Source organism: Lynx rufus, unplaced genomic scaffold (genome assembly GCF_022079265.1).
Source record: "Lynx rufus isolate CCGP_SWC_20201006 ecotype Redwood Valley unplaced genomic scaffold, mLynRuf1.p SCAF_8, whole genome shotgun sequence".
Lineage (NCBI taxonomy): Eukaryota > Metazoa > Chordata > Mammalia > Carnivora > Felidae > Lynx > Lynx rufus.
In genome coordinates, this window is record NW_025814896.1 from 100,590,548 (window position 1) to 100,660,533 (window position 69,986).

General features: G+C 45.7%; 3 protein-coding genes across 3 annotated transcripts; 1 reads left to right on the forward strand and 2 right to left on the reverse strand.

Annotated features, from left to right (window-relative positions):
* Window positions 1-561: 561 nt before the first annotated feature.
* On the reverse strand, window positions 562-6,148 carry CUNH2orf68 (chromosome unknown C2orf68 homolog). Its single transcript, XM_047068367.1, has 4 exons — window positions 5,962-6,148; window positions 5,765-5,883; window positions 4,634-4,785; window positions 562-4,268 (listed from the first exon to the last, which is right to left on the reverse strand). The coding sequence occupies exons 1-4, from the start codon at window positions 6,066-6,068 to the stop codon at window positions 4,146-4,148; spliced, it is 501 nt and encodes a 166-aa protein (XP_046924323.1). The 5' UTR covers window positions 6,069-6,148; the 3' UTR covers window positions 562-4,145.
* Window positions 6,149-7,168: 1,020 nt separating this feature from the next.
* On the forward strand, window positions 7,169-42,005 carry USP39 (ubiquitin specific peptidase 39). The gene is made up of 13 exons (XM_047068365.1): window positions 7,169-7,465; window positions 12,261-12,330; window positions 14,093-14,187; window positions 14,951-15,087; window positions 16,315-16,467; window positions 23,025-23,250; window positions 25,035-25,112; window positions 26,326-26,393; window positions 27,103-27,291; window positions 31,437-31,579; window positions 37,773-37,908; window positions 40,336-40,422; window positions 41,498-42,005. Exons 1-13 carry the CDS (start codon window positions 7,198-7,200, stop codon window positions 41,543-41,545), a joined length of 1,698 nt encoding a protein of 565 aa, XP_046924321.1. The 5' UTR covers window positions 7,169-7,197; the 3' UTR covers window positions 41,546-42,005.
* Window positions 42,006-51,564: 9,559 nt separating this feature from the next.
* SFTPB (surfactant protein B) lies at window positions 51,565-58,676 on the reverse strand. Its single transcript, XM_047068811.1, has 10 exons — window positions 58,613-58,676; window positions 58,160-58,287; window positions 57,741-57,812; window positions 57,242-57,367; window positions 56,508-56,660; window positions 56,171-56,260; window positions 53,425-53,608; window positions 53,107-53,267; window positions 52,143-52,223; window positions 51,565-51,627 (listed from the first exon to the last, which is right to left on the reverse strand). The coding sequence occupies exons 1-10, from the start codon at window positions 58,674-58,676 to the stop codon at window positions 51,565-51,567; spliced, it is 1,122 nt and encodes a 373-aa protein (XP_046924767.1).
* Window positions 58,677-69,986: the final 11,310 nt, after the last annotated feature.

Here is a 69,986-nt window from a genome sequence, read left to right on the forward strand (position 1 = left end):
TTCTTTTCACCTGCCCAACGGTACTGTGAAACCTCAGCATTTCCTACCTCATTGGAAGTTTTGCAAGTCTTAGTCAACACTTAACTACACTCAGTTGAGCTGGGTTTGAGTTGCTGTCCAACCGTTATCATGGGAAGACCTGAGAAGCTACTTAGGTCCTAAACTGGCTGTTCTAATGTAAAGTAGAGGTAAGACAAGCACTCTAGAACTGTGACCCAGACAGATTTTGGCTTAATATGACAATCTCAGTAATCCCTAAAGTAGAATTACCCCAAGACAGGACTCCCTATGACAGAAGGGCTCTTTGTGTGTAGTCGGTAGGGAGGAGTCACTTATCAGAAAACAAGTGGGACCAGACATCTTTAATAGTCCCTTCTAGCTTTAATGCTACGTGAGTCTAGTTGTTATGCTCCAACCAGGACAGTTCTTAAAATAGTCAAGGCAAAGCAAGAGATGAGATTTCAAGTGCTGATTTGGTGGTGCTGAATGACTTTAGGGCAGGCATTTAATCTGTACTTCTCTTATGTACACAAGCGATTTCAAAACTCTTGGCAAAAACAGTGCTGTAAAAATAGTTAAGTTTATTGCTCAAAAAGAATACTGTTTTTGAAAAGTACCTTTCTTCCAGGATTTTCAAATAATTTGCACATTTCACTTCATTAATCCATCCACACAGCAGAAACATTGGAAATGAGGAAACAGAAGAACAGATGGCTTGTTACACATTTAACACCACAACTCAACCAGTTGAGCAACCAACCTCTCATCTGGTGGCACTGAGAAGGCAAAGGAGCCATTTACTCAGGTTTTTACTTCTAGCGTCACTCTAACTACTGGAGAAATTTGGGGTACGTGCCTATGGTGTCTTGGCCATCTGATTTCTCAGGGACAGGGCAGGAATTCAATGAGGGGGCTTAAAATGTTTCAAATAATTGTCAACATTCCATGCTGATTCTCCCAGAAGGCTCAGAGGTAGGAAGAGAATTGTCCTCCTTCCTCTTCCTATATGCAAGGGCCTCAGTTACACTTGGGAACTGGCTGGGGATCCACTACTCTACTATCCACGCATCCTGGCAAATGCACAGCAGGCTGGATAGTCACTACCCCACACGGTTTCTTCCAGCCCCACGGGCTGATCTCTAGTTGGCAGTGTCTTGCAGAGTGGATCATGAAGGTGGAATGCCCCTTTCAGAGTCTCATCCACAGGGAGAAGTGTTTGTTATTGCCCACATTGGTCCTACCGGCTGGCCAAGCTCCACAGACTCCTACACTCAGTACAAAAAGCTTTACGTTCTTCTTTTCCATTCTTGCATTACATTCTTCAAAGACTTCTATGCTTGCCAACTGGCTAGAACTCAAACTCTAGTGTTTACTCTTATACAGCCAAAAGCCCCTAAAAACTCCAGATTCCTTCTATTTATAATATCAGCCATCATGGCCCAGGAAACACAAACCCTTAAACTCCAAGGCCTACCCTCGGTAAGAACATTCATGGGCGTGAGATAGGTCTATGAGGCTCCCAGACTTTTTTTTTTAGACAGCCAAAAAAGTACCTAGTCAAATTAGGATTGATTCTGAAGCAGCCTGCCAGAAAGCTCCAGTTAGTCCGACATGGTTGCCACTGTACCAAATAGCCATGGCAGACCTCTCTGTGACATCTCTAGAGCCCGTGGGAAATGCTCTGGAACATGCTCCTTGATGGCGAAGCACTGATTTTTGAAAACTGCCGGAAGATGTCTGGAGGCAAGTCTGGTGAATACACTAGATGGTGCCAGTACCATCATGGAGCCCCGCTGAGGGGTGGCAACAAGCAAAGAGCCTGAGCTAGAAGGCTGTCAGCTGGTAGAGGGCCATCACCAGAGAAGCATTTCAGGCACATCTGGAGCAGTGGCAGCAGCATCACCAACAGGCCTCCCCTAGAGGACAACCTCTCATTTCAGTACCAGGCTTAGTGGTTTCTAGTCCTGCTGCTTAAATTAGCTAAGAGTTAGGATGCTTTCTTGGGTGGAAAATATTTTATATGCACTTGATAAGCAAAATGCCTCAAGAAAAAAGCTCACAAACAAGAAGTTCCTGTGAGTCTCTTACCTGAGAGTGTGAGGATTACATGACAAACACATAAAAGGTCACAATAGGTACACACTTCCCTTCTCACAAACAGGAATGGAGGCTAAAATTTCAGGTGCCATGCCCCCAACCTCTTCTGGTCTTGTTTCTAAATTCTGTAATAAATCCGTGAAACAGGCCATCCAGTTGTGAGAAGACAGATGCAAAAAGTATTTCCAGACTAGGAAGCCTAAGAGTTCCAGTGAAATCCTATGTCCAAGTAGGAAGGTCAGTTGAAGAGCTGGAAGACTAAAACCCCCAGTCCTCTGAGCTGCAGGAAGATTGGGGATAGAGTATGGCACAGCCTCCCTGACCTGGGAGGCTCTGGAGGGTAGTTAACATTAGAAGTCAAAAGGCACTTCCAGCCAGGCTGAGTTAAGTAGAGGGCAGACTTTCTCCTCTGAAAGTAGAACTGAGCCCAGGACTGGCAAGTTAAGGCATTTAACCTTAGGCCAGCTCTGTGGGTCAGGAACCTTCTGGTCCCTGGCCTAACTTATCCACCTCACTCACCTTCCCAGAATTCCTCCGGTACTGCAAGCTGTGGCTTGCTAGATTCTAATGATGTAGTTTAAGTAGCTGCCTTGCCCCATTCCTGAGGCGGTAGATTTTCAGGGGTGTAGGGCACAAACCAACAGTGCCCTCAGGTGTCCTTTAAGAGAAAAGCTGCTGAGATGGAAAGGCCAGACTAATCTTGAGACCCTGATGTAGAGAAACCCCCAGGGCAGGGGGACTTTGGTTTCAAGAAGTCTTAGTGTTCATGGGCTCACTTAAACCCCATACTTCAAGTCACTGAGGTCAGGTCAGTTGCTGGAAATCTGAAGTGGCTTGGAACTGCAGTGCACAGGATGTCTTGTGGACTTCTCAGATCTCAACCTAACCCTGCATTAGGGAGAATGTTCACTGAGGTGAAAGCAGTGATATTTCTAGGATCTTTAGTCTAAGGATCTCAGTTTATATACTCTTGGGAGATAGGAAAGGAAAAAGACTGAGGCAGGGGAAGGGCAGAGGAAAGACGCTCATTTTACTGCCCTTTGGGCCTTTTCTTCTTCCTCCTCCTCCTCCTCCTCCTCTTCTTCTTCTTCTTTTTTGCAACTATGGCTCCCAATAGGCAATTATTGCTTATGTTGAATTTCCCTTTGTATGTACATTCAAGACTGTTATATCACATTGGGAGAGTCGTTTCAAGCTTGTTTTGCTGATCCCTCTCTAGCCTGAGCAGAGGATGGTCTGTTCACAGCTGGGGAGGCTGAAAACTGGAATCCTGTAGCCATAACCAAGGCAGGTTGTGCTGCAGGGAACCCCTGCAGTTTAGTTCTGCCATCATCTTCTAGCTCTATCTAGACAGTGCAAAGCAGGGGGGTGTGAGAGGAATCTGCAAAAGCCATGCAATCTGCAAAATGAAAATCTCCCACTTCACTGGTATCAGAGTAAGTGGGAGAGCTTGTCCACAAGGTAGACCTGCAGAACTCCCCACCTCCACAGTCCTGAGCAGTTGGGAGGTGCACAGTCATATTGGAAGGTAGGGTGGAACTCATGGATTCTGAGACCAAAAGAGGAGAGAATGGAAAGAACAAAGAAACAGCTGAAAAAAAAAGACCTAGGAAAACGTGGATGGAAGTGAGAAGCTAGGAACAAAGGAACCATGAAGCAACAAACACAGTTCAGTGAGCTGGGTGGAGTGCAGCAGCTAGGTGTCCTATGGCATCTGACCTCAGTAAGAAAGCAGCATGTTAGCACAAGCTATTATAAACCTCAGTTCTCCCTGGAATCTCTGCTTCCAGGACACCAAGCTAGCCAAACAAAATTTTTGAATTCCAGAATACTAGGCTGGTCAAATGGGCCAAGATACAAGAAAGAATGGCTGCAAAGGAGGTGGCCAGGCTTGTCCCTGCAAGACCTTATTCCTATGGATGTGTCAGCTTGGGGTGTGTCGGTGTGTGTGTGTCTCGAGATCAGTTCAAACTGGTCTTGGCACCCCCAAACCAGGAGTGAGCTCCCTGGGCAGTGAATCCAGCCTGGTGAGAATGCCTTCAGTCTGGTCAATGTCGGCTCTGGCGCTTTGCAATCTCCTCCTGGATGCGCAACTTGAGGGCCTCTCGCAGGGGTGGGTCCAGAGGCGTGTGTGCTGACACCTCCTCACTCACCCTTCCTGGATCATCGTCCTACGTGGAGGAAGAGTCGGGAAGCTCAGGGCCTGGCCTCTTCTGGAAAGGCGACCTGCCCTGTCCCTAGACAACACTCTCACAGAACTCCATTTGACTCACAGCTTCTTGCCAGTGCCTGTCATTTCCCAGGTGTCCCCTGTAATAGTGATTTTCACCTGGGGGCCACATGCCCTCCCTGTTGCCCGCTGAGAATCACTGTGTGACAGGCGTGAGTTGTGCTCAGAACATCACCCAGCAGTCTATGCTCCTAACTGGAGCCGACACTTCCCACTGGCCCTGAGGAAAATAGTGGCTCAGGCTCTGGCAGTGATTTCTAGCATGGCCCAGGACCTTCAGGCTGCAGCTGCTTCCACGAGGCATACCTGATACACGATAACTGAGGTGACCTCTCCGCTGTCTGCCTCATATTCTAAACAGAAGAGCTGATGGCCAGAAGGCTCTGGCTCGGAGCTGCCACTACTGCTGCTTTCACCGGATTCCTCACAGTCTGGATTGCTTGGGTGGGTAGAGCCATCTGGAGGGATGAATCACAGTGAGAGGGAAGAGGGGAGGGCTGTTGGAGCCCCTGCCCACATGTATGAAACATGAAAACATACCATAAAGAAAGTCCCAATCTTCCTATGGACCCTGTATGTGTGTGCATGTATCAAGTGTGCTGCCAATCAGTAGTTTCCTTTACCTTTGTATCCTTGCTCTGGGGCCAGCAGTCTTGTCACACACACAGTAGATATACAATGTACGTCACATAGTAGATATACAATGTACCTTCGCAGGAAAGTAGTGGAGAGGTGGATACAGCCCTGCCTGGGTTCAAATACAGGCTCTGCCATTTATTAGCTCTGAGATCTTGGGCAAGTTACTTAATCTCTCTGTGCCTCTTTCCTGACTGTGAAACAAATGATAATAGTTTCCGACTTATGATATCCCATGAAAACTAAACGAATGAACATACCCAAGATCTAACGCTAAACAAATTTAGTAATGCTAAACAAATCTAGTGCCAAGTTAGGTACTGTTATCTCTAGGTATCTGGGAAGCTTGAGAAATGGCTTTTATTGTTTTTCTTTAAAGAAAAAACCATTTTAAATACTGACTTTTGAGTTTCATTCCACAAGTATGTCCTGGTCAAGTATAGCTGTGCCAAGCTTTCTCTCCGTCACGGAGTGAGAACTCTCAAGTATAGGTGGGCAAACCAGTAGACAAACAACTTCTTGCCGGCTCCCATGTATTTCCTGTAATAGTGATGCTTAACTGGGGGCCATGGAGCCTTCCCTGTTTTCAGGGAGATTCAGGGAGCGGAGAATGGGGAGCGTCGAGGTGGGGGTTCCGGGAAGGGACGACATGAACTGAGCCTTGGGGAATAAAAAGTGTTTTTTTTGTTTTTTGGTTTTTTTTTTTTTTTTCCATTTAAAGAAAAGAGTGCATAAAGGCAAAGGGCTGGGGGCCGAAAGAGCGCGCGGGCTGGAGGAGGCAGGCGGGGTGGGCGGCCTCACCTCGGTGTCGCGGCAGGTACACCTGCAGGTCGGGCTTTCGGGGCCGCGTCGGCGCCGGCGTGTGCCGCCTCCTCGCCTTCTCCTTGGCTGCTTGTTTCACCTTCTTGTCATAGTCGTCCCTGCGGGGAGCCGAGCGGGAGTCAGAGACTGCCGGGCCAAGCTAGGCTGGGGGTGGCGGCGGCGGGGCGGGGCGGTACCGGGCGAGTTGGTTCCGTCGGATGTGGTGCACGAAGCCGTGGCTCATGTCCAGACGCCCGCCCGGCTTGCAGCAGAGTCCCGGCCCGGGATCCGGCGTCGATTCCATCTGGAGCCTTGGGGTCGGAGCCGCCGCGAATCAACGGCCCCAACGGCCGCCCTCCCGCCTGGCGAGCTTCGCACCCCGACTTCCGGCCCCCGGCCCTGGACCCGCCCCGAAAGAGCCTGCCGGGCCGAGCGGCCCGGCGCGCGGAGTTGCCTGCGCGGGTGCTGGGATGGGGCATGCGCGGCTTCCACTCTCCGTCGGGGCTTTTCTTTGTGAAATTAGCAATAGGAAACAGGACTTAGGCTTACTGCTGATGCATCAGAAAATTCAGAAAAACACAGACGCTGACTCCACTCAGCGTTCGGTGTGGAGTCTTCCTTTGCTTTTTGTGTGATAAAATGCTGTGAAACTCCCGTCGCCAGTTGCGTGACCTCAGCTATTGAGCTCCGGTGCCTCAGTTTCCTCATTTGTGAACAAGGTAACTGAGAGCATCTACCTCAAAAGAGGTTGTGAGGAGGTAAGTGCCCTGGCAGGGCACAGAGCAGCACCCCGCCACCAGGCAGCCCCAGGAAGACTGCTGGGGACCGGGACACCCCTTCCAGCCGGCGAAGCTCCTGAGCCCACCCTACCCATGTCTTAACTCTCCCTGCAGAAGGACTCAGCGCTTGTAGAATATGCATGACTGGTTTTCTAGTCTTTTTTTTTTTTGGATGTTTACTTATTTATTTTGAGAGAGAGAGCAGCAGCACAGGAGTTGGAGGCGGGAGGGGCAGAGACAGAGGGAGAGAATCCCAAGTAGGCTCTGTGCTCTCAGCATGCAGAACCCGCCGTGGGGCTCCATCCAGCACTGTGGGATCATGACCTGAGCCAAAATCGAGAGTCAGAGGCTTAACCGACTGAACCACCGAGGCGCCCCAACAGCTTCTACACCAATGAAAGGTTCCCCCTCTGTCAGCTGCAAATTTTGGGAAAGGTGGCAGTAGGCCCGCATGGTGTTCTCAGGCCCCCGCCCAGACCTAAAGGGACCACAAGAAGTGCAGCACTTCCCAGAAGTTTCTCCAGGGGAAATGTGTCCACAATGCGGACTCGTAGAGAGCCCTGGGCTGGCTAACAGCGCCGCTCCTGATTGGGTGCCTGCCGCGCGCTCTGGCGTGCTTTGAGCTTGCGCAGAACGACCCGGCCGGTAGTGGCAATGTCCGGCCGGTCCAAGCGTGAGTCTCGTGGTTCCACCCGCGGGAAGCGCGAGTCCGAGTCGAGGGGCAGCTCGGGTCGCGTCAAGCGGGAGCGAGATCGGGAGCGGGAGACAGAGGCGCCGAGCTCCCGGGGCAGCCCAGTGCGTGTGAAGCGGGAGGTCGAGCCTGTGAGCGCGCGCGAGGCCCCGACGCCGGTCGTCCCGGCGGTGCGAGTGAAGCGGGAGCGCGAGGCTGACGAGGACTCCGAGCCTGAGCGGGAGGTGCGAGGTGCGCGGGGCTGGGCCGGGCGCGGGCTCCACTCTTGGGTTCTCCTTTTCCTCTCGACTCCCTTTCCTTGGGAGTGAGGGTGGGGGTGGGGCATTCACCCTCCAGTCGTGTCGGCGACAGGCCTCCACTGCGTTTTAACGAGGACAGCACTAGTCTTAGTGAAAACCGCACCTTTGATGTTTTAACAACAGTAGAAATAACAGCATCTGCCCTTTATCGAATACCTAACGTGTGCCAGGCGCTGTGCTAATTACTTTTGTACATAACTGGAAAATCAGTTACTAAACTATGTTATCTCCTTCAGTGTTTACAAAACACCTGATTTGTGAGTTCTGTTGTATCTGGAATGTGACCATGTAGCGTCAAGATCCTGAACCCTGGGCACCTCCGCCACACTGCTTTGCCATTCTTTACCTGGACTGAGTCACTGTGGTTTGGGAAAGTGGGTTTTACCTGGCTGTCCCTATGAAAATTAGTGGAGGTAGTTCTGGAGGCTGTGACCTTTGGGAGCCATTCTAACAACTGCTAGTGAGTCTTAACTCCCTTCCATGACTGCAGCCTTTTGCCAGCTTTCTCTGGATTCCTGCTTCGCTTGACACTCTCTGATTCCTAGAGACCTCTTTACCCGTCCTTAGCTTCCTTTTAGTGGGCTGCCTTTTCCAATTTGTTGATATCCTACCAGTTGTTAAGTACATTTCCACCACTTGTGAAGCTTTCCCTTTTCACTGCAATTACATTTCCTTCACTGAACTTGAAACTCCTGACTTGAACCTGTTCCTATATACTTGTTTTGTGGAGAGTTAGTAAAAGCCTACTGAAGTAGCAAGTGAATATATCACTATACTTACATGCTAAGGGTGGGATTCATGGGAGGAGTTCCTAGTTCTCCAAGACTTTATAATTCTGCCTTCTGGTCCTGGTTATCTGTATATGATTATATTTTAACATTAACTCTTGAAGTTCTTACAGTCTTCTGTTTGACATATTTTTGTATTACAGAAGTACACCTGTCCAGAATAGCACCTTACTCATAGAAAGTGCTTGATAAATATTTTTGAGTAATTAATAATTTCAGGGCATTCTTTGCCCTTCTTAAATACCTTATCAGCTTCTGGTTTCCCTTTCTTTGGAAGAGAAATTGTTTTTTAGGTATCTTGCTTAGTTGTGATAAAGGAGATTATTTTCTTTGGAACAGGCTAGAATCCCAGTTGCTATTCTGGCTTGTCTCCCCCCCCCCCCCCCCCCGCCACCCCAACTCCCTTTTATTTTTATGGTGAAATAGATCACAGGTACTAAGATGGATTGAATATAATGCACAATTATAGTTTAAAGAAGAAAGAGCAATCCCTATCAAAATAACACCAGCATTCTTCACAGAGCTAGAACAAACAATCCTCAGATTTGTATGGAACCAGAAAAGACCCCCAATAGCCAAAGCAATCTTGAAAAAGAAAACCGAAGCTCAAGGCATCACACTCTCAGACTTCAGGCTGTATTACAAAGCTGTAATCATCAAGACAGGATGGTACTGACACAAAAGCAGACACTCTGATCAATGGAACAGAATAGAGAACCCAGAAATGGACCCACAAACTTATGGCCAACTAATCTTTGACAAAGCAGGAAAGAACATCCAATGGAATAAAGACAGTCTTTTCAAATGGTGCTGGGAAAACTGGACAGTGACATGCATAAAAATGAACCTGGACCACTTTCTTACACCATACACAAAAATGAACTCAAAATGGATGAAAGACCTAAATGTAAGACAGGAAGCCATCAAAATCCTAGAGAAGAAAGCAGGCAAAAACCTCTTTGACCTCAGCCACAGCAACTTCTTACTCAAGACATCTCCGGACGCAAGGGAAACAAAAGCAAAAGTGAACTATTGGGACCTCATCAAAATAAGAAGCTTCTGTACAGCAAAGAAAACAATTAGCAAAACTAAAAGGCAACTGACAGAATGGGAGAAAATATTTGCAAATGACATATCAGATAAAGGGTTAGTGTCCAAAATCGATAAAGTACTTATCAAACAACACTCGAAAAACAAATAATCTAGTGAAGAAATGGGCAAAAGACACGAATAGACACTTCTTCAAAGAAGACATCCAGATGGCAAACAGACACATGAAAAAATGCTCAATCAACATCACTCATCATCAGGGAAAGACAAATCAAAACCAGTATGAGATACCATGTCACACCTTTCAGAATGGCTAACGTTAACAACTCAGGCAAAAACAGATGTTGGCGATGATGTGGAGAAAGAGGATCTCTTTTGCATTGTTGGTGGGAATGCAGACTGGTGCAGCCACTCTGGAGAACAGTATGGAGGTTCCTCAAAAAATTACAACTACCCTATGAGTCAGCAATTGCTCTACTAGGTATTTACCCAAGGGATACAGGTGTGCTGTTTCAAAGGGACACATGCACCCCCATGTTTATAGCAGCACTATCGACAATAGCCAAGGTATGGAAAGAGCCCAAATGTCCATCGATGGATGAATGGATAAAGATGTGGTGTGTGTGTGTATATATATATATATATATGTATACACACACATACAATGGAGTATTACTTGGCACTCAAAAAGAATGAAATCTAGGGGCGCCTGGGTGGCGCAGTCGGTTGAGCGTCCGACTTCAGCCAGGTCACGATCTCGCGGTCCGTGAGTTCGAGCCCCGCGTCAGGCTCTGGGCTGATGGCTCAGAGCCTGGAGCCTGTTTCCGATTCTGTGTCTCCCTCTCTCTCTGCCCCTCCCCCGTTCATGCTCTGTCTCTCTCTGTCCCAAAAATAAATAAACGTTGGAAAAAAAAAAATTAAAAAAAAAAAAGAATGAAATCTTGACATTTGCAACAACATGGATGGAACTGGAGGGTATTATGCTAAGTGAAATTACAGTCAGAGAAAGACAAATATATGACTTCACTCATATGAGGAATTTAAGATACTAAACAGATGAACATAAGGGAAAGGAAGCAAAAAGAATATAAAAATAGGGAGGGGAACAAAACATAAGAGACTCTTAAATATAGAGAACAAGTGAGGATTGCTGGAGGGGTTGCGGGAGGGGGGATGGGCTAAATGGGTAAGGGGCATTAAGGAATCTACTCCTGAAATCATTGTTGCACTATACGCTAACTAACTTGGATGTAAATTAAACAATAAATAAATTTAAAAATACATATTAAAAAAATAAAGAAGAATGAACATTTACATCCTTAAATTTACCACTTGTCAATAACTGTGAAGGGTTTGAGATTTTATTTGCAAGCTGCCTAATTAGCCTGCTACAGGTTTTTGGATGCTGATGAAGATGGGACTAGTTCCTATAGTGTCATTTCCCACAGTGCAATATGAAGAGGACACATACTCACAGTGGGTGGCCTTACTGGAGAGGAACTCTGGGCTTACAGAACTTAAATCTTTCATAATAGTCTGAATTTGCCTCCCCTTTGCTCTGTAGGGAGACTCTCTGTCTTCTAATGCTGTTTGCTATACAAATATTCTTGACAAGATAATCTGGAGGCAGACAGTGCCTTTGGTCACAATATGGGCAGAAACATGAGAGACCTATGGAGAATTGTCTCCTAATGCTATTCAGCTTAAGAAGTGGTATGTAACCAGTACCTTAGAAGGTCCCTTAGGCCCCTTCCTAGTTGTATTTGCCTTCCTTGTTTGGGAATTCGCTATTCTATATATTGGAATACTCTTATGTGCTATTTTGATTTTTTTTTTCATTTCTACTTTTATTTATTTTTTAAGTTTCTTTGTGTTAATTTTCGAGAGAGAGAGACAGCACAAGTAGGGGAGGGACAGAGAGGGAGACATAGAATGTGAAGCAGGCTGCAGGCTCTGAGCTGTCAGCACAGAGCCCAGTGCAGGGCTCAAACTTGTGAACTGCGAGATCATGACCTGTGCCGAAGTTGGACACTTAATTGACTGAGCCACCCAGGCGCCCTGTATTTTTAGTTTTACTTCATATATGTATCCCTAAGTAGTACTGTGTTTTATTTTGTATTTGATGTAAATAGAATCATATGTATGTGGTCTTCTGATTTACCTTTTGTTTTTGTTTTTTTTGCTGACCATATTTTTGAGGTTCATTCAAATAGATATTCATGGCTACATAGTGTTCTATTGGTGATACCAGAATACATTTATTTATTTTATTTGTGGCGGATATTTGGTTTGTTTCCAATTTGGGCCCTTTCAGGTATGCTGCTATAAATATTTTTAGTTAGGCACTTCCAGCGTACATGTGCGAAAGTTTCTCTCAGGTTTATAAGTAGAGATTGCTGGGTCAGAGTTCTACATATTTTCAGCTTTGATCTTGCTGTACTATTTTCCAAGAGGTTGTAACAGTTTACATTCCCACCAGCAGTTACAGGAACATTTCAATTGCTCTATGTATTTGCCAACACTTGGAATTTTCCGATTTTATTTCTTTCCTTCTATGGTAGATATGAAGTGGTGTATTATTGTCCAGGGAAATTTGCATTTTCTTGGTTGTTGAGGATATTTTCCTCATTTTCTGTTGGGTTGTCTTTTATTGTTTCACCAATTTCTTTATGTAATCTGCAAATGAATCGTTTTTTGGTTCTATGAGTTTCACATATATTCTCCCAATTTGGCACTTGTTCCATTAGTGGGCTTTTTGGTGTATTGCCATGCCTCCTGTGTAGGAGCTCATCCTGTTTAGTTTTTCTCATTTCTGGGTTTCTTTGTACTAGTAGTTCACCCTGAGTACTGGTTTCCCATTTTCACAGCCTGTGATGATTTTCCTTTCAGCAAAGAATGGCCGCGTGGATTCTGAGGACCGGAGGAGCCGCCATTGCCCGTACCTGGATACCATTAACAGGTTAGTAGGACAGGGATGTCAAGGGCAGCACAGAATGATGGATTCTATGCAGGAAGTGCATAGATTTGACTCTGTGTCAAATGATCACAAATTTTATTCTTTTTAAAGCTTTCTGCCCAGAAGATTGTGCTTCTTGCCGTATTTATTAATCTTTGTCTTTTAATATAAAGTGTTAGGGGGCATTTTTTTTTTTAAGGGTGGGCACATGCATAAAGAGCTTTTAGCTTAGTTTGAATTTGTTTGGTGGAATAACAGAGTGCATAGTGTACTTAAAATGACGGTAGCAAATTTAAATACTTTTTGAGCACTCACTACGTGCTAGGTACTACTCTAGGTGGCTGGAATTCAACAGAGAAAAGAAAAACAGGTGTGTCCTAAAACAGAGGTAGTTACCTCATCCCTGTTTCTTTTCTTTGATTCCAGGTGGCATCTTACAGTGCTTTTCAACTTATGCTCTAAGGTTGTAGTGCTAATAGAAGTTTTCTTGGTAGTGGAGTTACTCTTTATTTTTTTTTAATTTTTAATTTTTTTTTTTTAACGTTTATTTATTTTTGAGACAGAGAGAGACAGAGCATGAACGGGGGAGGGTCAGAGGGAGAGAGAGGGAGACACAGAATCTGAAATAGGCTCCAGGCTCTGAGCTGTCAGCACAGAGCCCGACGCGGGGCTTGAATTCACGAACCGCGAGATCATGACCTGAGCTGAAGTCGGAAGCTTAACCGACTGAGCCACCCAGGCGCCCTGTGGAGTTACTCTTTATAAGGGCTATCTGTTGTGGCAGGCACAAGCCATTTATGGCTAATGACTTGAAACATGGCTTGAGGAACCAAGTTTCAAATTTTATTTTTTTTAAATGTTTATTTTTGAGAGAGAGAGAAAGAGAGAGCACGAGAGCATGTGCACAAGTTGGGGAGGGGCAGAGAGAGAGGGAGAGAATCCCAAGCAGGCTCCACACTGCCAGTGCAGAGCCCGACCTAAGGCTTGAACCCATGAACCATGAGGTCATGACCTGAGCACAATCAAGAGTCAGATGCTTAACTAACTGAGCCACCCAGGTGCCCCAAATTTTAATTATTTAGAAATTTCATTATCAACTTGTGGCTCTTGCTTCCTTTAATGGACAGTATAGCTTTACTGGGACCAGTAACAATTAATTAGAGTTAATATTTGAGGAGAAATCTCTTTGTCACCTTTGGATTCAATAAAAGTAAAGTTTTTTTGTCCCTTAACCTGCCTGGTACTCATATAGCATTACTTTGCAGTTGAATAAGTAGATCGATTTGTAGGTATTCTCCTAATATTCAGGTTTCCCATTTACTTTTATGGACAAAAATAGGTTTTTCTTCTATAAAAGGGTTTGTTCACTCTTGATATCCTTCCACCCCCAGCCTTTTAATTTGGAATGCTGTTGAGGTCCTGTCACTTTAGTCCTACTTGTAGCTTTTCCTCCAGAGAAAGCGACTGCAATGAAAGGTTCTCTACTGGTTGTAAATTTAAAAAAAAGAAAAAAGATGGTCGCTGGCATTGTGTGTCTAGTACAGATACTTTGACACTGCTTTGGGACTTGGTGGGTGAGGTTGCTATAGTAAATGTTGAGGAGAGGAATAGTTAATGTTTCTCACAGTTTATAGAAGGTTGTTGAACTATCTCTGAAGGATGCTATGTGACATTGTGCAGTGTGGAGCCAATGCTGCTTCTCTTGAGCGCTTTCCTAGACCTCTGTCCCTATTAATTGTTTTTTTCTTTGGTTTGGTTATTTTAGGAGTGTGCTGGACTTTGACTTTGAGAAACTGTGTTCCATCTCCCTTTCACATATCAATGCATATGCCTGTCTGGTGTGTGGCAAGTACTTTCAGGGTAAATAAGCACTGTGCATTTTATTTTATTTGTTTTAAATGTTTAAACAATGTTTATTTGTTTTTGAGAGAGAGAGAGAGGGATCGTGAGCTGGGGAGAGGCAGAGAGAGAGGGAGAGAGAGAATCCTAAGCAGGCTCCATGTTGTCAGTGTTGAGCCCTATGTCGGGGCTCGATTTCATGAACCGTGAGATCATGAGCTGACCTGAGACCAAGAGTCAGATGCTTAACTGACTGAGCCACCCAGGCTCCCCAGTGTTGTGCATTTTAAACTTGTGAAGTTTTCAGCGCCAGCTACAGGTCTCCTCTAGAGAGATTTTTTTTTTCTTCAGTTTTTAATGTTTATTTTTGAGAGAGAGAGACAGAGCTCAAGCGGGCGAGGGGCAGAGAGGGAGGGAGACACAGAATCTGAAGCAGGCTCCAAACTCTGAGTTGTCAGCACAGAGCCTGATGTAGGGCTTGAATCCATGAACCGTGAGATCGTGACCTGAGCTGAGGTCGGACGCTTAACCAACTAAGCCACCCACCCGGCCCTCTCTAACCAGTGTCTTAATGCCATCCAAGGAATAAAGTACTAATGTGCTATTCTTTCTTGCTAACTTTTGTGGTGAGAAAAGTTCATGTAGGAGATTCATTGCACAGATGGTGTAGTACTTTGTTTTTGCCAATATTAATACGTTCCAGTACAAAATACTGAAGGAAAATCAAATCTGATTTGTCTCTCTCTGGCATCTGCCCTACACTGCCTTTCATTCTTCCTTACAGGCCGGGGTTTGAAGTCTCATGCCTACATTCACAGTGTCCAGTTTAGCCACCATGTCTTCCTCAACCTCCACACCCTCAAGTTTTACTGCCTTCCAGATAACTATGAGATCATCGATTCCTCGCTGGAGGATATCACAGTATGTATCCAGGAGGCTGGTTTGGAACTAGTTCTCTTGGGGACCAGCCTAGGGCTCCTGGGGATCTGCCCACCCCGAGGTTAGGGAAGAATCTCCATTTCTCGGGCTTGGAGAGCCTCCTTTCCCTTTGGGAGCAACAAGAGAGACCTTAGTAAGAAGGTCTGGATTCATAATTGTGGCCTATGGTCTGCAATCTAGTGGCTGTTTCTGCTTCTAACATTGTGGGTTAGGACTAAAGAAATGCAGCTACTTTCTAATTGGGGTGAAAGCATTTTTGTGAAGTATATTACCTTCCACACTTTGGAGGAAGGATATGAATTAGGCCTGGTGTAGGATAGTGGTTACCAAGCTGCATACCAGCTCATGACTACTTTTGATATGCTGCCCAAATGGCCAGTGCCTCCCATCTGTGGGCTCTGGTGTGTGATCTGTGCCAAGAGTCATTGTACTTAAGAGATCATAGAAAGTCTTCTTGGGTTTGATTCATGTTGGAACTATTGATTATTGTTTATTTTTTAGCAAGGGTCTGTGTATTCATGCTGAATGCTTTGTTCATTTTTAAGGAAAGCTTAGTGTCGAGTGTTTGAAACACTATGCTACTTTTATAAATTTTATATGCCTGTTAATAGTTGAGGTTAAAGTAGTTATGGATGGTAATTAGAGAGAGGAACTGAAGTAAGTACAAGGTCCCCAAGAGACTTAGTAGAGACCTCTCTGCAGCCCTTTATGTGATGACCCTTATAGGTTTAGGACCGGGGAAGGTTCTGCTCCTGCCCCTCCAGCCATAGGGAGTATCAGATCTCAGATTTGCACAGAGGTGGGGAGGCATTCCTGCTTCTGCGCTGGGTCTGTACCAGTCCTGTGTGAGGTCTCACCTGACACTCAGACTCCTGCTGCTTGCAGAGACGTGTGTGTCCTCCAGTTTTGGACCGTTGTTTATCATGGAGTTGGCCAGATGTGAGGTCTGAAGAAAGACCTGGGGATTCAGTGATTTTGGGTTAAACACAGAGATCCCCTTCTAGATTAGTAAGGAGAGGGCCTGTTCAATGTTACCTCAGCTTTTATACCTATTGTTGGGAGCTCTTTGGTTGGGAGCCCTTTGGTTGTGTGATGAGACATTCATGACCAAAGTATGTTTTGTTTTTGACAGAAATTGCTATTTCACATAGCTCTTGTGAACTCTGTAGACAGTCCTGAAACATCTTGGAATTTTCTTTTGCTTTGCAGTATGTGTTGAAGCCCACTTTCACAAAGCAGCAGATTGCAAACTTGGACAAGCAAGCCAAATTGTCCCGGGCATATGATGGGACCACTTATCTGCCGGGTATCGTGGGCTTGAATAACATAAAGGCCAATGACTATGCCAACGCTGTCCTTCAGGTAGGATCAAGATGGGAACAGTGATGGGGAGAGGAGGTAACCTGAGAACACTGTGAAGGTCAGCTAAGAAGTGACTGCCTTCTGGTAGAGTCAAATGGTACCTGGAGACACCAAGTCTTGCTGAGGATTCTACTTAACTATTTGCACCAAACATAGCATTCCTATGTCTGCTCAAAGGGCTGTTGCCCGATGGTGAGGCTTTTTCTAGCCTCTGGGCTCATGGCCTCTGTAGTTTTCAGGGAATGAAGGATAGAATGAGTGTGTGGCCTAGCAGTACCGAATAAGAAACACATGTGTTAGATGATGCATCTTTTCTTTTTTTAATAGCGCAGATGTTCCTTGTGCTGGCTATCTGAGGTCTTGATCCTGCTCCTGCGCTTAAGCTCCAAAGTGGGGCATACAGAAAGCCAAAGTTCTCCTGTTTGCAATTAAGTTTTGTTTTCTAAAAAATTAACGACCTGGGGTGCTTGGGTGGCTCAGTTGGTTAAGGGTCCGACTCTTGATTTCGGCTCAGGTCATAATCTCACAGTTCGTGGGTTTGAGCCTTGCATTGAGCTCTGTGCTGGCAGTATGGAGCCTGCTTGGGAATCTTTCTCTCTCTGTCCCTCCCCCACTCTCTCAAAAATAAATAAACATTAAAAAATTATATGAGTATTACATATACATTGTAGAAAAATTAGAACATGTTAGTAAGCACAATTAAGAACATTAACAATAATCTTGCTTCGTTGACCACAAAAATTAATTAAAATTTATAAACATAAACACTTAAGGGATGGGTGGAAGATGTAGAAAGTATAAAGAATGAAGGCTTCATTCTTTCCTTTCTCTAGTACTCTGTCCTGCTTAAAATGTATGAAATCAATACAGGCACACTTTATTTTATTGTGCTTCACTTTATTGTGCCTCACTGACATTGTGCTTTTTACAAATTGAAGGTTTGTGGCAACCCTGTGTCAAGGAACTCCTTCAGCACCATTTTCCTGGCAACATTTGCTCACTTCGTGACTATGTCACATTTTGGTAATCCTTGCAATGTTTTAGGCTTGTTACTATACATATAAAATATACATATATATGTATATGTACTGTGTGTATATATGTGGTCATATGCATATACTATATATGTATATGTATATTTTGTAGCTTATTTATTGGGGGGGCAGGGCAGAGAGAAGAGAGAATTCCAAGCAGGCTTTGCAGTGTTAACACAGAGCCTGATGTGGGACTCATACCCACGAACTCATGAGGCCATTACCCGAGCCAAAGTCAAGAGTCGGATGTTTAACCAACTGAGCCACCCAGGCACCCCTGTTAATTATATTTGAATCGCTGCAATTTCATGGTAAAACTTTAGTGGATGAGGAGTTGCTTCTTATGTCTGAGCAAAGAATGGGGTATCTTGAGATGGAATCTACTGGTGAAGACGCTGTGAGGATTGTTGAAATGACAAAGGATTTGGAATGTTACATAAACTTGGATGACAAAGCCAATAACAAGGTTGGAGAGGATTGACTCCAATTTTGAAAGTTCTGCTGTGGGTAAAATACTAACAAACAGCATCACATGCCAGGGAGAAATTGTTCATGCAAGGAAGAGTCTGTTGATGCGGCAAACTTCATTGTCGTCTTGTTTTAATAAACTGCTGGAGTCATCCCGGTTTCAGCAACATGATCAGTCAGTAGCTATCAGCATGGAGGCAAGACCCTCCACCAGTATAAAGATGACTCACTGAAAGCTCAGATGTTGGAGGGCATCTGGGCTGCTCAGTCAGTTCAGCATCTGACTCTTGATTTCAGCTCAGATCATGATCTCACAGTTGCTAAGATCAGGCCCTGCATTAGGCCCTGCATCAGACTCTGTCTGCACTGACAGTACAGAGCCTTCTGGGGATTCTCTCTCTCTCCCTTTCTCTTTCTGCCCCTCCCCCTTGTGGGTGCACATTTGCTCGCTCTCTTAAAAAAAATAAATCTTAAAAAAAAAACTCAGATGATAGCATTTTTTTAGCAATAAAGTAATTTTTTTTAACGTTTATAGATTTTGGAGAGTGGGGGAGGGGCAGAGTGAGAGAGAGAGAATCCCTAGAAGACTTCACACTGTCAGCGCAGAGTCCTACTTGGGGTTTGATCCCATGAACCATGAGATCATGACCTGAGCCGAAATCAAGAGTTGGGCGCTTAGGGGTGCCTAGGTGGTGCAGTCGGTTAAGCGTCCGACTTCAGCCAGGTCACGATCTCGCGGTCCGTGAGTTCGAGCCCCGCGTCAGGCTCTGGGCTGATGGCTCAGAGCCTGGAGCCTGTTTCCGATTCTGTGTCTCCCTGTCTCTCTGCCCCTCCCCCGTTCATGCTCTGTCTCTCTCTGTCCCAAAAATAAATAAAAGTTGAAGAAAAAAAAAAAAAAAGAGTTGGGCGCTTAACCGACTGAGCCACCCAGGTGCCCCTAAATTACTTAACTTGAAAGTATTTTTAAATTAAGGTATTCACGTTGTTTTTTTAGACATAGGCTATTGCACACTTAATAGACTATAGTATAGTAGAAACATAACCTTATGATGGACTGGGAAACCAAAAAATCCCTTTGACTCTCTTTATTGTATTATTAGCTTTATTGTAGTGGTCTGAAACCGAACCTGTAATACCTCCGAAATATGCCTGTACATATTCTTGTTCAGCATCTTTAATGATTACATGTTAATTCAATTCGTGAATGAATTATAGTTTATTTAACCATCATATCTTGTATTAATGCATTTAGGGCCTAGATTCTAGACTGTAGGCTGTTTGTAGCAATTTACAAACCCATCAGCAACACAAGAGAGTTCTTCATCTTGCATTGTGTCTGTTACACTGTTATTTTTTTCCCATTTTGATACATTTAACCTACCTTTTGTTTATTCACTTCTAAAGTTGATTACTTGTATTTTTTCAAGTGTTGATGGGCCGTGTGCTCGTTTTTCTGTTGGTAGTTTATTTTGCTGAACTCTGAAAAATATGTATTAGCGTTTTTCTGTTATATATGTTGCAAAGATTTCCTTCTAGTTCTTATTTGGCCTTTAAACTTTGATTATGGTATTTTTGCATAAAGAATTTGGATAAAAAAATTATGAAAGTGTATCTGTCAGTTTTGGCATCTGCCCCTGATGTCATACCTAGACCCTGGAAAGGTTAAATGCTTAAGTAGAGAGAAAAAGACTTACAGGTTGAACAGATAGGATTTGAACATGGTCAGTACAGTTAGCCTTGGCTTTGTGAGGGGTTTCAGTTCCCATAGGAAGTTTTTATTTTTAAAATAAGTAGATGAACAAATCCTCTGTGATATAATTGCCACTACAATGGGATTGAATGGACGAAGTATTCCATCTGGAGGCTGAATGATTTCCGTCTGACACATACTTTTTTGTATTGTTGCTGAAAGCAGAGAGCAACCTCTCTCCACAGCGTGGATAAGTGAGAACTAGGATGAACTTTGTCCATACTTCTTTCTTTATTTATTAATTTATTTTTGTAAAGTTTATTTATTTATTTTGAGAGAGACAGAGAGTGCATGTGTGCACACATGTGCAGGGGAGGGCGAGAGAGGGGAAAGGAGAGAGAAAATCCCAAGCAGGCTTCACCCTGTCAGTGCAGAGCCCAACATGGGGCTCGAATTCACAAACTGAGATCATGACCTGAGCCGAAATCAAGAGTTCAACGCTCAACCGACTGAGCCACTCAGCCCCCATACTTCTTTCCTTTAGATAATAACCCTTTTTTTTTTAGTAATTATTCTCTAGGCATGAAGTCCTTGTTTATTTAGGTGAGCTAAGCTTGTAGGGGCTTTCCCAATTACCTCTGTTGCAGTATTCCCTGTGTCCTGAGTTGTCTTCCTCTAAGATGCCTAGGTTTATTGTATTTAGCAGAAACCTCTATCCTCCTTTCTAAACGGATTACCTTGCCAAAGAAAGTTGTGCTCATAGTAAGCACAGTGCTGTTAAAGATTCACAAACCCATCAGGAGGGACCTGTAGGGAGATGGCATTTATTTAGGGTCTGTTCTGTGGTTTCCCTCCCAGTTTTGTAGCTCATACTAATGAGCTTTATTTCTTCCTGAACCAACATGGCTAGTCTTTATCTTTCTTTAATGAGGTAAAATTTATGATTATTATTATTATTACTGTTTTAATTTTAATTTTAGTTAACATACAGTGCAATATTGGTTTCAGGAGCAGAATTCAGTGATTCATCAGTTACATACAACACTCAGTGCTCATCATAGCGTGTGCCCTCCTTAGTACCCATCTCCCACCCACCTCCCTCCATTACCCATAGCTTGTTCTGTATCATTAAGAGTCTCTTGTGGTTTGTTTCCTTCTCTTCACCCCCCTGCCCTGCCCATTCCCATGTGTTCATCTGTGTTGTTTCTTAAGTTCCACATATGAGTGAAATCATATGGTATTTGTCTTTCTCTGATTGACTTACTTTGCTTTGCATAATACATTCCAGCTTCGTCCACGTCATTGCAGATGGCAAGATTTCATTCTTTTTGATGGCCAACAAATACTTCATTGTGTTTATATACACCACATCTTCTTTATTCATTCATCAATCGATGGACATTTGGGCTCTCTCCATAGTTTGGCTATTGTTGATAATGCTGCTGCTGTATACATTGGTGTGCATGTACCCTTTTGCATCTGTATTTTTGTATCCTTTGGGTAAATAAATATCTAATGGTGCAATTGCTGGATTGCAGAGTAGTTCTGTTTGGTAAAATTTATTTTTGTTCTCCTAAACCTTTTGGCCATTTTTTTTTTTTTAATTTTTTTTTTCAACGTTTTTATTTATTTTTGGGACAGAGAGAGACAGAGCATGAACGGGGGAGGGGCAGAGAGAGAGACACAGAATCGGAAACAGGCTCCAGGCTCTGAGCCATCCGCCCAGAGCCTGACGCGGGGCTCGAACTCACAGACCGCGAGATCGTGACCTGGCTGAAGTCGGACGCTTAACCGACTGCGCCACCCAGGTGCCCCTGGCCATTTTTGATCATAACAGAATTAATCACTTTTATATATATGTTCATTTTGTATCATTTTTATATATAATTATATTAATTTTTGTTATTTTATTTTATATTTATTTATTATCACTCTTTCAATAAATACCACACTTGGGAAAAACACCAAACTTTATTAAGATGACTTTCATGTTATTTAAAAAAATTTTTTTTAATGGTTTTATTTATTTTTGAGAGAGAGAGAGAGACAGTACTAGTAAGGGAGGGACAGAGAAAGAGAGAGACACAGAATCCAAAGCAGACTCCAGCGTCTGAGCTGTCAGCACAGAGCCCAACACAGGGCCTAAACTTGTGCATGGCGAGATCATGACCTGAGTCTAACTGAAGTTAGATGTTTAACCGACTAAGCCACCCAGGCACCCCGTTTTTTTAAAGTTTTTTTTTTTAATGTTTTTATTTGTTTTTTAGAGAGAGAGACAGAGTACTAATGAGGGAGGGACAGAGAGAGAGGGAGACACAGAATCTGAAGCAGACTCCATGCTCTGAGCTGTCGACACAGAGCCCAGATTTTAATGTGCATTTGAGAGATGGGAGAAGTTTGGCCTCCAGATAGTTATCTCTGCCCTAGCCAAATGGAATGTTTGGATTCCTAGCTTTTAATTCCTATGAATGCAAATATAGTCACAAACCTGATTAGAATAAATGAAGGAAATTATTAAATAAGTTGGTCAGTGAATAGGGACTTGAATTCTTTTTTATAAAAAATTATTTATTTTTAGAGTGAGAGAGTGCACAAGAGAGGGAGGCAGAAGGGGAGAGAATCTTAAGCAGGCTCCATGCTTAGTGCAGAGGCTGATGCGGGGCTCAATCCCATTATCCTGGGATTATGATCTAAGTTGAAATCAGGAGTTGGATGCTCATCCAACTGAGCCACCTAGGCGTCTGAATACTTTTTTTCTTTTTTTTTTTAAACTTCTTGGTTGGGTTGCCTGGCTGGCTCATTTGGTGGAACGGGTGCCTCTTGATCTCAGGGTTTTAAAAATTTTTTTTTTTTTTCAACGTTTATTTATTTTTGGGACAGAGAGAGACAGAGCATGAACGGGGGAGGGGCAGAGAGAGAGGGAGACACAGAATCGGAAACAGGCTCCAGGCTCTGAGCCATCAGCCCAGAGCCCGACGCGGGGCTCGAACTCAGGGACCGCAAGATCGTGACCTGGCTGAAGTCGGACGCTTAACCGACTGCGCCACCCAGGCGCCCCGATCTCAGGGTTTTAAGTTTGAGCCCCATGTTGGATATACAGATTGCTTAAAAAAATTCTCTAAAATAAAAAAAATAATAAATAAAAAACTTCATATCCAAAACAAAGTATCTGCACAACTGGACTTTATGTGAAACTTAGTACAGAGGATGTTTCTATAAAAATGTGAACTTTACACCTAAGCATTTCCTTTTGACTCTTTGAGGCCATCTCAGGCCTGGTTCTATAAGAGCTTGGCTCCCAGGGTTGTGCATGGGGGCCCTTCGCAGGGGCTCTGGATTAATTGGCTGGAGTATTTGACTTCCAGGCTTTGTCTAATGTTCCTCCTCTCCGGAACTACTTCCTGGAAGAAGACAATTATAAGAACATCAAGCGTCCTCCAGGGGATATCATGTTCTTGTTGGTCCAGCGTTTTGGAGAGCTGATGAGAAAGCTCTGGAACCCCCGAAATTTTAAGGCACACGTGTCTCCCCATGAGATGCTTCAGGCTGTTGTTCTTTGCAGCAAGAAGACCTTTCAGATCACCAAGCAAGGTAAGGAACAAGTCATTCATATTTTTTCTTTTTTTTTAAACCTTTTTTTTTTTAAATGTTTATTTTGAAGGAGAGAGAGAGAGAGCGCGAGCGTACGAGCATGAGTGGGGGGAGGGGCAGAGAGAGGAGGAGACACAGATCCGAAGCAGGCCCTGGGCTCTGAGCTGTTAGCACAGAGCCCAACGCGGGGCTGGAACTCATGAACCATGAGACCATGACCTGAGTTGAAGTCGGATGCTTAACTGACTGAGCCACCCAGGCACCCCAGTCATTCATATTTTCTGATGTTAGGGCAACAAAATTAGTTTGATGAGCAAATTTACTTGTACTTGCTGTAAACCTTGTAGTAACCAGGTGAGTATCCAGTTCATCATATGATTATGTTCCTGATTCTTCTTTCATCAGCCTGCCCTGTTCAGAGTCCTGAGATTTCAGCTGGATAGAAAGTCTGTCATATGTAGTAAACTAAACTGTACGGTTCTGGGGGAAAACCAGGAGGCTGGGAAAGGTGCCAACCCTTAAGCACTTGCCACATTTGTTTCTCATTTTGTCATGTTGCAGGCTAGATATTCCAATGACCTGTTTTGACTGTTTTCATCCCTCCAAGTCCAAACAGTTATTGCCATGTGAGTAAAGTGGACACTGTAGCTCTTACTACCTGGATTTCATACAGTGTCCTCTGGCCTCATGTCAGTTTGTTCATCATCCATTCCTGTTGCTAGTAGGTTTTAAGGCTGCAGGGATAAGCAACAGTTTTTTTCTTCCAGGAGCTCCCATTCTAGTGGGGAAGATAGTTTTGTAAAAAGGTGAGCACAGGGTGGTAAGTGCTGTGATTGAGGAAGGGAAGTATGCTCTGGGAGGGAGCGTGGAGCAGGGAACCCTGGCTGAGCATATGGGAGGTCGTATGGAGTTAGAGTGGAGGAAGAGCTAGCTGAGTTCCAGGCACAGAGGAGATAGGTTGGGGCTGGGCATTCCAGGTTAAAGAGGACACTGCCAACAGGAGCATGGATATGCCAGGAACAGACACAAGGCTGCCAGTAGCCAGGTGCTTGGATTCCGGGGGACAGTGTGAGAGCTGAAGTGGAGGTGCGAGAGAGGGACTGGATTGTTGGGTTTATGTGCCACTAGAAGGAGATGGGTTATATCCTGACAACAGTGGGGAGTCAATGAAGGCTTTTAAGCCAAGATGTGATGTCAGATTTAGGTTTTATTTATTTATTATTATTATTATTATTTTTTATGTTTATTTTTGAGAGAGACAGAGACAGAGTGTGAGCAGGGTAGGAGCAGAGAGAGGGAGACACAGAATCCGAAGCAGGCTTCAGGCTCCGAGCTGTCAGCACAGACCCCGATATGGGGCTGGAACTCACGAGCCATGAGATCATGACCTGAGCTGAAGTCGGACACTTAACCGACCCAGCCACCCAGGCGCCCCACAGACTTAGGTTTTATAAACAAGATTCTGGCCAAGGAGTGATTTAGAGGGGAAATTCAATACTGGCTTTTGATGGGTGGTGAGATACACATTTGAAGTAGAGATGATAATGGAAGGTCCTGGTTGGGTCAGAGATCCCAGGGAGAGAGCAAAGAGCAGAAGACTAAGAGCTTGACCTTGAGGAGTGCCAGCATTTAATGTCCAAATAGAGGAGGACGCCCAGAGGACAGGATGGTGTTGCCTGAAAGGAAGAAGGAATACCAGGAATGTGGCATCATGCCAGCCAGCGCATGGTTTGGACTATACTAATTTGCAGCTTCAAAATGCCTCACCCTTCCTTCTTTTCCAGGGGATGGAGTTGACTTTCTGTCCTGGTTTCTGAATGCTCTACACTCAGCTCTGGGGGGCACAAAGAAGAAAAAGAAGAGTAAGTCATGTTATTTTGTAAAAGGGAGCTCTTTTTTTGTTTGCTTCCTTTTATAGGCACTTTGCAACTTCCCATCCTTTTCTTAACTTTTTATTTTTTTGTGTTAGGGTAGTGTCTGTGTATACATGGACTAAATTTTATTTCTGAATAGGTTCCTCTCCATTTTTAAAAATTAGGATATGGTTATATCCAATGGCATGTTTAATACATGGAAATAGATATAATAATGCTCTAAAATCCTGACCTAGTTCCAAACTGAGGGGCTGGGCAGCATGTTGTCGACTGCTAGTCTCCTGGCAGTGCAAGAGTTTATGTGAGGAGGACTCACTGCATGGTTTGCCTGGCTTCTAAGTTGACTGGTAAAGCAGAGTAAAAGCTAGTTCCTTCCCCTGGGCCTATACTTGGGAGAAATGAGGCTTGCTTCCATATTGATTCTCAGACTTTAAGTCCGATGGTCTCTTAACATCCATGTTGGCATAGCAGTAGTTAGACAGTTTTCATGAATGCCAGAAATAGTTGTTAGCTTAGAGAGTGCTGAGCTAGATAAATAATTTTGGAGACCTAATGCAGCTTTTTCCTTGTCCTTTTTCTCTGTTCTGCTGGTGTTAATGTTTATTAATGTGGAATTGTGGGCTGATGCTCTTCCAGATGGCCCTGCCACCTCTGCCAGGTGTCTTCAACCTGTGTACATCCTCTGAGTTCTGTAACTTGTGTCCTATTAGGATTCTAGAACCCTGTTGTACTTTCTGTCTCAGTGCTTTGGTTCTGTTCTGCTCTGTCCCTCAGTCTGCATTTTTGTTTTATGTCCAGTGCAGGGTGGACTTTATCTTCCTTTGCACACAGCATAAGGTTATGGGAAAGTCTTTGGATGTATCTTGTTTTGCTTGTGATTTTTTTGTGATTCATAAGTCTCTAGGGTTTATAAATCATTCATTTCATTCATTCATTAAGATGCACTTAATTTTTCTCCTATGGTACAGGCCCTGTGCTAGAGGGTATCTTATGGAGAAGGCAGACACAAAGTAATTATTTACACAAATAATGGTGAAGGTACCATGGTGGTATATGTTGCAAAGGTACTTCTGTGTTTACTGAGAGCTTTGAGTCTTAGCTGGACAATGCTGGTTTATTTCAGAAATTTAGAAGTTAGGACTATATTCTGGAAATGCTTTCCAACCTGACAGAATTTGCATTTTGATTTCTGTTTGTACAGCCATTGTGACTGATGTTTTCCAGGGTTCTATGAGGATCTTCACTAAAAAGCTGCCTCATCCTGATCTGGTGAGTGGCGGTTGAAACTGACTCTTGGCCTGATTTATCTTACCTGAGGGGATTCAGGGTTGACAGAGAGAGGCTTAGAGGTCTATCAAGGCCTCTTGCCTCAAGATGAGGTTCTACAAAAACGCTTGTCAAGTGACAGCTCCTCGGGCTTTTGTTGCACCAGTGTGCTTAAGTTGGGTAGTTACGGTAGGGTAAAAGTCTTGCTGGTTTAAGTGGTCTGGCCATTGGGTGGTGCTGGTGTGATTTTTCAGAAAGCTCAGATAAGCTTTCTAGATCATCTAAAAGGGTTTTAAATAGTCTAGTATTTAAATACAATCTCTCTAGGGTCTTCTGGGTGGCTTAGTCAGTTGAACATTTGACTCTTCGTTTTGTCTCAGGTCGTGGTCTCAGGGTCATGGGATTGAGCCCTGTGTCAGGCTCTGCGCTGAACATGGAGCCTGCTTAAGATTCTTTCTCTCTCTCTGTCTCCCATGCTTTCTCTCTCTCTCTCTCTCTCAAAAACTTTAAGAAGCCATCTCTCAGAGGATGGAAGTCCCTCAGTGTTTGCATTACTCTACCCAGGCAGCGATGCTGTCCATGAAATGCCCAGTCTCTTGGGCGCTGTCTTCACTCCGATACAAAATGAATAAAAACATTGTTTCTTTCTGTGTGTATTGGTATGCATACTGCTCACATTCCTTCCCTCCTTTTTCTTCTTCCTCATTTCTAGCCAGCAGAAGAAAAAGAGCAGCTGCTGCATAATGATGAGTACCAGGAGACAATGGTGGAATCCACCTTCATGTACCTGACACTGGATCTCCCTACCGCTCCCCTCTATAAGGATGAGAAGGAGCAGCTCATTATCCCTCAGGTGCCGCTCTTCAACATCCTGGCCAAATTCAACGGCATCACCGAGAAGGTAGTCCATTTGCACAGCTGCCCTGCTGATGCTCCTTTCTCTCTCTGGACTTTTTTCAGTTTCTTTTTATAGTTGGAAGTCACCACGTTTGTGGAATGCATTTATTATAAAACGTATTGTGTGTATTGAGCCTTCCAGACTCCACGCTGTTTCTAGCTGGTCACCCCAACTCTTCGCTTGATTGGCAGTGCCCTCTCTTACACTTCTCATATGTTCCTTTCAGCCATCCGCCTCTGGGTAGGATGGAGAAAGGAGCGGGTATTTAGGATAGAAGAAATTTTAAAATCTTTTAAAAAATGTAGTGTCAGTATTCAAGTGGAAAAAAACAGAGCTAAAATATAGCTGAAATAATTTGTTCTTACTATCATATTACTTTTTATTAAGTTAAAAGTGTCTTCTTATCTACTGAGTTAACTGTTTCTCGGTTTAATTCCCTTCTTTATCTAGACAAATTTAATCCTTTCTGTTCTTTACTGGGAGAATTTTTTTCACCTGATGTCTCATTCCAAACCCGTTCTGCTCTTTCTCTTCATTAGTTAAGTTTCTTTTGTTTTCAGATATTAAATAGCAACAGAAAACTCACTAAACTAAAAGAGGAACTTTATTGGAAGGCATCTCTTGAAGGTCTTAGGGAGACTTGAACAGAGCAGGACTTGGGAAGGACAGAACTAGGGTGACAGGGTTCTCAGAAGTGGCGGTCTGTTGATTGTCCCTTGCACAGGCTGCCATTACCTTACTTCAGTTGCTCCAAGGCCCAGCCTTCTGCTACTCTGCTTCAGGATTCCTAGTGGGTTGAAAGGCCCACTTGAATCCGGTGTCCTTTCTGTTCAGGGATCCTGTGAATCAGGGCCTTTCCTTGAAAAGGCGGAATTGGGAGCTAGGCAGCTCACGCCTAAAACACGCCTTTACTAACCTCCATCTCTGTTTCCGTTCAGTATCCAAGTCCATTGTCAGGTACTGTTAGCAAGTTTAATAAGCAAAACAAGCCCTGGATATCCTTGTACAGTGGCACCTGCCCATGTCACACCCACACACGTGTGTGCACACACATGCTCAGAGATTGGTAAGATGTCGAACGCTGTCTTTTAGAGACTCATTTTGGGATGGTGAAAGAGAGACCTTAGGGTTTGTAGTAGCTCAGTTTGTTTATTTTATGGTTTTAAGTGTCAGAACCAAGAATCTAGACTCAGATTTTTCATCTGACTTTTTCAGCCATGCTACTTGGTCCCTCTTATCACTGTTTGTTCAAATTTAAGTAATATTAAGATTCCCATGAACCCTCAGTATTGATTTAAATTTATTCTTTTTTTTTTTTTTGCAACGTCCTTATCATTTATATCTTTATATTTTAAGGTGATACCGTATTTAATGCATATGTACAAATTTTATTTTTTTTCTGCTTATTTTTTTACATCCAAGTTAGTTAATATATGGTGTGATTAAATTTATTCTTCTATATTAACCACCTTAGTATGCATGTAAATGTTGGTATAAGCTCCTTACACCTACAGCTTGTAAGCAAGTATGAAATTATAACAAGTTTACAATGTAGACAAAACTTTGAGACCAATAAAATTGATTAACAGTTCTATTACAATGTAATATGTAGTCAAAGCCAAATCGTTCCTTGCTATTTGAATGTAGTACTGATGTCCATGGTGAAAGTCTTTCCTCAGGCTTTCTCAGGAACTCCTGAGAAACCTTTGTTAAGTTAGGCCGTGACATCATTTAGGTATTAAATCCTTCGCTAGTCTGAGAGATGATTAAAAAGAATGCTTATTTATTTATTTAATTTAAGTTTTAGTTAATATACAGTGCTGTATTGGTGTCAGTGATTCATCACTTACATGCAATACGCAGTGTTCATTATGAGTGCCCTCCTTAATACCTGTCACTCATCTAGCTCATCCTCCACCCATATCCCCCTGTCACCCCTCAGTTTGTTCTCTATCATGAAGAGTCTCTTGTGGTTTGTTTCCTTCCCTCTTGAAAAGAGTGGTTTTGATGTCAACTTGATCATAGATTCAGATGTGGGCAGTGAAATCTCTTAGCATTTACCTGATTAAAAAAAAGTTTTGCTTTTAATACAGTGTTTCATTTCAACCACACAGAGGTTACTTGATACCAACAAAAAAGACATTTTTTCCAGTAGTGCTTATACCCTTAGATAATCAAAGATTTACCTGAAAGGTATAGCTATGATGTGTGTACTAGAGACAGAAAGCTTATTTCTCCAGTGCTCTCAGGTTATGTATCATGTGACAAGGGAACTTGATTTTTAAAAAAGTAATAGCTATATTGAGATATAATTCATACACTATACATTTAACCCACTTAAAGTTATATAATTCAGTGGGTTTTACTGTATCCACAGACATGTGCTACCACCACCACAATTAGTTGTAGAACATTTTCCTCATTAGTGTTTTCATTACCCTTTGGTTACCAACCTCCTCATCTCCCCCAACCATAGGCAACTACTCATCTACTTTCTGTCTCTGTGGATTTGCCCATTCTGAACATGTCCTGTAATGGAATCCTTGTAATGTGCTCTTCTGGGATTTGCTTCTTTCACTTAGCATAATGCTTTCAAGGTTCATCCATGGTGTAGCATGTATCACTATTTCATTCCTTTTTGTGGGCAAATTAGATCCCATTGTATGAATAGACCATATTTTGTTCATCCATTCATCAGTTGCTGGACATTTGGGATCGTTTCTACCTTTTGGCTACTGTGAATAATGCTGCCATAAGTATTAGTCTACAGGTTGTTCTGTGAACATGTTTTCATTTCTCTTGAGTGATGATTAAGAAGTGGAATTGCTGGGGGGCGCCTGGGTGGCGCAGTCGGTTAAGCGTCCGACTTCAGCCAGGTCACGATCTCGCGGTCTGTGAGTTCGAGCCCCGCGTCAGGCTCTGGGCTGATGGCTCGGAGCCTGGAGCCTGTTTCCGATTCTGTGTCTCCCTCTCTCTCTGCCCCTCACCCGTTCATGCTCTGTCTCTCTCTGTCCCAAAAATAAATAAAAAACGTTGAAAAAAAAAATTAAAAAAAAAAAAAAAAAAAGAAGTGGAATTGCTGGGCTATATGGTAACTCTTATGTTTAGCCATTTGAGGAACTGCCAGACTGTTTTTCCAAAGTGGCTACACGATGTTGTATTCCCATCAACAGTGTATGAGTGCTCCAGTTTGTCTACATCTTCACCAACACTTGTGAATTTACAACACTTGTGAATATATCTCACACTTGTGAAGTACAACACTTTGTATTTCCCTGATGACTAATGCTGTTAAGCATCTTTTCACGTGCTCGTTGGACATTTGTATATCATCTTTGGAGAAATGTCTATTCAGGTCCTTTGTGCATTTTTAAATTGGGTTGTCTTTATTATTGAGTTGTAAGAATGCTTTATATAATCTAGATACTGTTCCTTATCAGATGTCTGATTTTACAAGCATTTTCTCCTCTTATATAGATTGCGTTTTCACCATCTTGATAGTATCATTTGAAGCACAGAAGTTTCAAGTTTTGACGAAATACCATCTAGGTGTTCTTTTGAAGCGTGTGATTTTGTTTTCATATGCAAGAATAGATTGTCAAATGCTATGAAAATTTACCCTTATTTTTTCTTCTAAGAGTTTTGTAGTTTCAGTTCTTCCATTTTCTGGAATATCCTCATTGATGAAGGGGCCCTCACTGCTTCAGAAGTACTTATTCCATGGCAGTATGCCTCTACTGAATAGTCGGCAACTTCTTCCTTATTTTGAATTAAGTGATGCTCTCATGGTTTTGTTTTAATTCTGCAGCTTTTAACAACTCCTCTTTTTCATTTGACATTTTTGTTTTCCTTGTAGAAATGGATACCCACATTGCTATGGGTAGAATTCAGCAGCATGTTCATGTACTGGCTTAAACATGTTCTGCACTTGTATTTTAGGTAGTCTTAGTTGTGTTACTGTTCCTAAGACCTTAACATGGCTTCTGCAATCAGGTGTCTTCTGAATTCTTAAGTGTAAGGCAGAATTATATTTAAAAATCCAAACCAAAACAAAACTCCTGCCCCTGTCCTGATATTCCTCCTGCCCCTGTCCAGATACTCCAACACTAATTTGATAATTTTCTTCTCCCCCGTCTCTCTCTCTCTAGGAATATAAGACCTACAAGGAAAACTTTCTAAAGCGTTTCCAGCTTACCAAGCTGCCTCCGTATCTAATCTTTTGTATTAAGAGATTCACTAAGAACAATTTCTTTGTGGAGAAGAATCCAACTATTGTCAACTTCCCTATTACGTGAGTATTACCCTGCTTCTCTTACTCTCAGGGAGAGTGAGCCTAAATTTTTTATATTTTTATACTATTATTAATTTTGGACTGTCTTATTTAGAGATTGCTGGGAATAGAGCCTACATACACTATGTAAGTTAAGAGTTCTTGGAAGGATACAAATATTTCAGGGACCTCAGGGATAGAGGTCCCTAGAGGCAGTCCTTCCCTCTCCTCCTCGCCTGTTGCTTGCTGGAAAATGTAGTCTTTCCATATAGGGAAAACTGGATGAAAGCAGGGCAGGACAGGTAGGATTCTGCCTGGCTTCGAAGATGACCCCGAGTCTGTCCATCTGTTTGCTGGTCATTGCATCTTCTTGCATACTGTGGTTAGGCATGGACAATGGGGATTGTTCCAGATTTGTCTTGCCATCTTGGGGTCCTTCTGTCTTATTTTTTGCCAGGTAAAATCTGGAATGTGTTTAATTTCTATTGGTGAGAAACATAAATTTTGATGTATAGTCTTATTTTTAGTTTATCATGCAGTTGTCTCTTTATGAACATTTATGAGTATTTTAATGCAAACTGGGAGGAGTTGTACCAGATGCTTTTAATTTGCTACTTTCTAACTCAGAAATCTGCAAGATCCTTTTGGAGATAAGACAGTTGGTTTTCAGTTCTCAAGAGACATGGTTTTCATACTCTGAAGAAGGTCTCTCTGAGAACCCGGAGAGACCTGGTGGAAGGGCTAGCAGGAGGAAGTGTCTCTGTGTGCTGGCATTTAGGTAAAGAAGTCTCTGTGTGCTGGCATTTAGGTAAAGAAGAGTGGAGCCCTGAGGCACTGTCTTATTGAGAAGGATTTGGGTGGATATATGATAGGATTAACTTGTTGTTTAGCTCATTAGGGTTGTTGTTTTTAAACCTTCACAAAGTAGTTTGGGAGCTCTAATGTATCCATGCTCGTCCCTTCTTTTCTTTCTCTCTCCATCCCTCTCCGTTTCTCAGTTCCCCAAACCATATCAAGACTGCCAGTTTTCTCTTTTGAAAATGGTTCCATGGGGTGCCTGGCTGGCTCAGTAGGTGGAGCATGCGACTCTTGATCTTGGCATTGTGAGTTCAAGTCTCATGTTGGGTATAGAGATTACTTTAAAAAGTAAAATCTTTAAAAAAAAAAAAAAGAAAGAAAGAAAACGGTTCTAATTCTTAATTCTTTGTAGTGTTTAAGGGGGTAGTATCTGAAATTAAAGAGGCCTGAGTTCTGTACCATCCTAGCTTTGTGACTTTGGACAGGTCATTTGCATATTTTCTGGATTTATTCTCACATGGGTAAAATGAGAGGCTTGGTCTAGATGAATCCTACAGGTCCTTCCAGGTATAGCATTTTATTTTTCCTGGTTCAGAGATCACCAAGAATCTGAGTTGAAGAGAGGTAACTTTTGTAGTTAGCATTACAGGGGAATCTCTTACTTGCTTTTCCCACACTCTTCTTCACTAGCATCTTGTCTATGTGATAAATAGAGTGAAATTGGGGCCCATGAAAGCCAGCTCTCTGCCACCTTGAGTGGACCACAGAGAACCTTCCTTTGAAGGCCCATGTATTGGGGATTTCTTTCAGAACTGGACTCTTATGAATTGCCACAGTCACCAGTGTGTTCCTGGTAGCAGGGAGTGCTCTTGACTCCAGGGCAGTTCCCGGGGAGGGAGAACTATGTATTGATAATGGTTCTTGCTCAGTCACCACAGAGATATCATTACCCCATTGCTTTCTTTTATGTTGCACCTGGGGTATGTTTATTTGGCTACCAGTTGCATTTAGGTTTTTGGTAACTGACTTCAGTAGTTTGTCCTTTGGAAAGCTTACTTTGGAGAAGTTGAGAAAAAGGCAACTTCTTAACTAGTTAGCCTTTTAGAGACTAATTCTGGAAACCTGCACTTTAAGTACTTCATGCACTGTAATTACTTGTAGAGTAACATGGTTTACAGATTAGCCAGAGTTTCCACTTGTTGAAAAGGACCTTTTCTTTTCTTTTCTTTTCTTTTCTTTTCTTTTCTTTTCTTTCTTTTCTTTTCTTTTCTTTTCTTTTCTTTTCTTTTCTTTTCTTTTCTTTTCTCATTCTTTTTTAAAATTTATATCCAAGTTAACATATAGTGTAATAATTGTATCAGGAACAGAATTTAGTGATTCATCACTTACATATAACACCCAGTGCTCATCCCAACAATTATCTTCCTTAATGGCCCTTGCCCATTTAGCTCATCCCCCCACCCAAAATACCTCCAGCAACCCTCAGTTTGTTCTCTGTATTTAAGAGTCTCTTATGGTTTGTCTCCCTCCCTGTTTCTACATTATTTTTGCTTCCCTTCCATTATGTTCATCTGTTTTGTATCTTAAATTCCACATATGTGTGAAGTCATGTGATATGACTTGTCTTTGACTTATTTCGCTTAGTATAATACACTCTCATTCCATCCATATTGTTGCAAATGGTAAGATTTCATTCTTTTTGACCACCGAGTAATATTCCATTGTGTATGTGTGTGTGTGTGTGTACATACATATGTACACACACACACCACATGTATATATGTATACACACATGTATGTGTGTATATATGTATATATGTATGTATATGTATATATACATATGTATGTATACACACATGTACACACACATGTATGTGTGTGTACATACATATGTACACACACACACCACATGTATATATGTATACACACACACACCACATTTTCTTTATTCTTTCATCAGTGGATGGACGTTGGACTCTTTCCATAGTTTGGCTATTGTTGATAGCTCTGTGATAAACATTGGGGTGCGTGTGTCCCTTCAAAACAGCACTCCTGTATCCTTTGGATAAATACCTAGTAGTGCAATTGCTGGGTCGTAGGGTAGTTTTATTTTTTTTTTTTTTTTTTTTTTTTTTTTTTTTTCAACGTTTATTTATTTTTGGGACAGAGAGAGACAGAGCATGAACGGGGGAGGGGCAGAGAGAGGGAGACACAGAATCGGAAACAGGCTCCAGGCTCTGAGCCATCAGCCCAGAGCCCGACGCGGGGCTCGAACTCACGGACCGCGAGATCGTGACCTGGCTGAAGTCGGACGCTCAACCGACTGCGCCACCCAGGCGCCCCAGGGTAGTTTTATTTTTAATTTTTTGAGGAAACTCCATGTTTTCCAGAGTGCACCAGTTTGCAGTCCCACCAGCAGTGAGAAAGGGTTCCTTTTTCTCCACATCCTCTCCAACATCTGTTGTTGCCTGAGTTGTTAATTTTAGCCATTCTAACAGGTGTGAGGTCTTATAGTGGTTTTAATTTGTATTTCCCTAATGATGAGTGATGTTGAGCATTTTTTCATGTGTGTGTTTGCCATCTGGATAAGACTTCTTCTTTGGAAAAGTGTGTATTTTTGTCTTCCCATTTCTTCACTAGATTATTTTGTTTTTCAGGTGTTGAGTTTGGTAAGTTTTTTATAGACTTTTTATGCTAACTCTTTATCTGATATGTCATTTGCAAAATATCTTCTCCCATTTCATCGGTTACCTTTTAGTTCTGCTGATTGTTTTCATTGCTGTGCAGAAGCTTTTTGTCTTGATGATGTCCCAGTAGTTCAGTTTTGCTTTTGTTTCCCTTGTCTCTGGAGACGTGTCAAGTAAGAAGTTGCTGTGGCTGAGGTCAAAGAAGTTGTTGCCTGTTTTCTCATCTAGGATTTTGATAGCTTCCTGTCTTACATTTAGGTCTTTTATCCATTTTGAGTTTATTTTTGTGTATGGTGTAAGAAAGTGGTCCAGGTTCATTCTGCATGTCGCTGTCCAGTTTTCCCAAAACCATTTGCTGAAGAGACTTTTTTCCATTGGATATTCTTTGCTACTTTGTCAAAGATTAGTTGGCCATATGTTTGTGGGTTCATTTCTGGGTTCTCTATTCTGTTCCATTGATCTGAGTGTCTGCTTTTGTGCCAGTACCATACTGTCTTGTAGATTACAGCTTTGTAATACAGCTTGAAGTCTGGAATTGTGATGTTTCCAGCTTTGGTTTTCTTTTTCAGGACTGCTTTGGCTATTTTGGGGTCTTTTCTGGTTCCATACAAATTTTAGGATTGTTCTAGCTCTGTGAAGAATGCTGGTGTTATTTTGATAGGGATTGAGAAAAGGACCCTTTCCATACCTAATTTTTCTCCTGTGTTTTATTCCATACACATCTTCTTACTACCAGAGATCAGTCAGACTTGCACTGATTAGATGCCTTCTGCTCATTTGGAGATAGGGGTTTTGGGAGCACAGGTTTAAGGTTGCACTTCCAGCTAATGAGGTGTTTTCTAAATTGGACTGTTGTAATTGGGAGATGAGTGTGGTATGCTCCTTTGGCTAGTTTCTAAAATGAAATGATTTAACGTGTATTCATTCATTTTTGCCACTTCCAACAGTTTTGGTTCAGTCATGAAAACATGAGTATTGATACTCCTGAGAATTTCTCTAGGACTTGTTCAGACAAGTAAGCGTGGGCAGCTGTTGTTAAAGCTGAGGAGAAGGTACCATGGGAAGACAGCCCTTAGCATCCAGTAGGTGTTCTGGCTATCTGGAGTTCACATGGATTTCTTGGGACTCATATCTAAATTATCTTTAACGATAGGGGCGCCTGGGTGGCTCAGTTGGTTGAGTGTCAGACTTCGGCTCAGGTCATGATCTTACTGCCCGTGAGTTCACTGGCCGTGTGTTGGGCTCTGTGCTGACAGCTCAGAGCCTGGAGCCTGCTTCAGGTTCTGTGTTTCCCTCTCTCTGCCCCTCCCCCACTTGTGCTCTCTCTCTCTCTCTCTCTCTCTCTCAAAAATAAACATTAAAAAGGAAAACTTAAATTCTCTTTTAACAATAAATGTTGCAATCTGTATTGTACGTTGCCTGTAGAAATAAATAGCTATCACTAGCACGTAGAAAGCTATGTAGAGCAAAGATGCGGTTTTTGTATTTTGGACAGGTAGTATATTCACAGTTTATGTGACCACATACGTGGTCACGGTTACCATTTCTTGTGAATCCTTCAGAGATGATGTTATTGTATTTCATATTTTGAGTGGTGGTACCTCAGACAGCACCATATCCATTCTACAGAGATAGAAACATGATACAGTTTCTCTTACTTGTGTTAACTGTCATTGTGTCTCCCTGTTTAACTGTTGTTGGAAAGTTCTTCACAATTGTCTTTGTTCCATCTTCATAGTTAACATTTATCATAGCACTTTACTTTGCGATAACTGGTGTTTATGCTTCAGACAGTAGATAGAATCCAACAAATAAAACACGAAGGCAGATTTTATTCCAGATTCAAGAATGCTTCTCTATATTTGAAAGTGAATGTTGAGATATTAAAAATAAAATTGATATTTCTAAGTCCCAATTGAAAGAACCTAGTCAGTAGTTTCTTTTGGCAACCAAAACTGTAAATTAGGACGCTGTGGAGTAGCCGAGATGGGCCACATAAAGAAGAGAAAGCTGGGCTACCAAAGGAGGAGGAGAACAAAGCTGTTGTCAGAAGCAGAAAAGAGGGCAAGTGGCTCCCTTGGATCTTGCTACTTCTCCAGGGCTTGGTTCTGGCTGCATCACTTAGTCTGATTACCTTGAGTAAACTCCCCTTTTTGTACTGGAGCTACTGGTCTGCCTGGTTTGCCATATTGAAATAGTTAAAATGATCATGCACAGTGGCAACTCACAGAATCATAATGGCAGGCCCTTCACAGCCAGAGGCTAGGGACCAGGTGTCCCCAAACATTGTGGCTGCGGGATTCCTGGACGGGGCAGAGGGTAAGGTGTTAGACTTGGCCTCTCCTTTCATCTCACTGTCCCAGAGGAGATGGTGACGCTCATTCTCATATCACACAAGAGCCTTAGGTTGTGCAACCTGCTTAAACTCACACATGGCTCTGAAGGGGCAGAGCCCTCATTCCATTTCTAATCTGAAGGACTCTAGGCTGTGCCTTTTTAGTGGTTAGACGTGCTTCTAAAATGTACTTTTCCTGTAGAGCCAGTCTTTCTAGTTTAACTCATTTTTGTGGCAAAGTATGTGAATTTCCCCCAACCTGGGCTTCCATGGCTCTGCCAGCCTGCCTTGTTTCAGGTCCTAAACTAGGGTCCAATAACTCTGTGGTCCACTGGTGTAGGACAGCTAACCTCTGTATCCTTTGATCTTTTGGCTTTCTTTTCTTCATCACCAGAAATGTGGATCTGAGAGAATACTTGTCTGAAGAAGTACAAGCAGTACACAAAAATACCACGTACGACCTCATCGCCAACATCGTCCATGATGGCAAGCCCTCTGAGGGCTCCTACCGGATCCATGTGCTTCATCATGTGAGTGGTAAAAATGGCGGTTGTTCCTTTGGCATTTCAATGGGCAGCTCTCTTCAGTCTGTCCTCTCTTGACCTTGACTTTGGAGCTCTGCAAGTAATAGAGCTGTCAGTGGTGAGTTTCAGGCAGTGCTTCTCAATTTTGGCTGCACATTGGACTCACCTAGGGAGATTTTAAAATCCTGATGCCTGGGCCACTCCAGGCCAAGTACATTAGAACAATGGAATTTATGCCTGTTGGTTTTCACCTGGAATAGAGGTCAGGGATGCTGCTAAATATCCTACAGTGCATAGATAGCCCCCGTAACAATTAATTTATCTGGCTCAAAATGTCAGTCAGAGTTAAGAGACTGCATTAGATTATCAGGAGGTGGGAGCCAGGCATCATGATGTTTAAAGTTATGTAGGAGATTCCATTATGAAGCCAAGGTTGAACACCACTGTCCTAGACTAGAGCCTTACCACCTGAAGTGGAGTGAATCCTCTTTCTAGCAGCATTGACATCATATGAGAACTCACTAGAAATGTGGAATCTTAGGCTCCACCCAAACCAACTGAATCAGAATTCGCATTTTAACAAGACCCTCTGGTCTAAAGGCTTCCTTTCAGCTGAAAAAAACTTTTTTGAATTTGTCTCAAACTGAAAAGGATGAAACATGTACTTAAGATATATTTGGTATCAAACAGGTTATTAGCATAGATTGTTTTAATTTGATTAGTCGTCTGGGACTATGAGTTTAATAATAACTAGCTCTGTTTGTCAAGCATTTTACTGTGCACTAGAAAGTGTGCCAAGCGCTCAGTGTATGTTCATCTTATTTGTACTTTTAAAATACACCTATAAGACAGGTGTTAATGGTACCATTCTTTTCTATTTTAGCGTTTTTTAAAAAAAATTTTTTTTAATGTTTATTCATTTTTTTGAGAGAGAGCATGAGTGGGGTGGGGCAGAGAGAGAAAGAGACACAGAATCCAAAGCAGGCTCCAAGGCTCTGAGCTGTCAGCACAGAGCCCGGCGTGGGGGTCAAACCCATGAACTGTGAGATCATGACCTGAGCTGAAGTCAGATGCTTAACTGACCGAGCTACCCAGGCACCCCATGTTTATTTATTTATTTTGAGAAAGAGAGAGCCTGTGCATGTGCTAGAGGGGGAGGGGCAGTGACAGGGAGAGAGAGAATTCCAAGCAGGCTCTGCATTACCAGCATGGATCCTGACCCGGGGCTAGAACCCACGAACTGTGAGATCATGACCTGAGCTGAAACCAAGAGTTAGATGTCCTACCAACTGAGCCACCCAGGCACCCTACCTACCTTTTTTTTTTTTTTTTTTTTTTTTTTTAAATTACAAACCAGGAAACCTAGGCTCAGAGTTTGAGTAATTTATCTGAAGTTGATAGATTTGGGCTTTGAACCCAGATAATTAGTTCCACCATGTTCTTAACCACTACTTGAAACAGGAATGGGGACTTGATTACATGATCTTGAGCTTTAACAAAAGCTCAAGGTTTTGTATATTCTGAACTATTGACTATCTGGAATATCTGTAGTCTGTACTATCTGTCTTTGGCATTTCTTTGAAGTTTGGATGGATGAGGCAGGTGAGCTGCCAGAAGTGCCTCTGCCATAATCCAGAAACTTCTTTTCCCCCTTGTTTATGGCAGCATGAAGTAAGGTAGATTTTGCTGAATTTGCCGCACGGGTTTTATAGTCCAAAGGAAATGGGTTAGTATTGTGAACAGTGTCCATGAAGGACGCTTTTCTTGGCTGTTGCTGTGCTCTCTGGCATTGGGGGTGGGGATGTCTACTTTTAAGTTTTCCCAGTAGTTAACATTGCACCTGCTAACTGTGTCTAATCTAACATTTATGGGCAACAAGGAGTCATCTTAGGTGAGGAGTAGAGGGCTTCCTCTTTTTTCTCTTTATTGCCCATCTAAATTCTTTTTTTTTTTTATTTTTTTACATTTATTTATTTTTGAGAGACAGAGAGAGACAGAGGACAAGTGGGGGAGGGGCAGAGAGAGAGGAAGACACAGAATCCGAAGCAGGCTCCAGTCTCCGAGCTATCAGCACAGAGCCCAACGCGGGGCTCGAACTCACAAACCGTGAGATCATGACCTGAGCCGAAGTCAGAAGCTTAACTGAGTGAGCCACCCAGGCGCCTCTCCCCATCTAAATTCTTAAAAGTGTTGGGATACTCCACTGTACTTCGAGGAATCCAAGGCAGACATTGAGTTTGCCAAGATCAGCACCCCAAGAACTCTTTAAATTGAATGATGGCAGCAGAAGTCATGCACCCTCTTAATATGACTCTTGCTGAGTGATAGTCTAGTGGCTGTTCAGATTTTTCTCGCTTTTTGCTGCAGTCTTTTCTTTTTACACCTTTTGGTTTGAAGGAGCAGACTAACCCATTTCTTCATACTTTTTTGCAGGGGACAGGCAAATGGTATGAATTACAAGACCTCCAGGTGACTGACATCCTTCCCCAGATGATCACGCTGTCGGAGGCTTACATTCAGGTGGGTTGGGCATGAACTTGGTGAGTGTTGAACAGATGGGGTGTGAGGCCGGTGAGAGGAATGATGTGAGTCAAGGCAGGAAGTGGGATTGAGTTAAAGCCTTGGTTAGACTGGGTACCTGTTGGGATGCACTGAGGAGTGAGGTGGGGCCAAGATCAGATGGCCCTGAGAACCCAGGAGTGATTGTCAGAAAAGAGAAGGGCAGGGAATCTTAGAAGATTTATGGATGAGCAAGGGGGTTATATGTGTGGCTAGGTTAGTTTTACAGAGGTATGTGATTTGGTTTCAAGGAGGAAGAGCTTAGAATCATCAGGACACCCAACTAGGAGTCGGCTCTCAAGCTTTCCCCAGCATCCTAAGTCAAGTTAGCACTCTTCGTGACCCCATGCGCTTTCTGCATGTCTTTACTAGAACACCAACCTTATTTTAACTGTCTTCTCTATTGGATTGAGAACTCGTGGAGCAGAGTATCTCTACTTCTTATAACTGTTCTGGTACCTAACAAAGAAGGAAGACTGAGACTAAGAAAAAGCAATAGCCTTATAAAAAGGAAGGGAGACGCTTTTCATTCTAGAAATAAGTCTTTTTTTTTTTTTTTAAGTTTTTAATGTTTTTATTTATTTTTGAGACAGAGAGACAGAGCATGAGCAGGGGAGGGGCAGAGAGAGAGAGGGAGACACAGAATCTGAAGCAGGCTCCAGGCTCTTGAGCTGTCAGCACAGAGCCTGACGCGGGCTTGAATTTATGGACTGTGAGATCGTGACCTGAGCTGAAGTCGGACGCTTAACCAACTGAGCCACCCAGGCGCCCCTAGAGATAACTCTTTCTTTAATGACTTTGTCTATGGTTATAGGCTTAATTATGAGTTCATTTTTAGAAAGTGAGTTTGGGATGGAAAGTGAGGAGAGAAGCAAAAGGGAATTTTCTGAAAGATTATTACGGGTTAGTTTCAGGGGACATACAGATATGGAAGTGGAGGGACAGGTTGTCCATTGCTTAGGGTAGGAGAGGTACTTGATAGATATGTGTGGATGAATGCCAGCTGCTATATGTCTGTTGTATTAATTTCTTACAGATTTGGAAGAGGCGAGATAATGATGAGACCAACCAGCAGGGGGCTTGAAGGAGGAGTTTAGGGCTTTGCTCCCTGGGGCTTTGGCTGAAGATGTAGTAGTATCAAAGTTATTGCTGAACGTAGGCTGACTGGCACATTCCCTGGGCCAACCCGTTTTGTGGGTTCTGGTTCACATCAGAGCGTCAGAGGGGCCCACCCACCTGGGATGGCTCTGGGCTGCCACCCGGCTGCTCTTTCATCAGGTGATTATAGATCGATGCTCCTTTCTCCTTTCTGTCTAGCTCCCCCTAGCTTCAGCAGGCCAGAACTCTTTTTACAGATGTGTGTAATTTATTTCTGGGTATCTGGGAGTAGCTGAAGGACCAGATAATATCTTCTAAGCATCAGAGCCTCAGGATTCTAGGAATAAGAGCATGAAGCCAGCAACATCCTTCTTCCATCATAGGTATTTTTCCCGTGGTTCCTGATGTGTTTTTTGGAGTGGATTAAATGTTTTCCTGTTTTTAAACCAGCCTCTTGTTTTATATCCTTCCCTTAGGCTATTTATCTGCTTGCGGGTGCTTTGTCATTTGAGATGCAGTTTGTCTCTAGGTAACAAAATAGCTGACTAAAAGCAGTGAGTTATTTTGCCTAGCTCGATGTCTGGAGGTGGGTGGTTTCAGCCTACAGTGCAGGGGTGTGTGAGGGAGGAGGGAAGGAAGGAAGGTAGGAAGAGCATCTGACTGCAGTACAATTCTGAGAAAGCCTCAGCCAGGCCAATGGGGAGCCCAGAGCAAAGAGTGCTGGTCAGAAGAATGATTCAGAGATGGCTTTCTTCAAGTTCAGTCATTGATTAGGAACAGTCTGGAGAAAGGTTCACCTTCATTTAGTTGTATAAACTGGACATTTATGCAGGAGTCCTCCTCCCCCTGCCCCCATTTTCCTAGTCTAATCTATTACCAAGTCCTGTCGATTTAATCTTGTGTCTCTTGAATCTCCCTACCCTCATCAACTCTTCCACTGTCTAGTCTGAGCTAGTGCCACCTTAGTCCAGGTCCAGTTAGAAGAGAGAAACCATACAGTAACTTGATCAGGGAAAGCTTAATTTCAAGAATTATTAACTGTAACCGGGGATTGAAGTAACGAGGGATTGGCTGGTAACGAGAACTCTGAAGAATGTAGGAATAGCAGGTATAAGGAACAGCTGCTACCTGGGGCTGACATGGTATCTGAGGCTGAGATCCAGATCTTGCTGAACGTCTGACGGCTGGAACCTGTCAGAGGTCTTTCTAGTGCGTTTATGGGGAGGCGTCTCACTCCTCTTCCAAACTACCTGAGGAGGAGAAGAGTGCTGGGTGAAGCTGGTGTGTACCGTAGGAGCCAGGCACCAGAGACTGCGAGCACCACGACAGCCTGCTGCTGGAGAAGGCTGCACGTGTTGCTTTCGAGTGAGCACGCTGGAACTGGGACACAGAGCCCTGTGTTCCTGTAGGCTGTCTCCAGCACCCTCTTTAGACAAAGCATTGATGGCAGCTGGCAAGGAAAAATCTAAAGGGCTCGAATTCACCTTCACAGAGCAGGCGAAAAGGGTTGAATTTGGAGTTGAGAGGCACTAAATTGGTAATAGGTACAGTCCACCCCTCGATGACTCAGCTTCCATTTACACTCTTTTATGCACATTTGAACTCCTATGCAACAGCAGGAAAACAATTCTGTATTTCTGCCTAACAAAAAACTGCTCCCCTTCTTACAAGTGAATAAGTTTTCAACCTTTCCCAAAATGAGACGTCCTAAGAGTCCTCTATCAACCGATGGCTATATCGGTTACTCTTCCGATCCAGTCATAGTCCCACTGAATATTCTGTTACCTAAAGACTAAATTGTGAAGTTAATTTCCAACACGTGGTTTATAAAATGAAAGTGGAGGGGCGCCTGGGTGGCTCAGTTGGTTGAGCGTCCGACCTCAGCTCAGGTCACGATCTCGCGGTCTGTGGGTTCGAGCCCCGCATCAGGCTCTGGGCTGATGGCTCGGAGCCTGGAGCCTGCTTCCGATTCTGTGTCTCCCTCTCTCTCTGCCCCTCCCCCATTCATGCTCTGTCTCTCTCTGTCTCAAAAATAAATAAATGTTAAAAAAAAAAAAGTGGAAAGGAGAGAAAAAATGGTTTCCATCTACACATTATCATGTATATATAACAAGCAAGTAGAAAATACAGTTACAGTCAGTATTTCTGTAACAGGGCAAAGGCTGCAATTGATATGCATACTTCTTCCATTCCTCCTTCTGAATCTAGTCTGCCCTCAGCCCGAGCCTGAGCTGGTTGGAGCTGTGTACGTGGGAGGGTGACCCAGATCTTTAGTCCCTAAGGACCTGACTAATCATCCTGCCCCCCCACCCCCTTTGGGTTGCTGTAGTTTTCTGTTAACCTTTACTACTGGACATAGGCCATCTTGCCTGCATTTTGTAAGAGCAACCCAATTTTATCTTGGGAATCAGGATCAGTCACTCTGACAAGGCGATGACACTCTCCACCTGTCCCTCCCTGCCCCCCCCCCCCCCCCGCCTAGTTGGGTTAGTAGCATAAGGAGCCCCAAATGTCCATGTGATAGTCTGCTCTTCTGAGTGGAACCATTATTGTTTTCTCTGGTGGAAGCATTTCTCTCTTGGGAATGAAGATCTCTAAACAAGTAAAGCTTAAAGTTGCTGGGACAGAAGCAAAAATCCTGCAAGGTTGTTAGGTGTAAAAGAGGAATCACACCAACATCCACCCATTTTTTAGATCTATGTATTTTGGTGATGGGGGAGAGAGCACCGTATAATGAGTCAAAGCATGTACTGCATCCTGTAAGGTGAGCACCGGCTGGTATTGTAGCCGAGTTTTCAGTAAGCCATTCTACCTTTCAGTGAGGCTAGCTCCTTCCAGATGATAGGTGTATGTGTTAAGTCCAGTTAAATCTATGGACATGAGCCCATTGTTGAGCATCCTTTGCTGTGAAGATAGTTCCTTCACCAGTTGCTGCATGAAATGCCAAGATGGTTGATAAGGCATTCTGAGAATCCATGGGATGGTGTTGCTGCTAGAAACATGGGCAGGGAAGGCAAATCCGTATCCAGAATGTGTTTCTATTCCTCTGAGGACAGATCTCTGCCTCCATAACAGAGGGTATAATCAGCCTGCACCAGGTAGCTGGCTGATGCCCACAAGGAATAGTGCCATACTCACTGTTAATTCTTGCTGTTGGCAAATTAGATATTCAGAAATACTGCTCAGGTCAGGGGGAGGGGAAGTCTGTGTTGTTGAGCCCACGTATAAGCCTCTGTTGGCACACAAATGTGGTATATGTTGTCTCCAGAAGCAAAAAAAAAACCCAAAAAACAACCCTACCAAACATTGGCCCTTTTTCTTTGGACCTGCCCGGACAGGTGGTAGGGTTGTGGTGACAGGTGCTGTGAAGTACAGCAACCTGTCTTTCACAAAGGAGGGGATAATTTGTTATACTCTAGACCACACTGTAGACCCCAGAAACTTCTCTGAGGTGGCAGGCCCCTGAACTGTTCTAGGGTTAAATCTCACTCTCTTGTTTGCTTATGTCTTACTAAGATACCTAAAGTACCTGGGGCATCTGTGTCTCAGTTGCTTAAATGTCTGACTCTTGGTTTCAGCTTAGGCTATGATCTCATGGCTCATGGGTTTGAGCCCCATGTCAGGCTCTGCAGCTGGCAGAGCGGAGCCTGCTTGGGATTCTTTCTCTCTTTCCCTCTCTCTTGGTCCCTCCCCCACTCGCACTGTCTGTCTCTCTCAAAATAAATAAACTTAAAAAAAATACTTGTTATTTCCTGTTCTTCAGATAACATCATCATAATGTCAATAGTATAGTACACCAGTGTGATATTTTGTGGAAGTCAGGGTGATCAAGATGTTTGTGAATGGTATTATTGTAGAGCAAGAGAATAGACATTGTCCTGAGGCAACACTGTGAAGGTGTACTGTTGGGCTTGCCAGGTGAAAGCAACTATTTCTGGTGAGCTTTATAAACTGGTATGGAGAGAAAGGAGCCAAAGCAGCATGCCAAGGGCCAGGGGCAGTGCTGTGTCAGTAAAGATGCTGTATCTGGGACAATAGCTTCAATTGGAGTCCCCATCTGATCCATGTGACTTCTGCACAGGCCCTGTCATTCTAGTGTAAGCTCTTGCTAGTTTCTGTTTACAGTGGTCCTCTAACAGGTCTCATCCCATTCCCTTGTCCCCTCCCCCCAATTCATTCACACTTTGGCCAGACCAGTCCTTTAAAGCACACACCTAACCAAGTGTTTCTCCCCCATACCCCGATCTCCCACTGAAGACATTTTGTTGGCCCTTAGGATAAAGATGGAAGTCCTTAGTTTCTCAGCCTCACTTGGGAAGTTTCTTCTGGTGCTTGATCCCAGGCTCACTGTCATTCGTTCCATCGCTCAGATGTGCCACAAAATGCAGGCCTTTATGCCATCTGCTTCCTCTGCTAGGGGTGCTCTTTCCCTTTTAACTTGCTCTTTCTTCACCTCTCTGACCTCTCATACCTCCTCAGTACCGTTTATCTCTGATTGATAGCACGTATCACACCTGAGGTATTCGGTTTTTTTCCCCCTGTGATTCTTTGATTAGTGTCTGTCTTCCCAGCTAGACTCTAAGTTCCAAAAGGGCAGATAGGAACTGTTTCTTTTGTGCCCAGCCCTAGGAAAATGCTTGGTACTTGAGTTAGTTGTTAATGTTCATCGAGCAAATTATATAGTGCTAAGTCTGTGTTCTCCATACCCTTCTTTCACACAAATATTTTTCTCTCTTTAAACCCACCCAAGATGGTGACAATAGACACCATTCCCTGAAAGGGTGGGGACCACTGTCAGAGCTGACTGTCATGTTCTGTGTGCAGAAGCTTCAGGTCCTTTGTGGGTGACACGTGGCTTCCACCACTGCTGTCTAAACCAGAGTCATATGTTTTTATGACTGTGATCTCCACATTTGCTTCCACTTTTGGAGCCTTCAGGCTCTGGCTGGTCTGAACCATACATGAGAAAGAAGTGGAGTTCATGTTTTCTTAGCCAGAAGTCACAAAAAAAAGATAGACACGTGGAAAACACAACCTAAATATAAAAGACATGACAGGGTAAAGTTTGGGGGGGAGGGGTACAAAAAGTTGTTTAATTTATGAAAGCATAGGGACAGGACCCATGGGCAGAAAGAGCTGCCATGACGGTAAATTTTGCAACATGAAGTAAATAAATGAATATACCTGATATCTTTTTACTGACAAGACAATAAAAAGAGTATTTCCATGGAAAATTGGGCAAAAGCCCCAAATAGACATTTCATAAAAGGTAAAATGTAAATGGCCAATGAACATGTAAAAAAGTTCACTTAGTAACTGAAGAAATGCAAAGTAGAACAACCGGGGAGGTCATTTTTATATTTTAGATTAACAAAGATTTGAAAGATTGCTACTACTTAGCTTTGTTGAGAGTGGAGAAGGGGTACGCGTTTGCTATTGGGATAGAAATTGGTACAACTGGTGCAGAGGGGTAGTTCGGTAATGCAGCCTATATTAAAAGTAAAGATGTGCATAGTTTTTGTCCCCAAAAGTTCATGTCTTGGGATTGACTTCAAGAAAATAGACTAGTAAATAAAGATGTAAGAGCCAGGATTTTTATTTTCCACCACACTGTTGACAGTAGTTGTTTAAAAAAGGGAAGAGTTTATATCCAGAAAAAAATATATCATGGGGCAGTTACCAGTGATGACAGATGACTATTTTGACCTGGAAAGATGATTTTTATTTTATTTTATTTTATTTTATTTTATTTTATTTTATTTTATTTTATTTTATTTTACTTATTATTTTTATTATCTTTTAAAGATTAAAAAAAATTTTTTTAATGGTTTTTAAATTTATTTTTGAGAGAGAAAGAGTGCAAGTGAGGGAGGAGCAGAGAGAGAGGGAGACACAGAGACTGAAGCAGACTCCAGGCTCTGAGCTGTCAGCACAGAGCCCAGCAGAGGGCTTGAACTGATGAACTGTGAGATCATGACCTGAGCTGAAGGTGGACACTTAACTGACTAAGCCACCCAGGTGCTCCTTAAGATTCTATTTTTAAGTAATCTCTACACCCAGTGGGGTTCAAACTCACAATCCTGAGATCAAGAATCACACTCTCCACTGACTGAGGCAGGTGCCCCCAAAAAGATTATTTTTAAATGAAGAAAGCAGTTGTTCAGTTTACAAAGCAGCATGTGTAGGATGTTTCCATTGTTGTAAATCTGTTGTGTCTATTTTTGTGTATGTGCAGAGAAAAGTTTGGAATGGCCTATAGTAAAATGTTATAATGATTGTGTTGTGGATTTTAAATCTGTTATTAATCAGGGGGACATAAAAGTAACTGTCTTTATTTCTTTATAACTGAATTCATTTTGGCTCTTAAGCCCCCAAAATGTAATATTTCCATTTGAAGGTGACTCAGTTCCTTGTTTAATAGTCAGCTCCTCTTGGGTTCCTAACCACTGGATCCTCCTTCCCTTTTCTCTGGGAATGATTTACCAGCTGCCCGGTCATGAGGAGAGGTATTGGTGATGGTGCTCTCCCTGGTCCTCTAGGTCTCCCTCTCCATGTGCCTCCTCTTCTCAAGGTCCACAAGATCTGTCAGTGCTTTGTCCCCAGTCACGGGCTCTTGTGGGCCCACCATTTTGTCCAGAGCTGATTTGGATGGCCTCTTGGGCTATGGGGGTGGAGTTGCTCTTCTGTGTCACTGCAGGGAGCACCCTCTGAGGCAGTCCTCAGGCCTATCTGCCTAGGTCCCTCTGTAAGGCTGTGTTTTGTACTCTTTCTAATCTCCTGTTGGAGGCAGCCTTCTCTAAAGGACTTGTGTTCTCCTCATGCTGCACCCTGGAAAGTTCTCTCTGCTCTTAGGCCCCCACACCTCCTGGGGCTTCTCCTTTCCCACCCTGCTCTGGGGGTGCAGGATACTGGGTGTGTCTCAGGGACCCTCTGAGTCTCAGCTGTAGCCACTTCCTGCAGTTCTCTCCTTCCACCGGCTGCTCGATTCCTGACCTCCTGTTGAATGAAGCCTCCTCTTCCATTATCAGGAGCTCGTTCCCACGCTGGCTTCAGTGGTAAATTATTTTGTTTATTTTTTAAACTGTTTATTTATTTATTTTGAGAGACAGAGAGAGAGGGGAAGGGGCAGAGAGAGAATCCCAAGCAGGCTCCGCACTGTCAGCACAAAGCCCGATGTGGGGCTCAAACCCTCGAGCCGTGAGATCATGACCTGAGCCGAAGTTGGACACTTAATCAACTGAGCCACCTAGATGCCCCTTTGGTGGTAAATTATCAATGCCTCACCTCCTTCATGCTTTGTCTCACCGTCTTCACAGCCAAGTTTTTAAAAAATTTGAAACTCTCTTCTCTTATAGAAGAGAGTCTTAGTCTTGTAATTGAAATAATGGCTTCCAAGACAATAGACTGCTATAGTTTTACAAAAATCCTCTTAAAAGTTCAAATTCAAAGGCCAAGGATTTGTGTACAACATCCTTACCCCAAGAGCACATTGTATAGAAAGCTTTTCCCTGGAGCTTGAATGGCACAGATGTGGGGAAAATGGGTTGAAAATGTCCTGTCTATAGCTCAGTGTCAAAGTATACATCCCGCTCTAGTCCTTTTCTGGGATTGGTAGGATTGTGGGTGATTTCCACTCCTTTCTGAGTTTTCGATACTAAACATGTATTTCTTTCATAACAGGACACATGACAAAAGTTCTTTTATAAATAAAGAGGCACTTCCAGGCACCTAGATCTTTAATGGTAAAGGTTTATTCAGTTTTTTGTTTTGGTGTGTATTTTGAAGTTTTGGTACCCTAACCACCTCATCTCATCACAGTGAGTGGACTCTTTGGGAGAAGGGGTGGGGGCAGGCTGGAAGCCATTACAGGATGCACTGTGGGCATCTACTCTGTGAAGGAGGAGAATGACTAGGTACCCTCGGGGGGGGGGTGGGCATCTTAAACAACTGTGTCTTTTTCCTTTTAGTATGAAGCAATAGATGTTATTAGAATTGTTACAGGTATTGTAGTACAGAGGAACCGATTTTTAGCACGCGCCCCAACTGAGCTTTGAGGGGAGAAATCCTAGCAGAAATGGAATTTCAATCAAAAGTTGGAAGCTCAACTTACAAAAAGATAAAAAGAAAACCCCTTTTTACATCTTAAAGTGACAGCTCTTAAGCTGCAGAACATTTCAAATAATGAAAGTTTCTCCAGTCAGCTTCACACCATGCTTGAGCCCTGCTGTGTCCATTCTTGACACTTCAGCGACCTGATTTTTAAAAAAAAGTTTGACTTCATCTATCCATCTTTTATGGTACTTTATGTTCCCATTTTTTTTATTCTTCTGAATTTGAACTTTGTGAAAGTATTAGCAAAATAATTGTAAAAGCCAGTATCTTGCCCACGTGGAGATCAAGTGAGGCAGGCCCCAGCTTCTACCCCGTTGTCGTCTGGGAGCCAGGGAGGGACCGTGTGGCTGATGGGTTCCCCTGGACCCAGCTCCTGGGTGTTGTAGGAACTGGACTGGCTCCAGCGCAGTGTGAAGTCTGGCCGGAAGTTCCCAGGCCGGAGGCCCCCTCTTGCAGACCTCCTTCAGAAGATGCTGCCTTGGCTGTACCTCACACCCAGAGAGGATGGAAGTCGCACTGGCTTGGGCTGTGGCTAGAGACAGGACAGGTAAGACTGACACAGGACTGAGGTTACAAGCTGCAGGTTTGTGGTGCACCAGCTTAACGTCTTTCTGAGGAAAGGAGGTGGGGAAGGTGACTGTGGGAGTGAAGGGTGTTTCTCAGTGTGGGCAGGGGGCAGGGAGCCTGAGGAGGAGCCTTGTCACATGCAAGAACCCAAGAATCCTAGAGACCACCTTATTCGATCCTCCTTTGCCTCTGAGGAGAATGAGAGGCAGGGAGGGGGCAACATATCTTGGCTGGGGATCCATGGCCAGTTGATGGCAGAGTTGGGATCAGAGCTCAGGTCCTCTGTGTCAATCCATTGCTTTTCCTGTTTCAACAGGCTGGAAGACCCAGCTCTTCCTGGTCCTGGAAGCCCTGGTTGCTGGGGAGAGGACACTGCCCTGGTCCCCTGGGCAGCTCCCCGGCCCTCAGGGTTCCCCCCAGCTGTCATTAGGATGGAGGGAAACATTAATCTGGTCCCTGTGGGATAGGTCTGAGTTGGGGCAGACACTCCCTCCCCCACAGGGGCTTGTGATTCAGGAGCAGGAAGAGTCAGAACCTGGGGCTTGAGCTCCAGGAGGGCACGGGGTTCATTGTTTTATTCCCATCTGTAGGCCTTGTGCCTAGAATGTGGCCTGGCCAAAGGCACCCACGTTTTTTTAAAAAAATGAGTGAACAAATGGATAAATGGCTGTCATGTTAGGGGCTGGCTCTGAGCATATTGGCAAAGTGGGCCAGGTTTGTTCTCAGTGACACTTCAAGCCCATGGTTGCTATGTCTGTCGCTCTCAGGGTCATTTCCCTGTCCTGGGGCACCTGGTCACAGAGGCTGCATCTGACTTGCCCCTCACACTCCAAGGTGCTACCTCTGACTTGGACAATGATAGGGAGAGAGAAGTGCGTCTCCGGAAGGCGGGGTCCGATGATGGTGGGGCTCCTGGCGTCGGAGGAGACAACATTTTTGTGCAGCAAAGTCTGATTTCCCCTGAACCTCAGGAAAGGTTGGGCTTGGTACATCAAATACAGAGCATCAGTGGGTGCAGAGGGTGGCTGCAGCTCCCCTTGAGGGCCTGGGACAGGGCAGGGGAGGTGGGAGCTGGGCCTGGCACCAGCAGCAAGGATTCTGAGGAGAGGGTGTGAGAGAGGCCATTCTTGAAGTGGTGTCGTCAGCGACCCTCAGAAGCCTTGAGCTGTGGCCTGTGAGGAGGAGCATAGGGCAACCAGCAGCACTGGGTACCTCTTCCTGCTTGGGGAGCAGGGGGCTCCCTGTCCCGATGGGTGAGGACCCACCCACCTCTTCCTCCCCTCAACTAGAAAGCCTGGACTCACCTGGCATGGCTTTGAGTTCTCATCAGAAGTGAGGAACGTGGATGCACTGGAGAGGACTGGACGTAGTCCCACACGCCCCCAGGACCTGCCACAGGGACAGCATGAGGGCCTGAGGCCTGTTCCCCATTCCCAGTTCCGAGGGGGACAGGAAGCTCCAGCTGGAAGGGGCAGCTTGCCACCAGCCACCTGGTGGGTGCTCTTGGTGTGAGACCTCTTGAGCCACTCCTGAGCCATGGGCCTTCTGGGTTTAGGGCCTGCAGAGGTAGGGTGCTTGCCCCAGAACACTCACTTCGCACCCCCTGCCGAGCACACACTGCTCAGTGAATGACCCCCGTCCCCAAATGTGCATCAGACCACACTCCTTAAAGCTGCCCTTCCCATATGTCTCCTTTTCTGTTGTTTTGTGGCTTTTTCTTGACCCATCCGAGACTATCTTTTCTGTGTTAAAACAGCATGGGGGGGAACTCCCAGTCCTGGGCCTACCCTCCGGGGGTTGCCCTGGGCCCAGAGGAGCAGGGCCTCTGAAGATCATGGACGAGAGAGGGTGGGGGCTCTGGGATCTGAGGAAAGTCCCAGCACCAGCTGGGAGGGTGAGCATACCTGGCAGGTGGTGTGGGCATCCCCACCCCTGGACACTAGGGTCTGCAGCTGGGGCATGTGCTGCTCCACAAATTGTTCACACTGAGGAAGGGGACAGAAACAGGCGTGGGGTAGAACCGGGCCCATTGCAAGACTCTCCCACCTAACCGTCCTGGCCTCTCCCCTTATCTGGATCTCCCCAGGGCTCCCTCCTGACCCAGTGGAGATCCAGCCATTGGCCTCCACTGAGCAGCTCTGGCTGTGAACGAGCCGGCATGGGCTGAAATGGAGGGTTTCTGTTGGGAAAGCCAGAGACACTGGAGATGAGGGCTTTGAAACTCAGGCACAGGGGCTGACCTGTGCCACCAACTCCCCATCCCCCCCAATTTAAAGCTCTTCTGGTCTTGGCAACCTGATGTTGGTAGGCAGTGGGGAGCCCTAAACATCATTGAGCAGGGCGGTACCATACAGAAACCTGCCTCCTGAGAAGGTAGTCATTAGGCTTCCCTCAGGGTTTTACTTTGTGAAGGGAATTTACTGTATGGACTCTGAGTCCTGGACTCTAGGACCTTCAAGCCCAGCCTTCTCCATAGGTGGGTTTGTCCCCAGTGAGTCACATTGAGAGGAGGGATGGGGCGAAGACAGGACGGGGGCCCTGGAGAGAAGGCCAGGCCCCCTCCTGCTCCAGTGGGCCCTGGTGTTATTCAGCTCCTCATTGATAACTGGGCCTCATTCTTTGCCCAGGAGGGAGGCCTGCAGGTCCTCTGGAGCCCGAGCCCTTCGTCCAGAGGCAACTTGTGACCGTAGCAGGTTTTGCCCTGAGTTATTGTTCCGTGTTTTTTTGGTCCCTGGCCTGTCTGTCTGAGCTCCCCAAGGGCAGTGGTCAGACCACTCTGTGTGTCTCTGACTGGGAAGACTTTCCTGGGCTCAACCGCTACTGTGGGCAGGCCCAGGGTCCCAAGTCCCCCACGTGCCTGTCCCGCACCTTTTGCCTGTCTAGCCAGGAGCTGAGGCAGGCCTGGCGTATTGCCTGCAGCATGGCCGGCCCACTGCTGTTCCCTGCCTGGCTGGTTACAAACATGCAGAGGTGGCACGTGGACTCTTCAGGTAGCCATTCTCCGGGCAGGGACTCCAGAGCTGTGAGGACTAGAGAGGACACAGTGAAGACTGCTCCGCAGAGGTACTCAGTTCCTGTCCTGCTTGGTGCAGTGTGGGGGGACTGGGGAGGGGGAGGGCGGTGCAAGGCCAGGGGCAGGGGAAGAGAAGAGTGGGCAGTGGGAGGGGGCTGAGGCAGCAGGCTCACCTGGGCCAGCAGCGTCCTCGTTGGAGCAGCGGAGGACGAGGCCACAGACCAGCTGGGGCAGCACGCGGCCCAGCAGTGCGTCCAGCAGGAGGACGGTGTAGCGCTCGGCCAGGCACTGGCAGATGCCCCCCACCACCAGGGGTACAATGTGACACACCTGGCCCACGGTCATGGCCAGCACACCCTGGGGTGGGGGCAGAGAGAGGGCAGGGTGGGACCTTCCCTGGCAGGATCTACTCCGTGCCCAGCGCTAGTGGTTCTACCCTGTTCTCTTCTGGGAGGGAGAACGATTATGCCGGGCATTGGAGGGTCCAAGGGGCTTGGCCAGAGTCACTAAGTGAGTGCAGGACCAAGGTGCAGACCCAGCCCTGGGTCCAATGGCCCTGGAATTGCTGATAGGATCATGGCCAGCCCAGACGGGTGAGCGTCACCAAGGCCATATGGTGGCCCGGGGCATAGGTGCAATCAGACCTGTATCTTCTCCCTGCAGACCCAGGGCTTGCTATGTTTCCCTGAAGGTGGATTAGCTCTCATTTGTGGCTTCTGGAGCCAGCATGTCCCTGGTTTCAGGAGCCCCTGGGGGAAGCAAGGAGTTTCCCCAGCCCACGCGGATCCCGAACTCAGCCTCCTAGCTGAAGGGCAAGGAGAGAGGCAGAGGTGACGAGCACTCTGGCTCATTCGCTCATCCTTTATTCATTCAATCAATACGCGTAAAGAAGCTGGATGCCACAGACTGGCCTTGGGTCTACCCCTGCTCGCGGCCCCACTGCCCCCATTGCTGGGAAGGTGGAGTTGGGAGCAGGACACAGTGAACTGCACGTCTCTGGGGTGTCTTACCTTCCGAAGGGATACATTTCACCAAATACTCGCACCTGCTTGTGTCAGAATCCACACTTGGCTGAACCTCCCCACTTTAGTGACAGAGGAGTGGTCCTGCTCTATCAAAGGCCAGCCTGTGGCGCACCGGACACCTGCCCCTACCTTCTCAAGTACTTCACCCCTATGTTACACTCTCCCCCCACCTCACTGCTTCTCCCACCTGCTGGCCAGTCTCATCGGCACACAAACATGACTCACTTGTCTCTGCCTCCCTTCCCGGAGAAGCTTCTTGAAGGAATTGTGGATATTTGCCATTCTACTTCTTGCCCTCCCTTCTCCCTGGGGCCCACTCCATTCGGGCCTCTGTCCCCATCTCACTGGTCGTGCCTGCCTCCACCTCACAGCAGCTCTCAGCCCCTCCTTGAAATGCTTCCTTCTCTCTCTGCTTCTGTGACATCACGCCATGCTGTGCCCTCCCCTCCCCTCCCGCTCCTTCCTGGCTGTTGCTTATGCTCTGGTGCTGGCATTTCCCCTTGCTGAACTAGGCCTTCTCCTCCACCCTGTCCACACCATGTCCCTGGATGTCCCTACTCTTTCCCTCAGATTTAAATCTTGTCCACAGCCAGCAACTCTCAGATGGATGTCTCTGGACCTGAGCTTTCCCCTGAGGCTTGGGGGTATTCAGCTACCTGCTTAACATCTCCTTTTGTAGGGCACAGAGGCGTCTTGGACTTCATGGCTAAGGAGCGTTTTAGTTTTCTGGCCAAGCCTGTATATTCTCAAGTATATGCATCTCAACTGGTGGCATCACCAAAGGGCCCGTTCCTCAAGCCAGTCGTCCATCCTAGATCCTCACTCCCCAGGCCCCTTCCGTCACCCAGTCCCAGTGAGCCCGCCTTCTCTCACCGTGGTGACTGCAATCATCTCCTTAATGTTCTCCTTTCATTCTTGCCTCCCACCTGACCAATCTGCTCTTCAAACTGTAGGAGAGCAATCTTTCTAAAGCGCGAATCAGATCACGGCATCCCCCTGCTTGAAATCTTTCCAGAGCTGCAGATTGCATTCACAACAAAAGCCAATGTTTCCTAACTTGGCTTAGATATTTCCGCATGGCCCGGCAGTGCCTGCCCCTCTGTCCCCTTCTCTGACTGCTCTGCCGGGGCCCACCTGCCATGGCCACACTGGCTCTCTGTTCCTCAGGCTTGCCATGCCTGTTCTTGACCGTGACCCTTCGTCTGCCAGGGCCTTGTCCTCTTAATCCCCACCTCCCCAGAAACTCTCCCTGACCAACCAGCTCAGCCCCTCTCGTCATCGGTTTTGATTCTCTGCTCTGAACCTAACTGCAAAAACCCTTTCCCCCCACAGTGCCAACTTGGGAAAGTGGGGACCTTGTCCGCTGCTATGAGCCCTCAGTGCCAGGAGGCCTGCAAGCTGCCATCTGGGAAGAGCTCAGGGGGCAGGGCCTCGCTACCTTGTACCCTATTCCAAGGCAGGGCAGCCCTGGGCCGAGGAGACCCTGGGTGATGGTCACTACAGGTCTGGGATACTCCCAAGTTTGGCACGGGTAAGGATGGGGAATGCACCTGCAGAAATTCTCCTTTTGCCAAATTAAAGCACCTTTTCTACGGAGACAACTGGGATTCTTTGCTATCAGATGATGAGCTGCTGGAGGACAAGACCTGGGTCTTTTTCATTTTTGTTCAAAGTAGGGACAATGCCTGGCATAGATGGGGGGCTTTACAATTGTTGAATGAACCCTAGCCCCCGGAGCCTGAGCCTGAGCTCTGGGGTCCCTTGTGAGGGGGCAATGCACCGACGTCTCCCCCCTGCCTACTTCTCTTGATGGGTGTGAGGAAGGGTGGGGGAGGGTAGAGCTGTGGAAGGGCCTGCAGAGCAGAGCAGCTCCGAGTATTCCTGGATGCCTCACCTTGGGAATCACGGCTTGGATTCGCTTGATCAGCATCCTGCAGAGCCAGCAGAAGGGGAGGGGGATGGGGAACCGCTGCTCCATGAGGTCCTTGGGGAGAGAATCGCCTCCAGGTGAGGCCTGCTGGGCTGGACACCGGGAGAAGGCATCCTCCGGGCTCCGCCTCCCCCGCTTCCTCCTTTCCCCTTCCTGCTTTAGGCCCTGCTTAGAGCTTCTTTTCCCTTTCTGGCTCTGCCCTTCCCAGAGCAAACACTTATGGGCCTTGGCTGTGGCCCCAGCTCTCTGGATTCCCATCTGTCTGGTATGAGGGGCCAGCAGTGCAGGGGGCCTCCCTCACCTGTGTATGAGGCCCAGGCCTCGCCTGGAGGGCTCTGGGCAGCACGGGAAGGGTCAGCTTGTCCAGCAGGGGGTCTGACGGCTCCGGCTCTTGCCCTGGCTCCGGACGCTCAGGTCTGCACAGGCCCAGGTACTTGCAGATGACCTTTGGGTTCTAGGGCACAATGCAGGGTGAGGGAGGGAGCCCACTTCCGCCCAGCCTGGCTCAAGGACTTGTACTAAGACCACTGGCTTTGAGCCTGGAGTGGAGGCCAGCAGGCTGGTTGGGAGCTGTGGCTTAGGGTTCTGTGGCGAGGGTGGGGGAGCCCAAAGGCAGAGGTGGGACCGTGTGGGGTGTTTGGTCAGGTGTCCGGGAACGTGTGTGAATGAGCACGAGGGTATATGTTTGTGAGAATGGATGAGTGCAAGCATGGGTGTGAGAGTGTGTTTGTATGTTTGAGTGATGGTGTGGGTTCTACATGAGAGTGAGTGTGTAGTATGAGTGTGTGTGAAGGGTGTGAGGGTGTGTGGTGGGTCTTTATAAGCCCACCGTGCAGGCCCACTCTGTATGGTATAGCGGAGCAGGTAGGGCTGTGATCTGGGGCACCTGGCTGAGGACCACTGCATTTCCTGGAAAGGCCATGGGTAGGATGTGGGGGGGGGGGCTGGGGTGTTGTATGTGTGGGTAACTCGGCATGGGTGGGCATGGGGGCTGTGCAGGGAGGCAGGTTGGAGGTGAGGTTGCTGGGCTCTCACAATCTGGTTCTGGAAATAGTCGATGACCACTGGGAAGTAGGTGTCGAGCATGTGATGGCACTGGGGCACGAGCAGCTTCAAGGGGAGAACGTCACACTCACGCTCCAAGAATTTCCGTATCGAGTCCTGGGAGGCAGTGAGAGGCCGACAGGGTTGGAGAAGGGACAGTCAGGCTGGCCTCTCTGAGATCTGTCCCCACCCGAGTCCCTGGATGCAGGACCACCACCAGGTGGACTGGCCACCCTCTCCCAGGGCTCTAGAGTTCAGAGAGTGCCAAGGAATTAAGTAGTTGGATATAGGGAGGGCTCTTCCCCCTTAGGAAAGACGATTTCTGGCTGTGCTGCTGAGCTCACTCCCGGGGCCCTCTCCTGGCCAGGAGGATCCTGGAGTCCCCGGGCAGACCTGGGCCTCGGCTCCTATAGGGGGCTAACCTCTGTGCCCTGCTCTGTCCCCCCAGCTGTTGGCCCATAAGCTTCATCCAGGATTTGGGCCTCATCACCTGTAAAATGGCCTCCTTGGTCATCTTGGTGAGGATGCGGACGATGTCCTCGCATTCCTGGCACAGGTCATCCTGGGGAGGGGGCCCCAGGTGGGGCACTTGAGTGGGGGGCATGCCCCCAGCTCAGGTGTGTTAGGCTAACAGAGCAGGTAGAGGCTGACAGGACACTCTAAGGCACAGGCAACTGCCTCCCATCTTATCCCATCCCATCCCATCCCATCCCATCCCATCCCATCCCATCCCATCCATCCCATCCTATCCATCCCATCTTATCCCATCCCATCCCATCCTATCCATCACATCCCATCCATCCTATCCCTCCCCTAGTGGGGCTTGAATCCCCTCAGGTCCATCCAGAGGTTACCCAACACCCTTTATACCAGACTTCCAGTCTCGGTGCATCCATGGGTGGTACTCACAGCTCTTATGTAACCCCAGACTTCCTGTAGGCAGTGCCCCAGCGCTCTACACTGCAAGGCTTGCTCCAGGCTTTGGCACCAGAACTCAGGGCCCCGGGCACAAGTCAGAGATGAGGCGGTCCGGTCAGCTGCAGTTTGGGGCCAGAGCAACCTTGGAATTTAGGCCACATCTGGCACTCTGACTTCACCCAATCTCCAAATCCAATTTACTGGGAGCATTTGGCCATTAAACACGATGAAGTCAGATAGCTCTGCTTTCCTGCTCTAGCGCCCACCAGCTGTGGAACCTTGGACAAGTCCTGGAGCCTCTCCGAGCTCATCTTGAAATGAGGCTATTGTACAAAGTAGGGATATGCCTGCTTCAGAGCCAGAGCTCAGTAAGCGTGGAGATGCCCAGGATGTCTCACCTGGCCCCAGGTGAGCGGGAGGCGAGGAGGGGCTGGGGAGACTCACCAGCGCCTGGGCCACAGAGTGTGGAGAGCAGCAGCAGCCATGGCAGCAGGTGTGATTTGGCCATGTCACCTCCACAGCCTGGATACCCTGCTTGGGCGGGGGCCCTTATAGCAGGCGGGGAGAGGGGGGTGGCGGGGGAGGGGTGTGGGGGCAGGGCTCTGTGGGAGCAGCAGGGACCTCAGTGTTTGCCTTTGCCCTGGAGAGCCCTCCAGGTGCTTTGATCCCTGCCTCTTCTGAGCAGTGACACTCCTGCCAGCCACCGTCTCTCCACTACCGACTCCTGCTTGATGCCCAGTTCCCACTCTTCTGTCCTCCTGCCCTGAGTCCCATGAGCCTGGACTACTGGCGGCTTCTGAGTGTCCACATCTGGTCCCATCTCTCTGGGCTATGGAGGAGACTGAGGCAGGGCCAGGGCAACCAGAATGAGCCCCCTCCCATTTCTTCCCCCGTCCCTCGAGCCTCCTCCACTCTTGAGCAAGCTCTGAAGGGCTTCCTGCCTGGCTCTTGACCCTGGGCAAGCACTGAAGGAGCAAACCCAGGACCATCCTAGGCCACCTACCTCCACCCTCTCCTTACTCTTTTCCCAGAAAATTCCTCTGGTTCTAGGGACTCATGATTGTCATTACTCAAGAGAGCATTTACATGAAACAAACAAACAAAACCCCCCAAGGTCCCAAGAGTCTGAGACAAGGCTGTGGGGATGAGATTTCCAGAGTGTCTCTGAGCAGCCCTGTCCAGTGATGCTGCCTATGTCCCCTAGGGACCCCTCCAGGGTGGGGGCTGGGCACAGCTGGTGGTTCAGGAGAAAGAAAGTGTCCTCTGCAGCGGCACAGGCTCCAGGGTCAGGTCCCATGGCGGGGGGGGGGGGGGCCCGCACCCTGGGGACAAGCTCACCACCTGCCAAGGGGCAGACACTACTGCGAGTGCAGGGGTAGAGAGCATTAGCTCCTTGTCACCATCTTGGCGATCAGTTTATCTGATGACTGAGGCACCCTCTGCAGTGGAGGCTCTTAGCACCTGTGTTCCAAGAAGCGCCCCGATACTCATGGTGCCAGTGGGGCGGGAGTTAGTGCCACTGTGCACAGGATGGTCATGTGACACGCTGGGGGTCCCCCAGCCATTTGTGTGGTTTCTGTGGGCCTCAAGCCCCTGCCAGTATGAGAAACACAGTTGCCATCAGGGAGCGTGTGTCAATGGGTGATGAAAGATTGGGAACAGGGTGACGTGGGTACACTCCAGGGAGGTGGGACTGGAATGTGCTAGTAGTTTACTAGGTGTGGAACAAAGGAGCCAAGCCGGATGCAATCAGGACTGAGTGAGCAGCAAAGCGGGCTTTGCGGATGGCTGCCTCCAGGGGACACTGCTCAGGGGAGTCTCACAGCTCTAACAAGGAGCCCTCAAGGCCAGTGGCATCCATGGTGGTTTCTCACTTAAGTCCCTGGGCAGAGCAGGTTGTCTTGGGTGGGGAGGCTCTGCTTCCCAAGGTCATTTGGGAGCCCAGGCTCCTCCCTTTGTCTGTCTTCCTGTCTGCAGGGCTGGAAGTCCTCCCTGGGATCCTCTACCTCTGGCCGGCAGGGCAGGGAGAGGAAGACTGGAAGATATGAGGACAGTGTGGGGGCTGGGCCTGGGAGGGGTGCCCATCATTTCTGCTGTGAGCTCATTGTCCAGAACTCAGTCAGAGGTTCCTTTTAACCACACGGCAGGCTGGCAGGTGCACTGTTCCTGTTTGCCCAAGGGAAAGGGGAATGGCATTGGACACACAGCATGGTCTCACATCCACCCAAGTGAATACAAAACTGTGTTTTGTAGATAGCAGGTCTGTGGCTTCCATCGAATCCTCCAAGAGGGGTTGGATTCTCCCCACTGCTGAGAATTGTCATCCAAGAGCATAAATTAGAGAAAACCCAGAAAGCCAACCATTGCAGAGACCCCGGCCCAGGTGGCGAGGTGGCGGGGGGAAACAGGCAGCAGTGCGGGTGCCCTGCCTCATGGTCCCCAGGATGGTATCCGGGTCCCCTTGCTCTGACACCACTGTCACCACCATATCTGATTAAAGTTTGGCTTTTCATGGGGTGTGGATGCAGCCTGCACAGATCTGTCCACTGCCCAAATTCTGGAAAAAAAAACAAAACAAAATAAAACAAAACGAAAAAACAAAAAACTCCAAACACTGTTAGCCATCCAGGATTTGGGACCCTCATGAACTTGAGTTTCTTGATAAGAGATGGCTCCCCTCTTGGTATGTAGACAATTGACATTTCTGAAGGCCAGTTCCTGGTGATCACTCTGTTTTCACTCCTGCCTCCTGCCTCTCACTATGTCTACACTGGTCTGGGTCCCCATTGCACCCACCAGTCTTTTCTTGCCTGCCCCCAGCAAGAAAGTGGCTTTGGCACCCTCCTGGAAGCAGAAGGCCCGTGGATCATCTCACTCCATCCCCGGCCAGAGCCAGCTAGACACCTGCCCCAAAGAGAATCAATCCACAGGCTCCGTGAAGTCCACTGGAGTTTGAATTGGGAGATCAGAGCTGTGTCAGCTGCTGGTGGGACAGCAAAGGTGTAAAGAGTCAAATTAATGGTGCATTGCAGAGAGGGGACTCAACTACTGAAGGCGCAGTGGCCTGCAGCAAATGAAGCCTCCCTTCACACCCTCTAGGGTGGCTGTTCTTAAAAAGCCAGAAAGGACAAATGTTGGTGAGGATGTGCAGAACTGGAACGCCAGTGTGTTACTGGCGGGAATGTGAAGAGGTACGGTTGCTGGAAAAGCAGACTGTGCAAAACAGTTCTTCGCAAAGTTGTCCCTGCACTTAACTGCCACCGAATGATGTACCTAAAAATGGTAAAAATGGTAAATTTCATCTATGTATATTTTACAACAATTCTGAAAAATTGATGATAGGAGGAAGAGAGAGAGAGACAGAGAGGGAGAAAGCCAGCTGGGGTGGAGCAAAGTTTGTTTTTCTTTTTTCTTTCCTTTTCTTTTGTAAATGATTTCATTTTCTTTTTTTTAAGTTTACTTACTTATTTTGAAAGAGAGAGAGAGTATGCGTGCACATGAGCAGGGGATGGTCAGAGAGAGAGGGAGAGCGAGAATCCCAAGCAGGCCCTGAGGCAGGGCTTGATCCCATGAACTGTGAGATCGTGACCTGAGCCAAAATGAAGAGTTGGATGCTCAACTGACTGAACCACCCAGGCTCCCCAGTAAATGAATTCATTTTTAGTGCAGTGTAGTTGCCAGGCTTGATTCTCTGTGGAAAACGTGAGGAGTCTGGGCTAGAGAGAACTGGGGGCTGACATGGACAGCAGGTATGTGCTGTTACAGGTTCTATGACCAAATCTCTGGGGTGTCCGTGTGGAGATGCAGGCGAGAGCCCACTTCCTTGTCACTCCTCTGTGGCTCTGGGCTGCGTCCATGTGACATCGCTGCTCAGCACAGGCTCTGGGCTGCTCACCAGGGGCTTAAGACTGTTGTCCCTCACCATCCCCATCCCCATCTGGACTTGATTTATTCCCATGCAGTTTATGGTTTAGGGGTAAAACCCAGGGAATGCCTGGAAATACTACCTTGGGAGGCCTCATAGCATTGCTTCTTTCTTCTAAGTTCTTTCCAATGATGGAATTTCCCTGGGGAGGGAGGGAGGGCAGGGAAGCTTGGAGTGTATAACAGAATTCTCACTGATTCATTCATTTGACCAAATACTGGTTAATGGTCTGGGAGTTGGAAGCACAGTGGTCACTGTCCTTGTGGACCTCAAGTGCCTTGGGGGCCACAGAGCAGTGATTAGAGTAGGGGCAGCTGCTAGGCCCGGGAAGAGAGGGGAGGCTCTCTTGGCAGGGTCGGGGGGGGGGGTGGTGGCGGGACCACTGGGCAGAGACTTCAGGAAGCCTAGGAGTTGGGCTGGTCAGATGGGTGTTGGGATCGGAGAAGCGCTCCGGGCAGAAGGAGCATCTCCTGCAAAGGCCTGGGAGGGAGCACGCTGGGCTGGTATGGGGCTTGTTTTGTTCTCATTCGATGGAGGAGGCAACTGAGGCTCCTTGCAAATAGTGACTGCAGAATATGGGGCTCAGTGTGTGGTGATGGCTGGCCTTTTAGCCTCTGCCCCATGTGGGAATACATTTCTTTTGTTTTAATTCATTCAGTTTGGTAATTTGCAAGGGAGCTCTCAGAAAGCACACAGTTGCCCACCATACTCAGCCCGTCCATCTCCGTCTCCTACACCAACAGCCTTTGCCTACGCTTGCAAATCCGAATTAACATCTGCCATGTACAGGGCCTCATGGTTACTGGTCAGCGTTGCTGTGCGTGTTTTTGTTTTCTGTGACCAAAGGGTCTGATACAGGTAGAGGCTGTGGTGTCTAAAGGGGGTGTCTCTCTATAGAATGGGCACCCCCCAAATGTGGGGCAACGAGTGAGTGCAAGCTGGTGGCAAGGGAGGTGAAAGAATTCACCAGAAGCAGAACAAAGGAGACAGAAGTTTATCGAATGTACTGCATGTGAGTGGCGTGCAGGACAGCAGAGGAGAGGCTGCCTGCAAGGAGGTAGTGGAAGGAGGCTGTTTTTAAAGAGGGAAGGTGAGGAGGGATGGCAATATTTGGAATTTTCTGTTATTTGGTAACTGTGCCTGGTTGTAAGTAGCCCATTGTTCAGTGGGGCCTATGGATATTTTGAGGTGGGTTGCCCCGTGGGCTGCCCCATGGGCCTCTCTGTATTCAGCCAGGTGGTCACTGTGGGCCCTTTATACATTCATTCCATCTTTCAAGCCTGTTTGCCTAAAAACGGTCTCTATAGAGGCTTTTGGGAAGAACACAGTTTCTGGGTATTAGGAGAGCTGAGTCTCTGCCCTAGTGTCTGCTCCATGATTAGGTTAAGCCCATCCCCTTTACCAGTAATTACTTTGGGGTAAACATGTGTTCACGTTCTGGTCCAGCAGAAGTCCTCCGGGGGCTGCAAACGTGGGTGTATTTCTGAGCAATGTGTCCTTCCTGGTTAAAAGACAGTTGGGAACAAAATGCTTCTTTCTCCCTGTGGACATGCCCATGCAAAGATGTGATGTTGGAGTGATAGCCACCATACTGTCCCAAGGAAGGAGAGACAGGAGAAGCCCAGAGAAACAGTTCGGAGTCCTGACCTGTCAGAATTAAGTAATTCTGAATGCTTTTTGACTGCTCATACAATTTCTAGTGAGATATTTCTTGTTTGCAGCCCAAATAATCTAAACCAAAGACAGAATGAAGGGAAGAAGGAAGAAGGGAGAAAGCAAGAGAAGAAGGAAGTCAGCCAAATCTTTCCATCTTTTCTACGCAGATTAAATTCCATATCCTCCAAGGGGGTCTCTGAGTTCCCCCCACTGGAGTCCATCTCCCCTCCTCTTGTCCCCATTGAGCATCTGTCATTTGTGACAGCTCTTCGCTGTCAGGTTGCTTTCCTGGAAAGAGTGGGTCAGGCACTGTAACAGAGCAGTGGACGAGGCAAGATTCAGGTAGCAGGGTACATACTGACAAAAGCCAATATCCAAGTGAGGCCATAGGGGAAGCCAGAGTCATGTCAGTGATTCTGGGATGGAGCTGGTAGGTGAGGGTGGTGAGGGGGGAGAGGTGGACTCAGAAGGGGTCTAAGAAGCCCACTTTGAAGGCCTCTGGAGCCAAGGTCTCACCAATCCTAGAAGCCAGAGATGCAAGTTGCCAGTGACTTTGGAGCTTCTCAAAGGATGGGGCCCATGCAGGGGTGATGCTGGGATGGGAGATTATGAGAAGTTTGTGAAGTTATGAATAGAAGATGGACATGAGGCAGAAAAGGAGATAAAAGAATTAAAATCTGAGAAAAGAGGCCTGGGTGAAGCTGGGCCCCTCTTGTGGCCTGGGAACTTGAGAAATTGGTCAGGGGCAGTTCCGATGAGGTTTGCTAACTCTATGAGAAACCCTTGATCTCTCCTCTGTGTCACACTCTGAGTTATCACTCAGGTGGTGGGGACCATGTGGTCTGGAGTGTGAGCTCAGTTTTGATCAGGAACACCAGAGAGTTTCAAGAATCAGCCCTCCCCATCTGCAGTGCCTAGTTGATCAGAGTGGTGCATTCAGGAGCTTCTATCCAAAACACAAAGCAGGTATGCTGGTCATTTCTAACCAACAGTCAGGCTTCCAGGGTCAGGAGGCTGCCCAAGCATTGGAAAGGGCTTTTAGAGTCAGTTGATACATAAAGTATGTCTGGAACATGTAGTTTAGAGGTATCCAGAGAGATGCATCCAAAATATTAGAGGAACCTATACCATGTGGAGCTCCTTCCAGTCATCCATCCATCCATGCATGCATCCAACCCATGTATCATTCAGATTTCCTTCAGTCACTTCTTCCTTCCAGATCAACTCCATCCATCCATCCATCCATCCATCCATCCATCCATCCATCCATCCAAAAAGACACAAGGAAGTAATGGACATGTCCACCTTCTTGACTGTCTCAACAGATTGATAGGTGCAGAGATGTAACAAAACTGACAAAGTTGTATACAACAAATGTATGCAGGTGAGTGTACTTTAACTATATCTCAAAGTTGGAAAAAGAAAGGTAATTAGTATGTACCAGAAGGTCAAAATTGATAATAACTCAAAATATCTATCAACAGGACAGTAGATAAATTATGGAATATTTACACAGTGGGATAGTGCCTGGCAATAGAAACGAACAAACTCCTCATGCACACAATAGCATGCATGAATCTCTTACACATTAATGCTGATCAGACGTCAGACACAAGAGAATGCATTATGTCTCATTCTATTTACGTACATTACAATACTAGAGAAAACAGGACTATAGTGTTTAAGAGCATGTGCTCAGATGATTACTACAGAGTCAAGCAAGGTCATGAGTACCATTAAGGTCAGGGTAGCATTGCCATAAGGGAAGAGATGGAAGGGACTTCTGGGGTGCTGGCAGGGTTCTTGGCCAGAGTGGTGGTTACAGAGATGTTTCCTTCAAAGGAAACAATTGAGCTGCCCATTTTGTTTTGTGCACATTCCTGAATATGTTTTCCATTCCATAATTAAGAACGGAACAATGTATGTGTACTATGCTTGCATGGAAAGATAAAAGAAAGTTTTAACAGTAGTTTCCCCTGAGGAAGAGGCTATGGAATAGTGGGGTATGGTGGGGGGAATGTGGGGAATGATTATATTTGATTTCCTTGTGCTTTTTGTAACTAAAAAATTTAAAGATTTTCCTCATGCTATCCATAAATAGAAGTGAAAAATTTTAAATCAGCAACTCGTTGATGGTAGAACAGAGAAGGGAGAAAGAGCTCTCCAGTGGCAGGTGGTAGCATGGGGATCCAAGCAGAGTAGAAGAAAGAACCAGAAGGATGGCTGTGGGCATTTGTGAGTATGTGTGTGTTCAGTGGTACACAGAAAGATGGTACTTGCAGAGATGCAAAGCAGAGAGGGACTTGATCCGCTATTGCTGGCATTGAAGACAGAGGGGGTCATGAGCCAGGGAATGCCAGCAGCCTCTAGGAGCTGAGAACGACCCTCAGCTGACAGACGGTAAGCAAATGGGAACTTCAGTCCTACAAGCCCAGGAAACTGAATTCTGCCAACAACCTGAATGACCTTGGAAGTAGATTCTTCCCAGATAAGAGCCTGAGCAGCCAACACCTTGATTTGGCCTTGGGAGACCCAGAGCAGAGGAACAGGTTGAGTCCACCCAGATTTCAGAAGAAGGAACGGTCAGGCCCTAAACGGGTGTTGTGTTAAGCTAGTATGTTTATGGTAATTGCTACAGCGACAAGAGAAAATTGATATAGCCATGGGCTGACGAGGGCAATTGAAGTGATTTCTCACCATGTTGCATGAGGGGGCCCTTGGAGACAACACTGTATAGGTCAGGGGCTTCTGGAAACAAAATGGAGAGAAACTCATAAAGGGCACTGAGAGGCTGCATTTAAAAAAATTTTTTTTAATGTCTTTATTTTTGAGAGAGAGAGAGAGACAGAGTGTGAGCAGGGGAGGAGCAGAGAGAGGGAGACACAGAATCTGAAACAGGCTCCAGGCTCTGAGCTGTCAGCACAGAGCCCGACACGGGGCTCGAACTCACGAACTGTGAGATTATGGCCTGAGCCGAAGTTGGACGCTTAACCAACTAAGCCACCCAGGTGCCCTGCCCTAAGGGGCTGCATTATTGACCCAACTCCACTTGGACATGGGGAGTGATGGGAAAGACTGGCATTCAGCCTCCCAGCATAATCTGAGTCACCTTGACCATGATCTACTCTTCAAAGGTACGACTGCATCCTGCTGACCACAGCCCTGGCAGTTTCAATCATCGGGTTAACAGAAGGAACAAACGCATGTGCATGTGTGTATGTGTGCGCATGCATGAGCGCTCGCCACACTCCCAGGGTACCCTGAATATATAGAGGACACAGTGCAGTGACGGAGATGCTCATCTCTGGTAGAGTATGTTAGTCCACTGCCACTTCTGTCTTTTACAGGAGGATTACAGGGATAATGAAAGCTGTCTCAGGCAGGGCTCAGTGCAGAAAACAGGACAACACCAGGGCTCTCAAGAGGAAGGGACTTGAAAGAAGGAATTACGTCCTTACAAACTCTAAGTAGGACTAAGGAGCTGGTTCTGGATTGGGCCTCAAGGAATAGGCCTAGAGCAATAGGTGTCTCTGAGGTTGCCCCTGAGTTCAGAGTTCAAGGACACACATCCAAAGCTGCTGTCTGGGGATTGCAAAGCCCAACTTAAGAAGCCTTTGGGTACTGGTAGACCTCCTTCTCCCAAACCTCACATTTCCAGGACATTGCGTACCAGCCAAAACAGTCAGAAAGAGCCGGAGAGGCGGCCCTTGGGGTCAGCCTCCCACACCCCACAGGGTTGCATCTGTCTGTAGATCCTGATTTCCTCCAGACCCAAGGTGCAATGAGTTCTGAGAAATGTGAGTGCAACTTTTCAACCTCTCCAGCAAGAAGGAGGGAAACATGAAGGGTGAGTCTAACCACCCAAAGATAGACTTTGGGTAGCCACCCAAAGGTCTTTGTTCTTGCTTTCTTCTCTCTCGTTTATATTTTGAGCGGTGAGCTACTGCTTGGAGTTCCTTTTTTTTTTTTTTTTTTTTATTATTTGATAAAAATGTTTACTTAAGTTTGTATTTAGAGTTAACGGTGAATCTCATGTTTACAGAAAGCTTGCACAGAGTACTTCGTCGGGTAACACAAATATCAGTATGGCCAAATGTTAACTCATTTCACTGATTGAATCAAAGTGATATTGGTAATATACAGTGTTCCCAAACAAGTGTAAACACACTTCCTAGAGTTATTTTATTTGTAAAAGAAACATTATGTAATAAATAGAATTATATCCCCAAAAGATACGTTATGAAAAAGTATAAAATTTAGGGGGGAGACCTTCAGTTCAGTTCTTTTTTTATACGTCCCAGCTCATCATTCTTTCCCATTTTAAAAAGGATTCTTATTGTAGTTGTAAGTTTTGATCAGTGTTAAGGGTAAAACTAATTTGTTAAGTCATTCACAAATTATTAAAAATTTTTAAATGTTTAGTTTTTGAGAGAGAGAGAGACACACACAGAGTGAGAGTGGGGAGGGGCAAGAAAGAGAGGGAGACACGGAATCTGAAGCAGACTCCAGGCTCTGAACTGTCAGCACAGAGCCGGACATGGTGTTCGAACACACGAACCAGGAGATCATGACCTGAGCCGAAGTCGGACGCTTAACCAACTGGACCGCCCAGTGTCCCCAAATCATTCATATATTATTATTGATCATGAACTGTAAGTGGAACAAAGCGGCATTTCCAGTTGACAAATGCAACCTCAAGTATTTTGATGTCTCTTAAAACTGTAGCAACGAGAAAACTATTGACAAAGTACAACCAGGGATTGGTCTTCCCAAAATACACTGGAGTGTGTACTTTAAGTAAAAGGATGATTGCTTGAAGTAGCAGAGTTGGTAAGCAGGTACCAAGAGAACACAGGATCAGTTTGGAGAAGAGTATTTTCTAGAGCTCACATTATAATTGGATGGGATGAAAAGGGAAAATACAGGATAGTCTCACTCACAGAGGAAGTCACCCCAGCAGCCTGTATTGAGGTCATAACTTCTGACCAGAGGTTCCAGAAACCAAACATAGAATCATCACTGTGGAAAATAACGGCGGTAATCCTGAATGCTCACATAGAGAGCACCGTGAAAGAAGAAAGCTTCTGTGCCTCAGGCTTTGATCAGTTGCTGGATCTCTCAAAACATCAGCAAGGACCAAAATCCAAATTAAAATTATTGTAAAGAAAAAATGAAATTACAGTAAAGAAATAAAAATAGGTTTTGACACCTGAGTGGAGAGTTGGTGATTTTAGAGAAATGCAGGTGCTAATCTGCACAAACTATCAGGAAAGCTGGATAATGCAAAAAGCTGGCAGTAAAGGGAATCATTGGAGTAAATAGGCAGATGTAAATAATTGGAGTACAGAGGCCTCCAGAGCCTGAGGCCTAAAATTACACATCCCTGAAATAGAACACAGTGGAAGTGGTCACTGAAAATCAAAGATGGATGAATGCTAGTGAAATGTACACGTAGTCCATAACATTTGGAAGGGCGTTTTTATTCTCATTCCAACTGTGAGGACATTTAGTGCTGTTTCCCCAAGTATAACCAAGTAGAGCACAGTTAACATGGAGGCGCTGGTTCGGTCCAGTGAACAGAGCCATTCTGTAAAGTGAAAGCAGTCGTGTGTAGTTAAATTTCAGGCGGTCTGCTGAAATACACACACTCAAACCCTGCTTCCCGGTTTTCTCTCCTGTGCTTTCTTTGCTGGGTCTTTCTGTGATGGTCTTCTGATTTCATTTCCTTTTTACTGCCTTTCATGAACTTCTGGTTCCCTGCATTCATTTTGTTGTGGCCACATGCCCCACGAATAAGCTCAGGGTCCTGGCACAGTGTGGGAGGAGGAACGATTCCTCGCAGCTCAACCTTCCTGGGAAGGCAGGTCTGTCCCGTGGCTGCGCCTGGGAGATGCTGAGGAAAGGTCCTGTGGTCACCTTGGCAGCTGCACTGCTGGAGCTTGGTTCCTGTGCCTGAGATTCTTCCCAGGACACTTTTGAGAGACACAAAAGATGACTTGGAAGAACAAAAGGCCATGCTATGCTCATGGTTGGAAAAGTGACTAGAAAGGCGTAAACGTTCTTCATGTCAATGTTTCATTCTAACAAAATTAAAATGAGAATTACAATGTGATATTTTACTTATTGATTTAATTTCTAAAGTTAAGTATTGTCTTTAGTAGTTCATATATATTTAGTATATAAGGTATGCTTTATATATACTTTTGGTATATAAATTATTAGAGTAATTAAAATATC

What these genes read in the sequence shown, in the direction of transcription:
- USP39 (XM_047068365.1), top strand. Translation starts at nt 7,198, where the DNA reads ATGTCCGGCCGGTCCAAGCGTGAGTCTCGTGGTTCCACCCGCGGGAAG. An exon ending in AGCTGCCTCATCCTGATCTG is followed by an intron (nt 26,394 to 27,102) that starts GTGAGTGGCGGT and finishes CCTCATTTCTAG; the next exon opens with CCAGCAGAAGAAAAAGAGCA. An exon ending in GGATCCATGTGCTTCATCAT is followed by an intron (nt 37,909 to 40,335) that starts GTGAGTGGTAAA and finishes ACTTTTTTGCAG; the next exon opens with GGGACAGGCAAATGGTATGA.
- CUNH2orf68 (XM_047068367.1), bottom strand. Translation starts at nt 6,068, where the DNA reads ATGGAATCGACGCCGGATCCCGGGCCGGGACTCTGCTGCAAGCCGGGC. An exon ending in GTACCTGCCGCGACACCGAG is followed by an intron (nt 4,786 to 5,764) that starts GTGAGGCCGCCC and finishes TCATCCCTCCAG; the next exon opens with ATGGCTCTACCCACCCAAGC. An exon ending in CCTCAGTTATCGTGTATCAG is followed by an intron (nt 4,269 to 4,633) that starts GTATGCCTCGTG and finishes TCCTCCACGTAG; the next exon opens with GACGATGATCCAGGAAGGGT.
- SFTPB (XM_047068811.1), bottom strand. Translation starts at nt 58,676, where the DNA reads ATGGCCAAATCACACCTGCTGCCATGGCTGCTGCTGCTCTCCACACTC. An exon ending in ACTCTGTGGCCCAGGCGCTG is followed by an intron (nt 58,288 to 58,612) that starts GTGAGTCTCCCC and finishes CCCAAACTGCAG; the next exon opens with CTGACCGGACCGCCTCATCT. An exon ending in TCTGGGGTTACATAAGAGCT is followed by an intron (nt 57,813 to 58,159) that starts GTGAGTACCACC and finishes CCCCCTCCCCAG; the next exon opens with GATGACCTGTGCCAGGAATG.